Here is a 53520-nt window from a genome sequence, read left to right as displayed (position 1 = left end):
TCCTGGAAACTGGATCTTTTTTGGAACACCATTCTTTTTGTCTTACTGAGATTTACTGTCAAGGCCCAGGTCTGACAGAATCTGTGCAGAGGATCTAGGTGCTGTTGTCGACCCTTCTTGGTTGGGGACAGAAGCACCAGATAATCAGCAAAAAGTAGACATTTGACTTCAGATTCTAGTAGGTGAGGCCGTGTGCTGCAGACTTCTAGTGCCCTCACCATTTCATTGATGTACAGTGGGGCAAAAAAGTATTTAGTCAGCCACCAATTGTGCAAGTTCTCCCACTTAAAAAGATGAGAGAGGCCTGTAATTTTCATCATTTTCATCACTTCAACTATGACAGACAAAATGAGGGGGAAAAATCCAGAAAATCACATTGTAGGATTTTTAATGAATTTATTTGCAAATTATGGTGGAAAATAAGTATTTGGTCACCTACAAACAAGCAAGATTTCTGGCTCTCACAGACCTCTTTAAGAGGCTCCTCTCCTCCACTCGTTACCTGTATTATTGGCACCTGTTTGAACTTGTTATCAGTATGAAAGACACCTGTCCACAACCTCAAAGTCACACTCCAAACTCCACTATGGCCAAGACCAAAGAGCTGTCAAAGGACACCAGAAACAAAATTGTAGACCTGTACCAGTCTGGGAAGACTGAATCTGCAATAGGTAAGCAGCTTGGTTTGAAGAAATCAACTGGGAGCAATTGCTAGGAAATGGAAGACATACAAGACCACTGATAATCTCCCTCGATCTGGGGCTCCACGCAAGATCTCGCCCCGTGGGGTCAAAATGATCACAAGAACAGTGGGCAAAAATCCCAGAACCACACGGGGGTCGTAGTGAATGACCTGCAGACAGCTGGGACGAAAGTAACAAAGCCTACCATCAGTAACACACTACGCCGCCAGGGACCCAAATTCTGCAGTGCCAGACGTGTCCCCCTGCTTAAGCCAGCACATGTCCAGGCCCGTCTGAAGTTTGCTAGAGAGCATTTGGATGATCCAGAAGAAGATTGGGAGAATATCATATGGTCAGATGAAACGAAAATATACCTTTTTGGTAAAAACTCAACTCGTCGTGTTTGGAGGACAAAGAATGCTGAGTTGCATCCAAAGAACACCATACCTATTGTGAAGCATGGGGGTGGAAACATCATGCTTTGGGGCTGTTTTTCTGCAACGAGACCAGGACGACTGATCCGTGTAAAGGAAAGAATAAATGGGGCCATGTATCGTGAGATTTTGAGTGAAAACCTCCATCCATCAGCAAGGACATTGAAGGTGAAACGTGGCTGGGTCTTTCAGCATGACAATGATCCCAAACACACCGCCCGGGCAACGAAGAGTGGCTTCGTAAGAAACATTTCAAGGTCATGGAGTGGCGTAGCCAGTCTTCAGATCTCAACCCCATAGAAAATCTTTTGAGGGAGTTGAAAGTCCGTGTTGCCCAGCAACAGCCCAAAAACATCACTGCTCTAGAGGAGATCTGCATGGAGGAATGGGCCAAAATACCAGCAACAGTGTGTGAAAACCTTGTGAAGACTTACAGAAAACATTTGACCTCTGTCATTGCCAACAAAGGGTATATAACAAAGTATTGAGATAAACTTTTGTTATTGACCAAATACTTATTTTCCTCCATAATTTGCAAATAAATTCAATAAAAATCCTACAATGTTATTATCTGGAATTGTTTTTCTCATTTTGTCTGTCATAGTTGAAGTGTACCTATGATGAAAATTACAGGCCTCTCTCATATTTTTAAGTGGGAGAACTTGCACAATTGGTGGCTGACTAAATACTTTTTTGCCCTACAGTATATATGTTGAAGAGGGTGGGACTTAAGCTGCATCCCTGTCTCACCCCATGGCCCTGTGGAAAGAAATGAGTTTTTTTCCAATTTTAACCACACACTTGTTGTTGTGTGCATGGATTTTGTAATGTCGTATGTTTTTCCACCAACACCACCTTCCACCAATGTGTATAGCAAACCCTCATGCCAAATTCAGTCAAAAGCTTTTTTGAAATCAACAAAGCATAAGAATATTTTGCCTTTGTTTTGGTCTGTTTGTCAATTAAAGTGTGGAGGGTGAACATATGGTCTGTCGTATGGTAATTTGGTAAAAAGTTGCAAGTACATTGTTTTCACTGTGGAAATGTACGATAATGCAGAGGATTTTCCCAAGGTTGCTGTTGACACATATCCCACGGTAGTTATTGGGGTCAAATTTGTCTCCACTTTTGTGGATTGGGGTGATCAGTCCTTGTTTCCAAATATTGGGGAAGATGCCAGAGCTAAGGAAGATGTTAAAGAGTTTAAGTATAGCCAATTGGAATTTGTGGTCTGTATATTTTATCATTTCATTGAGGGTACCATCAACACCACAGGCCTTTTTGGGTTTTTGGATTTGTAGTTTGTCCTGTAGTTCATTCAATGTAATTGGAGAATCCAGTGGGTTCTGGTAGTCTTTAATTGTTGATTATAAGATTTGTATTTGATCATGTAAACTCAGAAAAAATAGAAATGTCCTCTCACTGTCAACTGTGTTTATTTTCAGCAAACTTAACATGTGTAAACATAATAACTGAGACATAAACTGAACAAGTTCCACAGACATGTGACTAACAGAAATGGAATAATGTGTCCCTGAACAAAGGGTTTGTCAAAATCCAAAATAACAGTCAGAATCTGGTGTGGCCACCAGCTGCATTAAGTACTGCAGTGCATCTCCTCCTCATGGACTGCACCAGATTTGCCAGTTCTTGTTGTGAGATGTTACCTCACTCTTCCACCAAGGCACCTGCAAGTTCCCGGACATTTCTGGGGGAATGGCCCGAGCTCTCACCCTCCGATCCAACAGGTCCCAGATGTGCTCAATGGGATTGCGATCTGGACTCTTCGCTGGCCATGGCAGAACACTGACATTCCTATCTTACAGGAAATCATGCACAGAACGAGCAGTATGGCTGGTGTCATTGTCATGCTGGAGGGTCATGTCAGGATGAGCCTGCAGGAAGGGTACCACAGGAGGAAGGAGGATGTCTTCCCTGTAACGCACAGCTTTGAGATTGCCTGCAATGACAACAAGCTCAGTCCTATGTTGCTGTGACACACCACCCCAGCCCATGACGGACCTTTCACCTCCAAATCGATCCCGCTCCAAAGTACAGACCTCGGTATAACGCTCATTCCTTTGATGATAAATGTGAATTCGACCATCACCCCTGGTGAGACAAAACCGCAACTCGTTAGTGAAGAGCACCTTTTGCCAGTCCTGTCTGGTCCAGCGATGGGAGGTTTGTGCCCATAGGCGACTTTGTTGCCGGTGATGTCTGGTGAGGTCCTGCCTTACAACACGCTTACAAGCCCTCCGTCCAGCCTCTCTCAGCCTATTGCGGACAGTCTGAGCAATGATGGAGGAATTGTGCATTCCTGGTGTAACTCTGGCAGTTGTTGTTGCAGTTGTTGTTGCCATCCTGTACCTGTCCTGCAGGTGTGATGTTCGGATGTTCCGATCTTGTGCAGGTGTTGTTACACGTTGTTACACGTGGTCTGCCACTGCGAGGATGATCAGCTGTCTGTCCTGTCTCCCTGTAGCGCTGTCTTGGCCACATCTGCAGTCCTCATGCCTCCTTGCAGCATGCCTAAGGCACGTTCACGCAGATGAGCAGACACCCTGGGCATCTTTCATTTGTTGTTTTTCAGAGTCAGTAGAAAGGCCTCTTTAGTGTCCTAAGTTTTCATAACTGTGACCTTAATTGCCTACCATCTGTAAGCTGGTAGTGTCTTAATGACCGTCCCACAGGTGCATGTTCATTCATTGTTCATGGTTCATTGAACAAGCATGAGAAACAGTGTTTAAACCATTTACAATGAAGATCTGTGAAGTTATTTGGATTTTTAGGAATTATCTTTGAAAGACAGGGTCCTGAAAAAGGGACGTTTCTTTTTTTGCTGAGTTTATATGTTTTTGTTCTTTGTTCTTTGTTATAGAGCCAAAATGATTGGAGAAGTGGTTTACATAGAAATATCAATTTTGGATAATAACTATTCATGTTGTTTGTTTAGTGTTTTCCAATTTTCCCAGAAGTGGTTAGAGTCTATGGGTTTACATTGAGCTGATTTCTGAAGTTCTGCTCCTTTTTCCGTAGTGTATTTCTGTATTGTTTTAGTGATTTACCATTGTGAAGGCGTAGGCTCAGGTTTTCTGGGTCTCTGTTTTTGGTTGGATAGGTTTCTCAATTTCTTTCTTAGGATTTTGCATTCTTCATCAAACCATTTGTCATTGTTATTATTGTTCTTTGGTTTTCTGTTTGAGGTTTTTTTATTTGATAGGGAAGCTGGGAAGTCAAATATACTGTTTAGTAGGTTTCCACAGTACTTTTCTTCCATCTATAGCATTTCTTAATATTAATCAGTTCCTTATTGAGTAGAATTTTTGACTATTGCTCTGTTCAAAATCAACTGTGATTTTGCTGTGGGCTGACTGTGAATGCTCTAAGAGACTCTGAGTTGAGGTCAATGATAGAGTATTCTACAGTACTACTGCCAAGAGATGAGCTGTAGGTAGGAGTCCCCTCGACGCCTACCATTTGACTATGTACACACTCAGCATGCCGCAAAGCGTGTCTATTGATCTGTTGCTCCTGTGAGGTGTTGGGGCTGCGTTTGAGGGCGATGTCCTTTAGGGTCCGGGCAAAAGGGGGCACTGCTGCCTTATATAGGTGGACCTGGTCGTAAAGGCTGTTCAAGTCCAGGGTGGAGTGGTGGGCCAGGTAAACATTTGGTTTTGAGTCACAGTCATGGGAAATACTTGTGTTTACCTGCTGTATGGTAGCAAGGTGGAAGTCTTTTCATGGAAGCAGGGTGGAGATAACCACTTGTGCGTTGGGAAAAGTAGAATCATCTTTTTCAATTACTCCCTTGAGTGCTGTGGCCACCCTTTCCTGCTGTGCTCTCAGGTCATTTGTGCCTGTGTGTATTATTATATGGCTGGGTGACCCTAGTTTGTCCTCAGACAGAAGGTCTAGGGCGCGCTGGGTGTTTGGACACCAGAGTTTAGACATTGTGTGTTTGGGAAAACGTTTATTTCTTGTATATATTTCCCACTTGAGTCCATAAGGAGTACAATCTGTGCCTTGTGTATGTCCTCAGTGGGTGTGTGTGTGTGTGTGGGGGTGGGGGGACTATCAGGGTAGCTGACATGGGGGGTGCTCAGAGGGGGTGGGATCCCCAGGGCTTGAGGTTCTTTATTGGTCTGTCCTGCTGTGATGTCGAGGCTATGGTCAGGGTCTAGGGTGGACTGTTCTGCTGTGGTGTCAAGACTTTGGTCAGGGGCTGAGGTGGGCTGTTCTACTTTCTTCTCTGTGGGGGTAGCCAGCTCTAATGGGTTGTTCTCTGTCACAAGCCATCCCCCTCACCCTTTCATCCAGCACTCTGATAGTGCTCTGTTCTTCTCCTGCTCCTGCTCTTTCTTCTGTTGGTGTTGTCTCACCACAGTCCAGAGTGCAGACACAGTGCCTTGCGAAAGTATTTGGCCCCCTTGAACTTTGCGACATTTCAGGCTTCAAACATAAAGATATAAAACTATTTTTTGTGAAGAATCAACAACAAGTGGGACACAATCATGAAGTGGAACGACATTTATTGGATATTTCAAACCTTTTTAACAAATCAAAAAATTGGGCGTGCAAAATTATTCAGCCCCTTTACTTTCAGTGCAGCAAACTCTCTCCAGAAGTTCAGTGAGGATCTCTGAATGATCCAATGTTGACCTAAATGACTAATGATGATAAATACAATCCACCTGTGTGTAATCAAGTCTCCGTATAAATGCACCTGCACTGTGATAGTCTCAGAGGTCCGTTAAAAGCGCAGAGAGCATCATGAAGAACAAGGAACACACCAGGCAGGTCCGAGATACTGTTGTGAAGAAGTTTAAAGCCGGATTTGGATACAAAAAGATTTCCCAAGCTTTAAACATCCCAAGGAGCACTGTGCAGGCGATAATATTGAAATGGAAGGAGTATCAGACCACTGCAAATCTACCAAGACCTGGCCGTCCCTCTAAACTTTCAGCTCATACAAGGAGAAGACTGATCAGAGATGCAGCCAAGAGGCCCATGATCACTCTGGATGAACTGCAGAGATCTACAGCTGAGGTGGGAGACTCTGTCCATAGGACAACAATCAGTCGTATATTGCACAAATCTGGCCTTTATGGAAGAGTGGCAAGAAGAAAGCCATTTCTTAAAGATTTCCATAAAAAGTGTTGTTTAAAGTTTGCCACAAGCCACCTGGGAGACACACCAAACATGTGGAAGAAGGTGCTCTGGTCAGATGAAACCAAAATTGAACTTTTTGGCAACAATGCAAAACGTTATGTTTGGCGTAAAAGCAACACAGCTCATCACCCTGAACACACCATCCCCAGTGTCAAACATGGTGGTGGCAGCATCATGGTTTGGGCCTGCTTTTCTTCAGCAGGGACAGGGAAGATGGTTAAAATTGATGGGAAGATTGGTGGAGCCAAATACAGGACCATTCTGGAAGAAAACCTGATGGAGTCTGCAAAAGACCTGAGACTGGGACGGAGATTTGTCTTCCAACAAGACAATGATCCAAAACATAAAGCAAAATCTACAATGGAATGGTTCAAAAATAAACATATCCAGGTGTTAGAATGGCCAAGTCAAAGTCCAGACCTGAATCCAATCGAGAATCTGTGGAAAGAACTGAAAACTGCTGTTCACAAATGCTCTCCATCCAACCTCACTGAGCTCGAGCTGTTTTGCAAGGAGGAATGGGAAAAAATTTCAGTCTCTCGATGTGCAAAACTGATAGAGACATACCCCAAGCGACTTACAGCTGTAATCGCAGCAAAATGTGGCGCTACAAAGTATTAACTTAAGGGGGCTGAACAATTTTGCACGCCCAATTTTTCAGTTTTTGATTTGTTAAAAAAGATTGAAATATCCAATAAATGTCGTTCCACTTCATGATTGTGTCCCACTTGTTGTTGATTCTTCACAAAAAAATACAGTTTTATATCTTTATGTTTGAAGCCTGAAATGTGGCAAAAGGTCGCAAAGTTCAAGGGGGCCGAATACTTTCGCAAGGCACTGTATGTCTCTATCCAACTACATCTCTCAGGGTCTAGTTGAGGGGGTGTTGTTGAGCTGGACATTTTTTTGTGCTGACTGGAGTAGTGTTAACCTGCTGTTACAGCTCAACCTGTCTTCCCTCCAGCTGGGTGAATTTATTCGTAATTTCAATGAGGGTAGTGCTGGGAGGTTGACTTTCTGCTTGGGGTTGCTCGTCTGTGGGGTTGTATAATTAAGAGGTCTGGTCTGACACGCTCGGGGTGGGGTGGTGGTATCTTTCTCAAGAGAGAGCTCAGCAGGATAAGCGATCTCTTTGATTATGTGGAAGTCCAGCTGAAACTGTTTGGGGTTGCCCCCTACCATTACTGTTCCAGACTTGTACAGGTTAACGTTGGCTGACTCGGAGTCCTCATTGTCTAATATCCTGAGTTTCCACCCATTGCTAACACCCCCCTTAACAGAGGGGTAGTGTGTTAATATAGCACTGTGCCATGCCAGGTGATGGTCTGTGTGGAAGATTCATTTGCTTATGTTCCCATCTTTATAATGGTCAGCAAAAAGTGTATCTTGATTTTCCATAAGGGCCTTCTTTTTGTGCCATATCATTTTTTACATCCAGAGTTTACTGTGTTGTTATGACCTCTGAATAGTGGGAGGGGGCTTCAAAGGCCTCTTCATTTTGGTGGGGTAGGCTGTGAAACTCTCATGCCATTGTTGGGCTCAAGGGCTTTGACACCTCTCACTTCACACCCCAGTGCTAATTGAAGTTGAAGTCAGATATGTTCTGTCCTAGCAAGCTTGGTTGCCTTAACTTAGGATTCAGTCCTGATAAAGTAAAATATATCATTGTAATGTATTTTTCTTCTTGACTTTAAAAGTAGCTTCAGACTAAACATGAATCACTCCGTTCCAGGTTGGATGGTGTTTTCAGGTTTCTGTTGTTTGCCAGAGCATTTGCTATGTAGCTTGGAAATAAGAATCTTTGGTAGTAGGACTCCTTCCAGGTAATTTCATCCAAAATCAGGTTGTAGGTTGGGAGATTTGATTTGGAGTTTAGGTTATGTTTTGGAGGCTAGTATCCTATATATCTCCTTGCCGATAACATTCAAACGTTTTGTCACATGCGCCGAATACAACAGGTGTACCTTACATTGAAATGCTTATTTACATGCCCTTAATGCCCTTAACCAACAATTCAGTTTTGTGTTGGGACACCAGTTAGTCGAGGTAATTGAGGCAATATGTACACTACCGTTCAAAAGTTTTGGGTCACCTAGAAATGGCCTTGTTTTTGAAAGAATCCAAAAAATGTGTCCATTAAAATAACATAAAATTGGTCAGAAAGACATTCTTAATGTTGTAAATAACTATTGTAGCTGGAAACGGCTGATTTTTAGTGTAATATCTACACTAGGCTAATTGATCATTAGAAAACCCTTATGAAATCCCGGAGTCGCCTCTTCACTGTTGATGTTGAGACTGGTGTTTTGCGGGTACTTTTTAATGAAGCTGCCAGTAGAGGACTTGTGAGCCATCTGTTTCTCAAACTAGACACTCTAATATAATTGTCCTCTTGTTCAGTTGTTCAGTCCTCTTGTTCAGTCTTCCACTCCTCTTTCTATTCTGGTTAGAGACAGCTTGCACTGTTCTGTGAAGGGAGTAGTACACAGCGCTGTACGAGATCTTCAGTTTCTTGGCATTTTCTCACATGGAATAGCCTTCATTTCTCAGAACAAGAACAAACGGACGAGTTTCAGAATAAAGCTCTTTGTTTCTTGCCATTTTTAGCCTGTAATTGAACCCAACAAATGCTGACGCTCCAGATACTCAACTAGTCTAAAGAAGGCCAGTTTTATTGCTTCTTTAATCAAGACAACAGTTTTCAGCTGTGCTAACATAATTGCAAACGGGTTTTCTAATGATCAATTAGCCTTTTAAAATTATAAACTTGGATTAGCTAACACAACGTGCCTTTGGATCCCAGGAGTGATGGTTGCTGATAATGGGCCTCGGTACACCTATGTAGATATTCTATTAAAAATCTGCCGTTTCCAGCTACAATAGTAATTTACAACATTAACAATGTCTACACTGTATTTCTGATCAATGTGATGTTATTTTAATAGACATTTCAAAAACAAGGAAATGTCTAAGTGACCCCAAACTTTTGAATGGTAGTGTACATGTAGGTAGAGGTAAAGTGACTATGCATGGATAATAAACAGAGAGTAGCAGCAGCGTAAAAATGGGGTGGGGACAATGCAAATAGTCCGGGTAGCCATTTGATTAGCTGTTCAGAAGTCTTAAGGCTCGGGGTAGAAGCTGTTAAGAAGCCTTTTGGACTTAGACTTGGCGCTCTGGTACCACTTGCCATGCAGTAGCAAAGAGAACAGTCTATGACTACGGTGGCTGGAGTCTTCTGCATTTTTTGGGGCCTTCTTCTGACACTGCCTGGTATAGAGGTCCTGCATGACAGGAGGCTTGGCCCCAGTGATGTGCTGGGCTGTACGCAGTTGCCATACCAGGCAGTGATGCAACCAGTCAGGATGATCTCGATGGTGCAGCTGTAGAACTTTTTGAGGATCTGAAGACCCATGACAAATCTTTTCAGTCTCCTGTGAGTGAATAGGTTTTGTCGTGCCCTCTTCACGACTGTCTTGGTGTGTTTGGACCATGTGGATACCAAGGAACTTGAAGCTCTCAACCTGTTCCTCTACAGCCCTGTCAATGAGAATGGGGACGTGCTCGGTCCTCCTTTTCCTGTAGTCTACAATCTTCTCCTTGGTCTTGATCACGTTGAGGGTTAGGTTGTTATCCTGGCACCACAATGCCAGGTCTCTGACCTCCTCCCTATAGGCTGTCTCATTGTTGTTGGTGATCAGGCCACTACCACTGTTGTCGGTAAACTTAATGATGCTGTTGGAGTTGTGCTTGGCAATGCAGTCGTGGGTGAACAGGGAGTATAAGAGGGGACTGAGCACGTACCCCTGAGGGGCCTCCCTGTACTGAGGATCAGCGTGACAGATGTTGTTACCTACCCTTACCACCTGGGGGTGGCCCTTCCGCAAGTCCAGGATCCAGTTGCAGAGGGAGATGTTTAGTCCCAGGATCCTTAGCTTAGTGATGAGCTTTGAGGGCACAATGGTGTTGAACGCTGAGCTGTAGTCAATGAATAGCATTCTCACATACAGTGGGGCAAAAAAGGATTTAGTCAGCCACTAATTGTGCAAGTTCTCCCACTTAAAAAGATGAGAGAGGCCTGTAATTTTCATCATAGGTACACTTCAACTATGACAGACAAAATGAGAAAAAAAATCCAGAAAATCACATTGTAGGATTTTTTATGAATTTATTTGCAAATTATGGTGGAAAATAAGTATTTGGTCACCTACAAACAAGCAAGATTTCTGGCTCTCACAGACCTGTAACTTCTTCTTTAAGAGGCTCCTCTGTCCTCCACTCGTTACCTGTATTAATGGCACCTGTTTGAACTTGTTATCAGTATAAAAGACACCTGTCCACAACCTCAAACAGTCACACTCCAATCTCCACTATGGCCAAGACCAAAGAGCTGTCAAAGGACACCGGACACCAAAGGAAACCAGACACCGGGCACTGGTGATATCTTTATTTTTGGGAATAATGACTTTTAATAATGACATGTATGTCAAAATATATCAGATCAGATGAAACTGTTGATTGACTTGTCACAGTATGCCGCTACTGCCTTAATGTTTTCTATCTTGGTTCAAAGTTTCCCTCTGGGTTTGACAGCTTAATTGCCCATCAAAACTTAGAGAGATGGCTGGCTGTGGGGACAGTTTTCCCATCATCTCTCGCTGCTGCTTACGTCACCTGTCAGGGGGCGGTGGTGTAATCCGGTCAAATACATCTTTCAGTCAGAACTGAAACCCTCTGAAGACCTCGCCAGATGACACCAGCAGCAGCATCATGTTATGGTTCTCTGTGGAGCAACATATTATTTCCTTGTCCTGTTCTAAGATGCTGCTTTTCATCGCCGACCCTCAACTCCTATAGTAAAAACAGTACAGAGCTGGGAGAGGAGTACGTAATGCTGGGAGCTCCAGGATGCTCACTATATGCAGATATGTGTTGTTGTGAAGATAAAGGTGGGGGCCTTGTAGTCTGTCTGGTGTGGGGGTGGATGGTTGGAGGTGGGGGCCTTGAGGACTGTATAGCAGCAGGCAGAGTTGTGGGTGTAAGGGGCTACGATTGGGCAGGCCTCTTTCTTGCCCAGAGAACAGACCATGGTTTCCTGGAACAATGCAGCTGATGAGAGGCTCTCCAAGGAAAATATGGGTCTGACATCATGGGTTCTTAAAGCACACAGCTGAGCCAACACTCTCCTGCCATAATCAGTACTCAGTGAATTTCCACTGCTGAGGGAAATGGAGGAAAAATAAGACGGAGAAGCCCCTATGGGCATGGGTCCCTTCCCCTTCTACACCCAGGTATGGCTAGAATTTCAAACTGAGAGTTTCAGTTTGAAATGGAAATGCATAATCCAGTGATATACAAAGTTAATGTCACATTGGCTGGTGTCCTAAGGAGAGAAGAAATCCAGGAAACCGTAGTGATGGGGAAAGATGCTGAGTTGAAGGACTAATATACAGTGAGAACAATAAATGCAATTGCCAGTCCTTCATACTACTGTAAAAGTAATTGATATCCAGTATTTATTATTAAAAGAGAACTACATTTTGCCAGACTAACACAAATCATCCCTCCCCCTAAAACAACCAAGAGGAAAAATAGTGAAATTGGAGTGTATTAAAATAAACCACAAGGTCATTTAAAAGACAATAGCGTACGTAGTTGTAGTAGGGTTTTGGAGCTTCCACTTCAGGGTTGGTCCAAAATCGGTGTCCTTAGGTGCACTCAATCCAGAGCGCATAGAGTCCATCTGATAAATTTGGGAAATAGATACTTGAGACTGCTCCTTCCAGAATCTTTCTGATGGTGTAGCAGAGGTGCAATGGAGAAATTCACAATTAGTTATGATATTACAGAATTACAAATCAGAAATTAGACCGCAGATGTTAAATAGATTCTACTTTTCTTTTTTTTCTTCTTTTTTTACAGAATACAGCATTGAGGTTTCTTGGAGATTTATTTGAACTCTAAATCCTGCAAGCTTGCAAACTGCAATGTGTCTATTCGGGCCTAATAATTGATCTTGTATTAGTCATTGAGAGGCTTGGATGAAATACCGTCCAGGATTGCCGGGCCAGACGCTTGCCAACTCCCTGCTCCACACTTGAAACGGTTATGTCTGCTGAATGGAAGCCAGAAGGCTAATTTTTCTGTGAAAATTACTTAAATGTTTGGTTATATATTCATACAAAAGGGCTGACAGTGAATGAAAGCTTTGTCCTGTCACTGCAGAGCCGTCCGACCCCTAAAAAGCTGAACACGCAGGCGCAGCTCTCCCCTCAGTGAACCCACACCGACTCTGTTTGCCTTGGCGGAACATGCCATCTTTTAGGAAGTATCACTTTGTCATCCAGAGTGTATTCAGTTTCAGACTGATGGTGAAATGATCTCCAATCTGAATCATGTGTTGATATACAGCCGAAGGACATAATTGATTTTTATAGTTTTTGCATATGCTCAGAGAGACAAAAGTGAGCTTTGTTAGAATGCAACACTAATGTCTATGTCAGTGACACCAAGGTTTATTTTGCAGGTCTGACCTTGCTGTGGATAGCTTACTGTGCTATAATTACAAAGTAGGGAGAATAGTGTGTTAATAAGATGCATTGCTGTAGAAAGTCTCCTGGACCTCTCTGTTTCATTACATCCGTTGGATATTCATACTTGACGTTCATTGGTTGGTTTTCCCTTCCATCAAGCGAGAGGGACATGGTGATCAATTACACACCAAATACTGATACAAGAAAGAAAAACTGTTCACCTGGCTGTTTGTTTTTCTTCTTATGTTTGGTTGCCAAGCAAAAGTGGGAAAAACATCTTTGTTATTTTATTCATGGATGATATTCAAAGGTTTCTCAAAAGTGCCTGCAGAACATTCTGACATGAGCATGACAAATGGTATGAAATAAGTGCCCAGACGTTGTCATAATGTTGACAAGTGGTTTATTCAGCAGGAATGGTGAACAATCTGTCAGTATTTAAACATTTTCTACAGAAGGCAATCGAGCACCAGAAATAACAGCACTGTAATTAAACAGTTTCTTAGATGATGGTGAGCTTTGGAATCCCATGGCAATCAATTCAAATGTTTTCCTATTCCAGAGCGCTTGATAGAGTTTTCCTATATGTAATTCAAAATACAGTTTTCATTCATGTTTGTGACATTGTAACTGCTAATTGTGAGATAAATGGTGACAGAGAATCAGTCAAAATAGTGTTTTGGGAGTCAGATAACTGGATTAAATATCTAGATTCTATCATGCTCATAGCTTTACTCTGTTGCTGCCCCTCAAGAGGCCACCATTATTATCCTTTATGCCTGCATATTGACAGTCCCACAAAGTCCCACATGGTAAACTTCCATCTTCAGGTTTGTTTCAGGGAGAACTACACTCTTAGAAAAAAAGGTGCTATCTAGAACCTAAAAGAGTTCTTCGGCTGTCTCCATAGGAGAACCCGATGAAGAACCCTTTTTGGTTCCAGGTAGAACCCTTTTGGTTCTACGAAAAACCCTTTCCACTGAGGGTTCTACCTGGAACCCAAAAGGGTTCAACCTGGAACCCAAAAGGGTTCTCCTATGGACAGCCTAAGAGTGTAGAACTGAACTGGGGTCAGTCTGACCAGCGTATGCCTCAGGGGATGAATGAAACCTACACTTGTATTACTCAAGCGGCATTAGCGTAGCTGAACACCTGATCAGATGGATGGAGACATCGATCAAATGTGATAGCTTATGATTGACAGTTGTCAGTTTACCTATACTGTCTTTCATTAAATAAACATCTGACAATGCAAGTTGAATTAGATTGTGTCTTAATTTAGCTGAGATCTTTGGTATCAGTCTGGTGATATGGTACTGAAGGACAATCGTGCTGATAATAGGAACTCAACAAGCTTGTTTTAAAACCACATACATGCATCTCACGGAGGGTCAAATGGTATGCAGCCATAGAGGTCAACCTGGCTTTCAATTCACCTGACAATATCGTCCGTAGCCATATGTGAACGGACAAGATGGAGTCCTAAACTTAACCACTTCATTGCATTGTATGTGTTGATGATTACAGCTGTGGGTTGCTGATAGATGTAAGGATATAAGTACCACATTAATACTTTAGGTCAGACCGTCATTTTAATACTTCTTTTGATCATTTCTATCCCATTTTTATTGATGTCCGAATGCATCAACAGCCCAAAATTGTAAAAGGTTGTAATAAATAAAACATGTCTTATTTTGTGGGGAGCTGAGAACCAGATCTGATTCGCTGTGTCACTTAAGCTCTTTAACACATGGGCACATGGTTTTACAAAACAAATCGTTCAACCTTAATCATACATATTCGTAAGCATCAATGCCTTGGCTTTCTGATCATGGTGCGTTCACATAACATTTCGTTCAGGACAAACAAAAGTACACTATGACTTTTAACACCTTAATATTATTGAAGGATCACAGTTCACAGTGCTTTTTGTCAAGTTATTTGGCATAGGGATCTATATTGAGTAACAATAATTTAAAAACAGTAGAAAAAATAGCGTTTTGCCTTCTTGGGATCCACAACATGATACTTTTTTCCCATGCATTCACAGATCTCACACAAAGACATTTGCTCGCTTATACTACTACCTTATTGAAATTGCTTACAAATAAAAACACTATTAATAAAATGGTGGCCACAAGGCTGTGCAAAAGGGACGACCTCCAACGATAAGCTTTGCCATCTCTCTTTATCTTCCTGTTTTAGCCCACCGTTGCAAGTAACAAACTACAAAATAGCACCATTATACAGTGGATAGGATTTTCTTAATACGGTTTTGCTATATGATACCATCATGTACAATGATAGTAGAAGAATGCATAGGATAACATAAATGGGAGTATTGGTTGATTATACACTGACAGAGGAGGAAAAGATGTGATGGGTTGTCAGGTTGTTGAAATGGTATATTGACTGTCAGGCATCCAGATTGTGCAAACAGCCATTACTCTCTGTAATCCTGACGCAAACACAGGAATTCTCAGAACATGGTCTGATGGAACCAGTGTGTGAACCTTGCTCACAGTAGCAGAGCTCTGAGTGGCTGAGCTACAAAACGGACTGTGTGTGTGTGTGCACAGCATTTTTAAACTGCAGCCCTGTTTGTAGGTGTGTGTTTCTGTGTTTCTAACAGTTGCATATCATTCACTTGAGTGAACTATATGTGTTGCAGTTCATTTTATAGCCTTTTGCAATGACAAATCCATGCAGTCCATGTTCATACAGAAGAAGCAAAGGTCCCTCCCTAAGCTAACAAAATAAAAGAATGCAGGCCAAGTGAAATCAATCATTAATCGTCTTCCTGTAGCTGGCTATTTTTAGCGCCCCTCTGTCCTGTCCTCTGCATTAGAATCCATTTTTAATCAGACCAGATATTAGACCCAGAGAATCTACTGTGAGTCTTTACAAATTAAATATAAATGGAATCTCCTCAGTACTTTCTGTTTACAGTACAGGATATAATAGTTACTGTCAGTTTCACTAGAATGGCTTAGCAGTACAAGAAGATTGTATCATCAGAATAGGTCAAAGGTCATAGGCCTCAAAGCCTGGTTCTTATGTTATGGTTGCATGTAATACGCTTATTGTCTGTTGAAGCAGTCAATAGTAAATAAATAGCCTTAATGAAACACGTGACAACTGTGAAATTATCTTTTGGCCAGAACTGACTGAAGCTGAAATAACATTTCTCTTGTGGTTCTAATATATTATCAAAGCAGTGGTTGTTAGATGAGAATGGGGAGATTACTTATCCAATAGCCCGACTGCTTTGCATGGCCCAACCTCTCAGTGTAAAGCTTAAACTCTTTCAGAGTTCAGGTAAAGAGGATGAACCATTGGCTCCCATAGACAGACAGGTAAAACGTGTCTGCTGGCTGCCCTCCTATTGGCTGTATGTAGCACAGAGCCTATCAGAGGCCACCAGGGACACTATAGCTCAGCTCACACATGGAGGTATAAGAAGAAGAAGCTCTTTGATGTGTAAGCAGCTAAACTAGTCTGTTACATTGGTTTGACATGGAATATAATTCCTTCCAATATGAAATGGTGCAGTGTATAAAATAATAAAAATACCTCTCATATAACCCCAGCACTTCAACTCTCAGCTAGAGACATTACACACAAAGCTTATTACCATTATCTTAGTACCATAATCCACCTTTTGTTGTTTTACAGTGAACCATTCCACAGAGGCACCAGGTATGGGCCCACCTTTCTCTCATCCCTGTCCGCCTGTCCGTTAGCTTCTGTCTTCTTCTACATTCGGTAGTTCCTTCCCCCCGTGTTTCCTCGACTTGAGTTCTTCTGATGTACCTCCTGAAAAGGGTGGAGGGGGAACAGATTTTTAGCAGGAGAAACATTAGATAAGTGGATTAGGAGAGGGGGAAAAAACAGCTTTGGGTCAAAACCCAGTGCCTGTGTCTAGAACAACACAGCTGTACAATTAATGGATGATGATTTCATAACCTTTTGCTATAGTGAAAGAGCCACAAACAGTACAGTATCGAGTATCCTCCCTACCAGAGCTGATAGGTCATATTCAAACCACAAGCCACCAGAGCGGCACTGACATTCAACACACTGTCCCTCTGCACATGAATAAATCAATGTGATTACATGCATGCTGTTACCCTCTGTAACTAGCATGCCACAAATCTGTTGCAATCTGAGGACCAGGGTTTCAGCACAAAATGTACAGTATGAAAGTAGAATCTGTCTGGGAGAGAGAGTGCCCATGGGTCTACCACAAAAACCACTTAGTCCTCCGCCCCTTCGCTAATGGCTTTCTTTTTTAAGAGAAGAGTTGTAAAATGCACCAAGTCCAAGCTTAAAAGGACGACATGGACACACAGGTGGAATTGGGAAACTAAGGGAGACGAAAGAAACATTTCTTCTGGTTGGGTTGACTACTTTGGTTGGACTGGGCTTGACTACTAATTCAATTCTGTGCTTGTATTTCCTTCCTTCCCTCTCACTGACTGACTGTATTCTGCTGTAACCTGTCCAAGGAGTCATTGATTTTGTATCTACTAAACGAAGGTATGAACAGCTACGTATAACAATGACAAGTATGCATCACATATGATGGTAGTCATGGCACCAATCATGGCATGCTATATTCTACACTGAACAAAAATATAAACGCAACATGTAAAGTGTTGGTCATGAGCTGAAATAAAAGATCCCAGACATTTTCCATATGCACAAAAAGCTTATTTCTCTCACATTTGGTCCACAAATGTGTTTACTTCCCTGTCAGTGATCATTTCTCCTTTGCCAAGATAATCCATCCACCTGACAGGTGTAGCATATCAAGACGCTGATTAAACAGCATGATCATTACACAGGTACACCTTGTGCTGGGGACAATAAAAGGCAACTCTAAAATGTGCAGTTTTGTCACACAACCCAATGCTACAGATGTCTCAAGTTTTGAGGCAGCATGCAATTGGCATGCTGACTGCAGGAATGTTCACCAGAGCTGTTGCCAGAGAATTGAATGTTAATTTCTCAAATTCTTTCGCTTTAGAGAACTTGGCATTATGTCCAACCTGCCTCACAACCACAGACCACGTATAACCACGCCAGCCCAGGACATCCATATCTGGCCTCTTCACCTGTGGCCACCCGGTCAGCTGATGAAACTGTGGGTTTGCACAACCAAATAATTTCTGCACAACTGTCAGAAATCATCTCAGGGAAGCTCATCTGCATGCTCTTCATCCTCACCAGGGTCTTGACCTGGATGCAGTTTGGCATCGTAACCGACCTCGATGGCCATTGGCTGGAGAAGTGCGCTCTTCACAGATGAATCCCGGTTTCAACTGTACTGGGCAGATGGCAGACAGTGTGTATGGCGATGTGTGGGTGGGCGGTTTGCGCTGATGTCAAAGTTGTGAACAGAGTGCCCCATGGTGGCGGTGGAGTTATGGTATGGGCAGGCATAAGCTACGGACACAATTCCCTTTTATTGATGGCAATTTGCATAGAGATACCATGACAAGATCCTGAGGCCCATTGTTGTGCCATTCATCTGCCGCCAGGACCTCATGTTTCAGCATGAAAATCTATGGCCCCATGACACAAGGATCTACACAATTCCTGGAAGCTGAAAATGTCCCAGTTCTTCCATGGCCTGCATACTCACAAGACATGTCACTCATTGAGCATGTTTGGTATGCTTTGGATTGATGTGTACCACAGCATGTTCCAGTTCACGCCAATATCCAGCAACATCGCACAGCCATTGAAGAGGAGTGGGACAACATTCCACAGGCCACTGTGCACAGCTTGAACAACTCTATGAGAAGGAGATGTGTCGCACTGTGTGAGGCAAATGTCAGTCACATCAGATACTGACTGGCTTTCTGATCCACACCCCTACCTTTTCTTTAGGATATCTATATTCCCAGTCATATGATATCCATAGATTAGGGCCTAATTCATTTATTTAAATGGACTTATTTCCTTATATGAATTTTAACTCTTGAGTAAAGTCTTAGAAATTGTTGCATGTTGCGTTTATATTTTTGTTCTGTGTAGTTATAGTAGGAAAGTACCACTGCAGTAGTGAAGGACAAACAGCCTACCTTGCAAGATGTGTGACTATTCCCAGATAAAGGTTTCTGTCAGGAAAAATAATAAAACCGTTCAGATATGACACATTTGCTTTCCACTGTGGTAGTTTATTGTCCACAATGGAACAGTTAGCCACTCTCTAAGGGGTAAAAGTGAGTTATTGGTGTTTTCTGTCCTCATCATCAAGCCTTAGCCTTAACGTCTTAATTTGGAGTGCATTCTCTGGAAAAAGCCTGACACACAGTGTCTTCGGAAATCATTCAGACACCTTGACTTTTACCAAATTTTGTTACGTTATAATCTTATTTTAAAATGTATTAAATAAATAAAAATCCTCAGCAATCTACACACAATACCCCTTAATGACGAAGCAAAGACAGCCTTTTAGAAATGTTTGCAAATTTATCCAAAATTAAAAACAGAAATACCTATTCAGACCCTTTGCTATGAGACTCGAAATTGAGCTCAGGTGCATCCTGTTTCCATTGATCATCCTTGAGATGTTTCTACAACTTGATTGGAGTCCACCTGTGGTAAATTCAATTGATTTGGACATGATTTCGAAAGGCACACACCTGCCTATATAAGGTCCCACAGTTGACACTGCATGTCAGAGCAAAAACCAAGCCATGAGGTCAAAGGAATTGTCCGATGAGCTCCGAGACAGGGTTGTGTTGAGGCACAGATCTGGGGAAGGGTACCAAAAAATGTCTGCAGCATTGAAGGTCCCCAAGAACCTTCAAGGCTCCCGAGTGGCACAGCGGTCTAAGGCACTGCATCTCAGTGCTAGAGGTGTCACTACAGACCCTGGTTCGGTCCCAGGCTGTTTCACAATTGTCCGTGATCGAGAGTCCCATAGGGCGGCGCACAATTGACCCAGCGTCATCTGGGTTAGGGGAGGGTTTGGCCAGGGTAGGCCGTCAGTGTAAAATAAGTATTTGTTCTGACCTGCCTAGTTAAATAAAATAATTTAAATAAGAACACAGTGGCCTCCATCATCCTTAAATGGAAGAAGTTTGGAACCAGCAAGACTCTTGTTAGAGCTGGCCGCCAGGCCAAACTAAGCAATAGGGGGAGAAGGGCCTTGGTCAGGGAGGTGATCAAGAACATGATGGTCACTCTGACAGAGCTCTAGAGTTCCTCTGTGGAGATGGGAGAACCTTCCAGAAGGACAACTATTTATGCAGCACTCCAACAATCTGGCCTTTATGGTATAGTGGCCAGATGGAGGCCACTCCTCAGTAAAAGGCACATTACAGCCATCTTGGAGTTTGCCAAAAGGTACCTAAAGACTCAGATCATGAGATAAATGATTGGTCTGATGAAACTAAGATGTTTCATACTCTTTGGCCTGAATGCCAAGCGTCACACCTGGAGGAAATCTGGCACCAACCCTATGGTGAAGCATGGTGGTGGCAGCATCATGCTGTGGGGATTTTTTTCAGCAGCATGGACTGGGAGACTAGACAGGATCGAGGCAAAGATGAACGGAACAATGTACAGAGAGATCCTTGATGAAAACCTGCTACAGAGCGCTCAGGACTTCAGACTGGGGTGAAGGTTCATCTTCCAACAGGACAACGACCCTAAGCACACAGCCAATACAACACAGGAGTGGCTTCGGGACAAGTCTCTGAATGTCCTTGAGTGGCCCAGCCAGAGACCAGACTTGAACCCAATTGAACATTTCTGAAGAGACCTGAAAATAACTGTGCAGCAACGCTCCCCATCCAACCTGACAGAGCTTGAGAGGATCTGCAGAGAAGAATGGGAGAAACTCCCCAAATACAGGTGTGCCAACCTTGTAGCGTCATACTCAAGAAGACTCGTGGCTGTAATCGCCGCCAAAGGTGCTTCGACAAAGTACTGAGTAAAGGGTCTGAATACTTATGTAAATGTGATATTCTTCGTTTCATATTTAATTTTGGGGTATTGTGTGTAGATTAATGAGGGGAAAAAACAATTTCATGAATTTTATAATAAGGCTGTAACATAACAAAATGTGGAAAAAGTAAAGTTGTCTGAATACTTTCTGAATGCACCGTATGATCTAACAATCAAATATACTGAAAGACCCACTACAATGTTCCATATCTATGTCCATTCTGTTTCACTGATGTCAACTGTGTATGCTCTTATAATGTATATCTGTTTGGTGCTGTGCTCACCTTCTTGGGTTTTGTCTTCTCTGGGTGCTGTGCTGTCCTACGCTCTGTGCCTCGGTCCACGTTTTGCACTGCAGTACTAACCTTGGGTGTTCTTGGCATGTCTGTGTGGCGCTGTGCGCGCACAGAGCGAGCTGCCTTGCCAGACTTGACAGGGGCACAGTACATTTCGAGCCGCCGCAGCTCGCAACTCTGGAAGCAGCACTCGTCCACAATACCACGGTTATGTGACCGCCGTGAACTGGGGCCATACCCCGTTGGTTTACCTGGAGAGACAGAAAGAAGAATTTGTGTTACTACATGTGAAGACATAAAGAGCATGTAAAGAGCATGCAGAGAGCATGTAGAGAGCATGCAAAAATCATGCAAAGAGCATGCAGAGAGCATGTAAAGAGCAAGGATAGCTGTCATTCCAGTTTGTTCTGTAAGTAAATAAAAAAGATAACTGAAGACAGCTTGTTGTTTATGATTATACATGTTGGACTTCCATGTATGTTTGTCTTCATGTTATAGGTCAAAGTTAAACGTTGAGGTAAAAGTAGAGGTCATAGGCATGTTAAGTGTTGTGTCACGGGTATGTTAAGTCAACCACAGGTGCTTTAAAAGAGCCAATGGAATCATATACAACATAACCCATTACAGTCTTGGATATGGACCAACTTCTTTAGTGCAGATGTCCTGGAAGGTCTTATATCTGTGAGCTGAATGAATCCAAAAAGCTGTAATCATTTGTGGCTGTGTGCCAGGACCTGGGCCCTGTAATAGCTGAGTGCTAACGGCCAGGTTGTGGGCTTGATTGTTCTGATATATGGACAGCGTTAATGACATTGATTCCTTCACTGCAAAATGTACAGGGTATCGCATTGCACTGTGCGGACTCTTTTTGGCAGCCGTGCGGCAGTAAAAAAGGTCACGGTCACCGTAACATTGAGAATATCACGTTCTGACGTTTTAGACCCATTAGGCCAAACCTCAACCCCTCGGGGCCCATCAGCCTGCTGAGAAAGCAGGCCCAGGCCTAAGTCACACCCTCTGGCAGCCTGGTTGGTCGTTTCATTCACATTTTCACCTGGCAACCCAGCAGCCCTTTATTGCTGACAATATCAGAGCCAGTTGAACTCTGGATACTGTGGATGCTGGTACAATGCAGCCATGCTGTTGTTCCCTATCAACTATATGGCTTTCCTGAGACACGACTAGACTCATAGTTCCCATACGTGCAAAAGATAGGCAGTTGGTGGCACCTAAATTGTGTGTGTGTGTGGGGGGGGGGTCATAGTAATGGCAGGAAGAGAATAAATGAAATGGTTTCAAACACATCACACACATGGTTTCCATGTGTTCGATATCACTCCATTCACTCCATTCCAGCCATTATTATTAGTCGTTCAACCTTCACCAGCCTCCTGTGGTGCAAAGCCAGAGAGGCTCACTTGGAGGTCTGGTGCTCTTCAGTATGAATCGGAATCTGAGCACTTCTCTGAGAACCCAAGTCACCTTCTACAGTGATGCGAGTGGAAGGGAGGAGGAAGTTAGGAGTTGCTTTGACACCTGAATGCCAACAGCTTTTGACTCCCTCTCTCCAAACCCACTTTCTTTCAGTGGCCGTTAAAAAAATATCCCACTCTCCATTTACAATTCCCCGCTCACCTCAGGCAATATAGCCTTGATAGGCTTTTCCCTGTTACCAAATGAAATAATAATAATGTAATATGGCATTTACAAGGAGGAAATGCCTTTCCCTTTCAGAGTTAATAGCTCTTGGCCTGGGAGCCTGCCAGTGCTGACAAAGTGCATTAACTTCTGCTCTATGCCTTCCTTATCTTGACAATGTTGTTTTGGACAGAGAGGAGCTCCAATTCAGAAACAGATGCATCTCTCCACAGTTCTCAGTCAGGACCCTGGGTACAGTGTGAAGAAAGATTATGGAAGTAGTTGTATTGTGTGTGAGAGAACACTGATCTCAAGTCAGATGATGAAATACAGTGTGTGTTCATGGATAGTTGAAGGTGAGAGGGTTCTATACTGGCTTAAAAGGTTGAAGGTGGGAGGGTTCTATACTGGCTAAAAGGTTGAAGGTGAGTGGGTTCTATACTGGCTAAAATATTGAAGGTGAGAGGATTCTATACCGGCTAAAAGGTTGAAGGTGAGAGGGTTCTATACTGGCTAAAAGGTTGAAGGTGAGAGGGTTCTATACTGGCTTAAAGGTTGAAGATGAGAGGGTTCTATACTGGCTAAAATATTGAAGGTGAGAGGGTTCTATACTGGCTTAAAGGTTGAAGTTGAGAGGGTTCTATACTGGCTTAAAGGTAGAAGGTGAGAGGGTTCTATACTGGCTAAAAAGTTGAATGTGAGAGGGTTCTATACTGGTTTAAAGGTTGAAGTTGAGAGGGTTCTATACTGGCTTAAAGGTAGAAGGTGAGAGGGTTCTATACTGGCTAAAAAGTTGAATGTGAGAGGGTTCTATACTGGTTTAAAGGTTGAAGTTGAGAGGGTTCTATACTGGCTTAAAGGTTGAAGGTGAGAGGGTTCTATACTGGCTAAAATATTGAAGGTGAGAGGATTCTATACCGGCTAAAAGGTTGAAGGTGAGAGGGTTCTATACTGGCTTAAAGGTTGAAGGTGAGAGGGTTCTATACTGGTTTAAAGGTTGAAGTTGAGAGGGTTCTATACTGGCTTAAAGGTTGAAGGTGAGAGGGTTCTATACTGGCTAAAAAGTTGAATGTGAGAGGGTTCTATACTGGCTAAAAGGTTGAAGGTGCTGCAGTGGACAGCAAGAATAGTTGATTCCGCAGGCAAGGAGAAAGAGAGCTCTCACCCAAGGTCTATGTCCAGGTCAACAAGGTCAATCATTGCTTTTAGGATTTGACCACCACAATGTAGGCTAAAGGTAATCAGGCCATGTTATAGCCTCCTTACAATGAGAACTGCACGTGCAATACACCAGTTTTCACCTTGAGAATGAAAGGTAGCAGGTCTCATTGTTTGAAGACTATTTGGGGATTTTCATAACTTCATCCCTCTTTGTGTCCGTAGCTGGGCCCACTTAAAGATGCACTCTCTGACTTTTGTATAATTTCAGCCAGTAGTTTTGAAAGTGGCGCTCACGAGCCAAAACGGGTCCCTGTTTTTTGTGCACTACGTCATTCAATTGTGTAGGGCGGCAGGTAGCCTATCGGCTAGAGTATTTTGACCAGTAACCGAAAGGTCGCTTGTTTGAATACCTGAGTCGACAAGGCAGGGTAGCTTAGTGGTTAGAGCATTGGACTAGTAACCGGAAGGATGCAAGTTCAAATCCCCGACCTGACAAGGTACAAATCTGTCGTTCTGCCCCTGAACAGGCAGTTAACCCACTGTTCCTAGGCCATCATTGAAAATAAGAATTTGTTCTTAACTGACTTGCCTGGTTAAATAAAGGTAAAATACATTTAAAAAAATAAAAAATCTATCTGTGCCCTTGAGCAAGGCACTTAAACCTAATTTGCTCCAGGTGTGCCATGCTACTATGGCTGACCCTGTAAAACAACACTGAACCTATCCAGTGTATGTGACAATACATTTAAAAAAATGTTTTACTATGTCATCCATTTGGTTTGATATGTTACGAATTTTGCAATTCATATGATATCATCCGAATTTCTCAATTTGTTTGATATGTTACAAATCCAATTCATGCAATTTGTTGTGCTTAAGATCGCGGAGTGCATCTTTAATGTAATGTTTACTGAATGGCATGTTGTTATTAAGCCAGAATAAACCATGTTAAATTGTCACTTAACCATTGTTGCTGACGTGTAACAAGGAATTTTCATGACGAGGGAAACCTTCTTGCGAGGCCGAGTTTGTGATTATTCAATCAGACAGGTTGTATTGTGAGCCAGGAGTTGATTGTGCTGGTCCTGTTTTCCAATCCCTCCCAATAAAGGCCTCCAAATGAACATCCGCTATTATTCTCAAAATAACCTGTAACCTTCTGAACAAACAGCTGGAGAGGAGAAAAATCATCCGGATGCAGATTTTAACATGAAGAAGAATCAGCTGTAGCTGGTTTTAAAAAGCAGAAAGCAGCAGTAAACTGGTGGAATAGGTTTTGGAAGGTTTTAAGTGCCACGTTTCAAGGGATCACTGACTGTAATCCGCCGTTAACAAAGAGTTGGCGTCCTGTGTGCTGTTGTTGTAAACAAACTCAGACAAACCACCTTCTCCTGCCTGCCGTATGGTGTGGACATCCAGCCTGGTGGATGGTGTGAGAAACAGGCTGTTTGAGAAGGGGATCCGTGGTGATTGGTAAAGGCTATTGTTTTGGAGTTTGGTTGCAGCCATTCAAGGCATGGCAGATTAGTGGTAGGCTACACATCTTCTGTTTGTGTCACTGTCGTAGACAGACACCCACTACAGATTAGGGTGAAGTTTTGTTTTGGTGTTGTGTGTTGTTGCACACATCTATTGGATGGAATTGGGGCCCATTTCCCCCCTTTTTGTAGGGTGAATGAGGGTGAATAGATTCAACTGAGATCTAAGTGCTGCATAACAATTGTTTGGCTGTGTAGAGAGAGGCTCCATCATGACTTGAAAGAAGGAATGTCTACAACTCTGTAATGCTCCCCAGTGGTTTATTAAGATGCACACAAGACAATGTTTTGATCCCACTGCGATCTTTGTCAGATCAGTCGACAATGTCTTGGCTGAAGAGCAAGGCAGCCTGTTTAGGTCAACCTGACACAAGCTAGAGGGACCTTTTGGTCAAGCAGCATTGACATTTTGGCAGTAGTGCCATAACAGCAGAGAAGCATGGGTACAAATATAAGCCATACTTTTAACTACCACTATTGTGCTCATGATCATGCTCAAGTTACTATTATATTTTATTTGTCATGTGCAGTGCATTCATGAAGTATTCAGACCCCTTCCCCTTATCCACATTTTGTTACGTTACAGCCTTATTCTAAAATGGATTAAATTTATAAAAATCCTCAGAAATTTACACACAATACCCCATAATGACAAAGCAACCTTAATTATATCCTCCTGATTCCTGCTTACAAGCTAAAATTAAAGCAGGAAGCAACAATGGCTCGGCCTATAAAAAAAGTGGTCAGATGAAGCAGATGCTAAACTACAGGACCGACATGAGTAAGACCTTTAAACAGGTCAACATTCACATGGCCGCTGGGCCTTACGGATTAACAGGACGTGTCCTGTACTCCCTGTTCACCCATGACTGCATGGCCAGCCATGACTCCAACACCATCATTAAGTTTGTGGACGACACAACAGTGGTAGGCCTGATCACCGACAACGACAAGACAGCCAATAGGGTAGAGGTCAGAGCCCTGGCCAGTTGGTGCCAGAATAACAACCTATCCCTCAACGTAATCAAGACCAAGGAGATGATTGTGGACTACAGGAAAAGGAGGACCGAGCACGTCCCCACTCTCATCGACAAGGCTGTAGTGGAGCAGGTTGAGATCTTCAAGTTCCTTGGTATCCACATCACCAACAAACTAGATTGGTCCAAACACACCAAGACAGTTGTGAAGAGGGCACGACAAAACCTATTCCCCCTCAGGAGACTGAAAAGATTTGTCATGGGTCCTCAGATCCTCAAAAGTTTCTACAGCTGCAACATCGAGAGCATCCTGCCTGACTGGTTGCATCACTGCCTGGTATGGCATCTGCTCGGCCTCCGACCGCAAGGCACTACAGCGGGTAGTGCGTACGGCCCAATACATCACTGAGGCTAAGCTGCCTGCCATCCAGGATCTTTACACCAGACGGTGTCAGAGGAAGGCCCTAAAAATTGTCAAAGACCCAGCCACCCTAGTCATAGTCTGTTCTCTCTGCTACCGCATGGCAAGCGGTACCGGACTGCCAAGTCTAGGACCAAAAGGCTTCTCAACAGCTTCTACGCCCAAGCCATAAGACTCCTGAACAGGTAACGAAATGGACTATTTGCATTGTGTGTGTGTGTCCCCCACACACACCTTTTTATGCTGCTGCTACTCTCTGTTTATCATCTATGCATAGTCCCTTTAACTATACATTCATGTACATATTACCTCAATTAGACCGACTAACCTGTGCCCCCCACACATTGGCTAACCGGATTATTTGCAGTGTGTCTCGCCACTCCCCACCCACCAACAGCCCAGGTACATCCTGTTTCCATTTATCATCCTTGAGATGTTTCTACAACTTGATTGGAGTATATCTGTGGTAAATTCAATTGATTGGACATGATTTGGAAAGGCACACACCTGTCTATATAAGGTCTCACAGTTGACAGTGCATATCAGAGCAAAAACCAAGTCATGGGGTCGAAAGTATTGTTCGTAGAGCTCTGAGACAGGATTGTGTTGAGGCACAGATTTAGGGAATGGTACCAAAACATTTCTGCAGCATTGAAGGTCCCCAAGAACACATTGACCACCATCATTCTTAAATGGAAGAAGTTTGTAACCACCTCAAGAGTTCCGCTGAGAGATGGGGAGAACCTTCCAGAAGGACAACGATCTCTGCAGCACTCCACCAATCAGGCCTTCATGGTTGAGTGGCCAGATGCAAGCAACTCCTCAGTAAAAGGCACATAACAAACAGCCCGCTTGGAGTTTGCCAAAAGACACCTAAAGGACTCTCAGACGATGAGAAATAAGATTCTCTGGTCTGATAAAACCAAGATTGAACTCTTTGGCCTGAATGCCAAGAGTCACATCTGGAGGAAACCTGGCTCCATGCCTAAGGTGAAGCATGGTGGTGGCAGCATCATGCTGTGGGGATATTTTTCAGCAGCAGGGACTGGGAGACTAATCAGGATCGAGGGAAAGATAAACAGAGATCCTTGATTAAAACCTGCTCCAGAGCGCTCAGGACCTCAGACTGGGTTGAAGGTTCACCTTCCTACAGGACAACGACCATAAGCACACAGCCAAGACAACGCAGGAGTGGCTTCAGGACAAGTCTCTGAATGTCCTTGAGTGGCCCAGCCAGAGCCTGATTGAGCCCGATCAAACATTTCTGGAAACCTGAAAATAGCTGTGCAGCAACGCTCCCCATCCAACCTGACAGAGCTTGAGAGGATCTGCAGAGAAGAATGGGAGAAACTCCCCAAATACAGGTGTGCCAACCTTGTAGCGTCATACCCAAGAAGACTCAAGGCTGTAATCGCTGCCAAAGGTGCTTCGCCAAAGCACCGAGTAAAGGGTCTGAATACTTATGTAAATAGGATATTTCAGTTTTTTATTTGTAATAAATTTGCAAACATTTCTAAAAAACAGTTTTTGCTTTGTCATTATGGGATATTGTGTGTAGATTGATGTTGATTTTTTTTTTAATAAGTAGAACAAGTCAAGAGGTCTTAACACTTTCTGAAGTAAAAATATAAACGCAACATGCAACAATTTCAACGATTTTACTGAATTACAGTTTATATAAGGAAATCAGTCAATTGAAATAAATTCATTAGGATCTAATCTAAGGATTTCATGACTGGGCAGGGTCTCAGCCATGGGTGGGCCTGGGAGGGCATAGGCCACCCACTCTGGAGCCAGGCCCAGCCAATAAGAATGAGTTTTTCCCCCAAAAAAGGATATATTAGACAGAAATACTCCTCAGTTTCATCAGCTGTCCGGGTGGCTGGTCTCAGACAATCCCACAGGGGAAGAAGGTCCTGGGCTGGCATGGTTAGGCGTCTTATGGTAGAAATATTAACATTCAATTATCTGGCAACAGCTCTGATGGACATTCCGGCATGCCAATTGCATGCTTCCTCAAAACTTGAGACATCTCTGGCATTGTCTTGTGTGACAAAACTGCAAATTTCAGAGTGGCCTTTTATTGTCCCCAGCACAAGGTGCACCTTTGTAATGATCATGCTGTTTAATCAGCTTCTTGATATGCCACACCTGTCATATTTTTGTGCTTATGGAAATTTTCTGTGATCTTTTAATACAGTTCATGAAACCTTCAGACCAACACTTTAGACGATTATTTTTGGTCAGTATATTTGAACGACTTCTAAGACAAAAGTCAAAGAGGCAGGCCACTCACTGCTCCATCCTGCTGCTTGGATAGAGCTATGCTGGAGACACTGCAGCACATAGCTCACATTCCTCAAACGAGTAAGGCTGTAAAGACAGGGCTCTCCTCCAGAGTGGGCACAGAAAGGATCTGAGTTTTACAGCCTCTCCGTGGTTAATAAAAAACAGTGAATTCTTGGAACCGGTGCAGCGCACTGCCTGTGGAGTGTCAGGGAGTTTATGGTTTGTCGGGGTCTACGAAAGCTGCTATAGACCTGGAAACTACCTCTTTATCACTGGTACCACAAAGAGTTTATAGCCTAGCTAAATTTCCCTCACATTTTCAACTGAGGTTATGTCTGCTTTTAGGCAATTAAAAGCCAGTTTGTAAGAGCATTTAGGATCCTAACTCAGTGAGTTAGGGTCTCGTGGGATGGGATAGAGTGGATGGGTCAGTCAGTTCAAAATTATGTGACATAGCAAGCTTGGCTAGCTCTGGCTAGTTACAGTCTAGGAACCATTTACCAGGGTTTAAGTTTCGGTTTTAGCCCTAAGTAGAGGCCTCAGATGAAACTGTAGGCTATAATAATGTGGGCACAATGTGTGCAATATCTGTACGAGTTCTTAATGGTCAAGCCTGGCCAACATCACCAGTAGAACAGGTTTATTTCAACTCAAGCCTTTGTGTCTTGACTCCAAACTGACAGAACTCAAATCTAACATCCCCATCCTGTCGCTTTCATGATAAGTATTTTTGTTATGCAGAGTAGTTATTCAGTGAGGAGGGTCAACATTCTCATTTCAGCACTCCATGGAAAAACAACACCTTCTCACAGTGACAAAGTGCACACAAAGTGCAAACAGGAGACCTTTCTTTCTTTAGTGCTGAGTACCTTCTGCTGAGTGTGTGTGTGTGTTCAGGTCCAGTGTATAAAACTAGAGAGGTGGGGAGGTGGAGGGGAGGGGTGCATCCTGATCATCCTGTAATCCCCCATAATCCCCTGCTGCTCCGGGACAAGGCCTAGCTGTGTGGGTAGTGAGGCTGATGTGCTGTTTACACGTTCTCCACTCTCCTACTCCAGCTGCTTCAAATAGAATAGACACAGAGAGACAAACAAGGCTGAAAAAGGATAGGATGGCTCATCAATGGCTGCTTAAAAGCAATTTACTCCCCTCCTCTGTTCCTCGTTCTGTTTAAACTACATGCTGTTGGGAGGGCGATGTCACAGTGCCAATCTGAATTTGTTTTCATCCCGACTATAAATGTATCTCATGTACAACTCTCTCTGAGCTAGTAGCTTATGACATGGCATTATGAGACAAAAAGGACAAGACTGGTTTGTCTATTGCCCTGTGTGGCTGAATCTCTGTGCCTTTTGCTGAATAGGTTTATCTCTGACCTTGACATGGTTCCTTCTGATTAAAATGTATATCACTAATACATTTATGAATACTCCCAGCATCATCCACATTAGAGACTTGGTATATGCCATGACATTGTATTTATGGAGTTACTAAGAGAAAGGTGGTGTGCCATAGAAGTCCTTTTTCATTTTTAGTCAGTTGTATTTTTTCCACATCCTAGAGCACTGGAGTGTAGGTGCATCGTAGGGGTTCACTTTTAGACTGTGAGAGGAAATTATTCAGAATAGAATAACCAGCTCCATCCAGAGTACATTACAGGAAGTGGGTGTTATCTACAATAAAAGCTCAGGAAGAGTTGATTCATGTCTTTCAGAGAATCTACAGTACCCCACTGATCAGAGAATGTTCCTACCGATTTTCCTCACAATTTTCCTGTCGTCCAGTGTTCCTATTTGCAAACTGGGGTTACCCAGATTCTGTTCAAAAGGCCCCCACGAAGACCAGATTCACAGTATGTCTGTATATCCACTCTACTCCACTCAACCCGGGGGGAGTTTGCCTGCTAAAGCATTACTAAGACAACTGAGGATTTCTAGGTCAGGCTAATAATTGGAAAAACTGACTACGGTTGTGGATTTAGTTTTTATTCTTTTGACCACATTTTGTTTCAATAAAATATTTTTCCACCGAGTAGTATTTCACATTTCTGTCAAGGTAATGAAATATGAAGTCTTGAAATGCAAGTGCAGCTACTTTAGCAGTGACATGGTGGGTAAGGTGGATTGGCCCAGCGTCTCAGCCCGCAGAAAGCCCAGTGTCACTGCAACACGTTGGGGACACATCATTACTACGGTGGCTGCCAAGTTCAATATGGTGCAGCAGACTGGAGGGGAGGAGTTCAGCTCAGGAGCAGACCAGACCTGACAACCGCAAGGAGCTGTCACTCTTCCCAGTGCAAAAGACGACAGAGCCGAAAATGGATTACCCAGATATCTCACCTAAAGACTCATTGTTATACATGTGGTTCCATCTGACAGCAGGAGAGAGAGACATACTGTCCACACAGTGACCCACCTGCTGTACATACCCCACCGTTCCTTTCCAGAAAGGATGGAGTGTGCCTGAAATGTCCTCAACCCAATTAACATTTTTTAACACGAGAACAAGGCATTGATGGATGGGCACTTTGCAGCTCAATGATCGCACAGTACAGTCTATAGTCACATCGATGCAGTTTAGTTCCAAACCCAGACTGATTGAATTCCCAGAGCCAGATAAGCTCTATCTGAGGTCTGTGAGTTCATGATTGGAATGATTTGCTGTTTATGTCCATTGTTTGGTTCATCAATGAATTATCATAGAATAATCTTGTTGAAGATACAGTTATATTCCAAATACAAGATATGGCAGTGTGGCAAGTTCTGGCAACTCAAGATTATATTCCATAGGCCATGTGAAATCCATTAAACACTCAGAGAATACATAAACCCCTTTCACAGTCTCACATCATCAAATCTCCCAGACAGTCTCACACCTCATCAAAAGTCTTTACACATATGAAATATTTCATCAAGTTCACAGAAGAATTGTTATCACGCAATCAAACATTCTCAACTCTGTCACAACTAGTCAACAACAACAAAAAACACCACCTCAAGAGAACTTTCAAAGTGGCATTCCACAGTACATGGTTGTGAGTTAACTGAGAAACTACCGTGATGTAATACAAGTCTGAATTAAGTTGGAGCATAGAGCCTCTTTCAAGATGATTGACATCTCTGAGCTGTATTGATATGTCAGTGATACAAAAGGATGGTGCACAATACTGGTTTAGCCTTGGAGAGGTGGTAAAGAGAGACTTGACACTTGTGTGTGCAGTGATTTCACTCAATGCCAGCTAGGGACCCTCAAGGCACCACATTCAGTGTATGGCACTAATGAGCCAAACCACAACCTTTCTGAGTCCATGGTTATAATGGGAAGAAGTAGTCCCCTGAGGGAAGGATCAGGGTCCATGTCATAGGAACACTGGCTACTGCTGAGAGGGAGAACGCAACACCTTGACACAGCTCAGCACTGCCATATATTGCATCTTGTTCTGGCCTTTGTGCCTCCAATGGAAAATAGGAGATTTAAGTCCTGGATTCTTAGCGGATGGTTTTCTTTGGGTAGCTTTCCCCATTTCTGGTGGAAAAAGAGTTCACTGCAACATTTATGTCTCTCCCTCCTCCTTCTTACAGATAGTCAGCCTCAATTCCACTTAAAACCCCATCCCCATAGACCCAGCAGCCATCTGAATGAGCATAATATACATATAGCTGTTTAACATCATTCTACACTTCATTTACCTCTCAGCAACCCCCAGAACCTCACTCCTGCTTCAAGGGCATTGCATCATGTGATTCTGTATATTCCATTAGTCTAAGTCAGGAGTCCATCACAATCATGGACAGAGACAAAATATACATATAAGCATCAACTATTTCAAATGTGATAAGTCTACAGCTGAAATGTTTAATAGGAGTGAGGAAAAGGACAGCAGGAATGGTTATTAGAAAGGGAAGGCCAGATGAGAGAGATCTGATACTGTTTCATTTATGAGGTTGCGCATTAGCGCTTTGGGAGAATGGAGCAGCAGCAATCCTTTATAAATAAATAAAAGGTGCACTTACTGAAATAAAAGCCTCTCTCTCCACACACAAACTGCAGCGTGTCCACCAGCTCCGCCCCACACAGGGTCTCGGGCCCCGCCCCTGTTGCCGCCGAAGTCAGGGTTAGGACGCACAGCAGCAGTGAGAGGGTGTGGGTACAGGAGATACAGCACATCGCACTCTGCGTTCAATGGGGAGAAGGGCACAGTTAGTAGGGCATGGCAGGCAGAGAATATCGTCATTCTCACCGCCCATATCGTATTTCACCAGTGTCAGTATGACTTGGTGGCAGTGATTTCAACATCTTCGTCATTATCAGTTTTTACTATAGATTTGCGAATATATATAACTAGGTTTTCGAATAGGTTCACAATAAGTGAAGGAACAGGTGTCTATGGAACCGTGACGTCCAACACAATCACACCATTATAATAAAAGAGCCTACAATAATATCAGTCTATGAGTTTTGGTCACGATTTACGCACGTATGGTCCTTGACGTTTATCAATTCTTACAAGCATATTAGGATGTATGGAGTGGTGACTGCCCGAGCCGCTTCCTGAGGAGAGGGTGCTTTCCCGGTTCGAAGCTCATACACATCATTGTCTTGTCTGTAGGTTATTTCACTGATAATATTCCTGCAGCCATCAGACAGTTACGTTTCACAACCCGATAATCAAACTTTTGGGGTGTTATAATAAAGAACAATTGCATAGGAATTAGTCACAGAGAGGGAGAGGTATGCATAAAACGAATGCATAAATCAATCAATGCGATAAGATATCTTTAAAATCGCTTGTTTCCAAACAGTCTTCTTTAAGTAGGCTTAGTTTTAAGATAATGTAATGATGCCCTTGCTTTCTCTCATCCTCAGCTCCAAAAACGATCGTTCAGGACAAGAGCCACAGAGCCAAGGATCTTGCCTATCCAAACATGAGATGGAAAACGGTTCACGCGCCAAACCCAGCAGATGAAGCATACCGGGACAAATTTACATAATAAAGAGAATATATACAGGATTCATATACATCACAAACCCTACCACATAGTTATCTTGCCCAAAGGGCGCCTTCTTAGACGCCTTAAACCCTTCCTTATTGTTTGTTTTCCTACAACCCAATGTGGTACCCAAATGCGGAGTCAGCAGAAATTACTTTGAAAGTTCAGTAACTAATGCAGTAGCATTAGTGGTTTATATTCATGGAAACGGAATCAGTCGGCGCGCAATGCGCAAACGTGTCGAAACTCATGCTGGAAACGCATTGAAACATCCACGCGAGTGTGTTAACTCATGCACGCAGACATGCCTAATAACCTTATTTGCGTAAAGTCAATGAAAGTAAATGTTATAGCTAGGCTACATATAATGTCTATGTGGGAACAGTCAAACGTGCTTTTACAGAAAATGCACGCAAATCTACCTGCTGACATGTTCTGATAGACATTTTGAAATAGTCTATAATAAAACCGATGTGTACATTAAATCCCTGAACTAAAATAATCTGCTATAATCAAACATGGGTCTTTATTCATTTTTGCTTTGATACTGCAAATAAATCAGGTTGGTTCTTGCAACAACAACAACAACACAAATTGTAAGTAAGGTAACAATCTGGTGTCAAAGGAAATTATTTAAAGTTACCTTGAAGACATCACATAAATGCCACTGGAAGAAATGACCGCTAGACATCCCCACGGGTCTCCGCACGACAAAGCCCAGCAAAAATGAACTTGTTTGAAGTCATTAAAAACAGTGAGAAAGTGGATAAGATGCAGGCAATGTCACATCTCAATATTCCGACTTTGTTCCATTGCGCAGGCTCGTTTTGGAGAAGTGAGATTTAGCGAACTGGAGACGGATTTAGAGAGAAAATCCCTCACATGTATCTACATTACACAGACATTTTCAACAGGAAACAGCTGGGGCAGCATTTGCCTTCTCCTCATCCTAAATTATTCATTAAGGATTTTGGGCACATATTCAAATAACGTCATCATTTATACTTTTCTTAGAATGGGATTGAATTTTGATCTCTTTAAGGCTTGGACCCATACCACCCGCTCTTCTCAAAGCTTGTTACGTGTAGAAATCTAAATGATGAGTTGTTATAGGCATTGGAAAATATAATTATTGTCCACGAAGCTCGTGCGTAATTTATGTGCCACATGTAGGCTATGTGTCTTCATATTCATCATCTATTGCATACATATCTATCTCCAACGTTTGATTTAGTGGGCTTATTCATCATCATGATTGAAATATTTTCATAAACTAGAATATTTGAGTGTTTATGTACAGTGCACACACAGTCAGCAGGATAGCCTGCACATTGGTCTCTTTTTTCATACAATTCATATATGTTTATATTCATATATGTGAATATCACCCCTTACCTCAAGTCATCAGAATTAAAACCCCACATCTAACCACCTGATTATTCATGTAGTTTTATACACGTAGTTTTAAATATCCTCTTGTTAGGTCTATCTGCGAACACCATGGCAATACATCTAATTTTACAATGCAAATGTTATGACCACTCAGTGTTTGTCACTGAACACTGCATTGCCACTTGACAGCCCAAATGTGGGCCTTTTCCCAATCTGTGAATCTGCACCTTGCTCTCCCCTTGAGTTGACATGTGTCTCAGTATCTGTTGACAACAGCACTCTTTCCATGGCAAATATGTATGACCTTGAATAGGACAATCCTATTTTTTCCAATAAAGGGCAAAGTTTTAAAAGACCACTGCCTAATTGTCCCGGGGCTTAAAGAGGGTTGATTTCACCAGCAGAGATAAGAGATCAGCACTGATCCAATCACTAAACAGGAGATCAGTGCTGACCCAATCATAAAGCAGGAGATCAGCAGCACAGCTCCAGTTAGCTCAGACAGTGTCAGCGCAACACATAAACAAGAACGTATCCAGAGAGGGCAGTGCGTGGACACAAACAGGCAAAGGTGACACCTTATAATGCCACCAAAGTGGGTCATAACATGCAAACACATTCAAAGATGTCACAGGGTGTATGAGGACATTCAATTTACCTATTTAAACCTAACATGAGCAGATAGTGACTACATTCATATAGAGTTTTCACCCAATGCAATATGTTATGCATAACAATATTACCCGTGTTAAGTGGATGAGCCCAGCAGGGAATATAAAAGGTTTCAAGATGCCTCGATTACGTTGATCAAGACCAACATCCTATCCACCCCAAAGCCTACTGCCTCCAAATGTCCTCCCTGCCCCTGGCTTAGCTACAGCTCCAGCAGATTGGGTGCATTGTCATAACCTTTAATTCAGTGTCTCTCTCTTCAGTTCAGAACATTGGGGCATTATCATCCAACATGCTGGATGGCACAAAACAGAAGCACAATGTACCATACACATTTTCACTCCCTGCTGTGTATTGCATCATGGTAACGAGTAACCATATAATAGTAAACAATGATGCACTCCTGATTAAAGACAAAGCTGCTTGAGCAGACCTTGTCAAATCAGGGCATGCAAAATAAAACTCCTCTGGTTCCAAGAAACTTACACAAACCTCGCTATTAATCAGTGTTTTCTGATGAAAAACTCATCTAATTTGGCAACCATCTTCTCAGGTGATTATAAGTCCCACTGCCATGAAGAGTGACAAATATGACTATTATCATTACTGCTGGGGTATGGCTATGATGATGGCCTGTTCTTGTCTGATTATCCCCCAATGCAGTAGTAGACTGCCCTTTATTTCCTTCTCCTGCCCACTCCAATATGCAGCACTCAGGGTTGTACTTCTGCCAGCTCTCTTATTCTCCCTTTCTTTCTTTCTGTCTGTCTGCCCTTCTCTCTCGCTCTCGCTCTCCCTCTGTCTCTCTCTCTCTGTCTCTCTCTCTCTTTATCTTTCTCTCTCTTTCTCTCTCTCTTTATCTTTCTCTCTCTTTCTCTCTCTCTTCCGCCCCCTGAACTCATTGACCAGGAAAAGGCTTGTTTTCACTCACAGGGATTCTGGACAGGGAAGAGGTGTTGACAGCATCCTCTGTCTGGACTGACCTGCCAAACAACCAGGCTAGAGGTAAAGACAATGGTCCAGCATACAGATGAGTATATGAGAAAGATAAGCATTTCAAGTTCACACGAGGACACACAGGGGGCGGAGAGAGCAGTTAGAATCTGTGCTCTCAACCCTGTTTCATTCTTCTCCTTCATAGCATTGATCTTAATTGGGGTGAACCATTCCCTCTTGATTAGTTTGAGATGGCTCTTGTGAGTTACGCTGTACTTTTCTGATCAGTGATTTAAACCCAAACATCTTCATATGAACTAAGCAAACTAAGCTATTCATTGTGTGAGAGAGGGGGTAATTATGTTTTTTTTAAACTCAGTATTTAATCTACTCAGTGATATGAAGTGGGTTTAAATGAAAAAGAGGGGTGTGGTGCTGATGCTTGTGCATGGGGTATCAAAATCATATTTCGGTGCCATACCATGTCTGTTCATATGGAAGAAATGAAGGTGCGTCATGGAGCAGCAGAGCGAGAGGGGTGCTTGTTTTGATACTTGCCGTTGCCGCAGCAACATGTAGGGGTCACAAATGTTTCGGTGAAGTGGGCAGGAAATTCCATGGTGCCTGTTGATGATCAAATCCCAATTTAAATACTGTTCTATGATAGTTTAACTATCCATGTCAGATTGATGAACATGCTGGATTCTACTAAGAGAATGTTTTCAGAAATAGCCTCGTGTTCTCAGAAGGAGGGTTGCAAAATTCCATGAACTTTCAATAAATTCCCTGGTTTTCTGAAAATTTTGGTTGGAGGATTCATGGAGTCAGGAGGGAATAAGCAGGAAGTCCGCAATCCTACAACCAGGATTTCTGGAAACACCAAGGAATTTATTGAAAGTTCCTGGAATTATGAAACCCTACTCAGAAACATTCAGAAATCATGTTAACAAAGCAAATAATAATAATTAGTTCAACGAGTGCACTTGATGTAGGAAAAAGCCTGAGAAACATAGCTTTTTAATTACTGTAAGCTCTCTATGCCCCACCACACTACACCCTCAGAGGACCCCCTTTAAGTAAGAAACCTGTTCATTCTGTAAGTATCCCTATAGAGAAGTATTCCCTCCTGCAGAAAGCCCTGTCAGCAGAGTTAACGTGTTTGTGTATTTCCAACGCCCTTTTTACATCAGCCGATGTCACAAAGTGCTATACAGAAACCCAGCCTAAAACCCCAAACAGCAAGCAATGCAGATGTAGAAGCACGGTGGCTAGGAAAAACTCCCTAGAAAGGCAGGAACCTAGGAAGAAACCTAGAGAGGAACCAGGCTCTGAGGGGTGGCCAGTCCTCTTCTGGCTGTGCTGGGTTGAGAATATAACAGTACATGGCCAATATGTTCAAACGTTCATAGATGACCAGCAGGGTCAAATAACAATAACAATCACAGTGGTTGTAGAGGATGCAACAGGTCAGCACCTCAGGAGTAAATGTCAGTTGGCTTTTCATAGCCGAGCATTCAGAGTTATAGACAGCAGGTGCGGTAGAGAGAGAGAGTCGAAAACAGCAGGTCCGGGACAAGGTAGCACGTCCGGTGAACAGTTCAGGGTTCCATAGCCGCAGGCAGAACAGTTGAAGCTGGAGCAGCAGCACAATCAGGTGGACTGGGGAAAGCCAGGAGTCATCAGGCCAGGTAGTCCTGAGGCATGGTCCCATGGCTCAGGTCCTCCGGGAGGGGAGGGAGAGGGAGAGAGAATTAGAGGAAGCACACTTAAATTCCCACAGGACACCGGATAAGACAGGAGAAATACTCCAGAAATAACAGACTGACCCTAGCCTCAATCCCACAGGACACCGGATAGCATAAATACTGGAGGCTGAGACAGGAGGGGTCGGGAGACACTGTGGCCTCGTCCGACAATACCCCCGGACAGGGCCAACCAGGCATGATATAACCCCACCCACTTTGCCAAAGCACAGCCCCCACACCACAAGAGGGGTATCTTCAAACCACCAACTTACTACCCTGAGACAAGGCTGAGTATAGCCCACGAAGATCTCCCCCATGGCACGAACCCGAGGGGGGCGCCAAACCCAGACAGGAAGATCACGTCAGTGACTCAACCCACTTAAGTGATGCACCCCTCCTAGGGAAGGGATGGAACAGTACCGGTAAGCCAGTGACTCAGTCCCCATAATAGGGTTAGAGGCAGAGAATCCTGGTGGAGAGAGGGGAACCAGCTAGGCAGTGACAGCAAGGGCGGTTCGTTGCTCCAATGCTTTTCCGTTCACCTTCACACCCCTGGTCCGGACTACACTCAATCATAGGACCTACTGAAGAGATGAGTCTTCAATAAAGACTTAAAGGTTGAGACCGAGTCTGCGTCGCTCACATGGATAGGCAGACCATTCCATAAAAATGGAGCTCTATAGGAGAAAGCCCTGCCTCCAGCTGTTTGCTTAGAAATTCTAGGGACAATAAGGGGGCCTGTGTCTTGTGACCGTAGCGTACGTCTGAGAGATAGGTAGGAGCAAGCCCGTGTAAGGCTTTGTAGGTTAGTAGTTAAACCTAGAAATCAGCCTTAGCCTATACAGAAAGCCAGTGTAGAGAGGCTAGCACTGGAATAATATGATCACATTTTTGGGTTCTAGTCAAGATTCTAGCAGTCGTGTTTAGCACTAACTGAAGTTTATTTAGTGCTTTATCCGGGTAGCCGGAAAGTAGAGCATTGCAGTAGTCTAATCTAGAAGTGACAAAAGCATGGATTAACTTTTCTGCATCATTTTTGGACAGAACTTTTTCTGATTTTTGCAACGTTACGAAGATGGAAAAAAGCTGTCCTTGAAATTGCCTCGATATGTTCATCAAAAGAGAGATCAGGGTCCAGAGTAACGCCGAGGTCCTTCACAGTTTTATTTGAGACGACTGTACAACCATCAAAATAAATTGTCAGATCCAACAGAAGACCTCTTTGTTTCTTGGGACCTAGAACTAGCATCTCTGTTTTGTCTGAGTTTAAAAGTAAAACATTTGCCTCCATCCACTTCCTTATGTCTGAAACACAGGCTTCCAGAGATGGCAATTTTGGAGCTTCACCATGTTTCATCAAAATGTACAGCTGTGTATCGACCGCATAGCAGTGAAAGTTAACATTATGTTTGCGAATAACATCACCAAGAGGTAAAATATATAGTGTAAACTATAGTGGTCCTAAAACAGAACCTTTAGGAACACTGAAACTTACAGTTACTTTGTCAGAGGACAAGCCATCCACAGAGACAAACTGATATCTTTCCGACAGATAAGATCTAAACCAGGCCAGAACTTGTCTGTGTAGACCAATTTGTGTTTCCAATCTCTACAAAAGAATGTCATGATCGATGGTGTCAAAAGCAGCACTAAGGTCTAGGAGCACAAGGACAGATGCAGAGCCTTGGTCTGACACCATTAAAAGGTTATTTACCACCTTCACGAGTGCAGTCTCAGTGCTATGATGAGGTCTAAAACCAGACTGAAGCGTTTTATACATTGTCTTCAGGAAGGCAGTGAGTTGCTGCGCTACAGATTTTTCTACCATTTTTGAGTGGAATAGGAGATCCAATATAGGCCGAGAGTTTTTTATATTTTCTCGTTTGTCTTTTTCACCAGAGGCTTTATTACTGCCACTTTTCGTGAGTTTGGTACACATCTGGTGGATAGGGAGCTGTTTATTATGTTCAACATAGGAGGGCCAAGCACAGGAAGCTCTAACAGAGCAGTTCACTCCTCACGGTATGATAGAGTGGCTTGGGGGTAAGGGGGTAACCATCCACTGCTCACTGCTTGGCGGAGGGTGTGTGTGTGTGGGGGGGGGGTTGCGGTACTCCTCTGCCCGCTGCCTGGCTCAGAGTATGTCCAGGGAAGAGGCTCTGCCAGGCCTCAATTATGGGGGAGTCATCCAGGGCACACTGAAGCAATTACAGTCCCGTATAAATCAATATGCTGCTGGTTTAAAAAGTGATCTGCTCCCAACACTCTCTGGATAGGTTCTGACTCAGGAGGTCAGTTTAGATTTTTTTGTTGAGTTCTTCATAACAATTTTTTTTGAAACTGGGCAGAGACTGTTCCTGCCTGTTGAACTAGGTTGAATTGGCATGGACTGGGCTTTCAGATTTGTTTTATGATCAGGTGGGCAATGCTGGGCATGGACTATGGCTTCAGTTTGCTCTTGGGTCAGGTTAGAGGGATCCATTTCAAATCAAATGGTTGGAATCGTTGTAGAGTTCAGATTGAGGTCAAGTTGGACAGCATTTTTGGTTTCCTGTGTCCTGTAATCAGGCATGATCCAATGCACGTGCACTCACATTGTGGGTTGTCTCCAAAAGACGACAGCATCTGAGGCATCATCAAAATGAAGTTGTCAAATAATTTGTGTTGATGGCTTTATCCATTAACTCATCATCTCTGCAAACCATATTACACAGTAACTAAGTCCTCCTTGCCTGGATCAACAGAATTGTGGCTTGTTTTGAGACACTGCACATGTATTAACCATTATACTGTACTCCCTCCTTGTGGTGCATTGAACACACTACATTTGTGGCAATGAACTGTTAACCCTCCAGTTCAGGAGATGGAGGTATGCACCTTCAGACTTGGGTTCATTTTGATTTCTAATAAAGAAGTAGAAAACTAAGTACCTCATTGGCTGATATACCCGGAAGAGCAGAAGAATAGTGACGTCAGACTTGGGTCATAGTGAAGTCACATGAGGTGTAATAAAATGTCGATCTCGCTTTTGCAGATTTTCAGTAAGATATTACTATTAAACAAAGTAATAGCGAGTTAATCTATAGTTTGCCAAAACGATAAAAACATGGACGAGGACGGTTTACCGATTGTGGGATCAGGAATAGATCTGACCAAGGTGAGTGGTTTCCGTAGCCGAAGTTATCTTGGTGGCTACTGTAGCTAAATTAGCCATGATAGCGTCAGCGTTTTTTGTAAACAAGCCAAATAATGTAATCAAGTAAATGTATCTAACGAGTATGTGTAGTAAATGTTTTTGAACTCCCCAACTCTGTAAGTAAATAAACATTGTATTTTTCCCATGATACTGAATGATAATGGTCACAGGTCCCAGCCATACAACAGAGGAGAGTCGTTGCCTATCTCAACCAGTTCATAGTGCACACTGTCCGCTTTCTCAATCGTTTTTCGACAGTTTGCGAAGAGAAACTTGCATGCATATCTCTTCGGATACAGCAGATTGAAACTACCCTCAGCATTTTGGAAGCAAAGGTAGGTAACCCAGCTTCTGTATGTGTTTTGTATACAATAATATGACTTTACTCTTGTCTTTGATGTTGTTCTACTGTTATGTGCTTTGCTGCTCTGGGCATACCAATATGATAATGTCAGTGCGTCCTGATTTTGTTCTATGTAGCTCTCCTCTATTCCTGGTTTGGAGGATGTCAGGGTGGAGGGTGTTGGTCAGCGGCCAGCTACAGAGGTTAATGGTCCAGTCGCAGTTGTGGTCCCAAGTCAACCAGAGACCCCTATAGCTGTGGCTGTGCCATTGCCACCTCCTGAGGTAACGCGCCCTATTCCCCCCACACACACACACACACATGGTGCCTTCAGAAAGTACTCATACCCTTGATTTTAATTATATATTTTATCCTGCATCTATACACAATACCCCATAATGACAAAGTGAAAACATGTTTTTAGAAATGTTTGCTAATTTATTGGAAATTAAATATAGAAATGTCTCATTTACATGAGTATTCTCACCCTTTTGCTATGACACTCCAAATTGAGCTCAGGTGCATCCAATCCTTGAGATGTCACTACAACTGTGGCCAATTCAATTGTTTGGGCATGATTTATAAAGAAACACCTGTCTATATAAGGTCCAACATTTGACAGTGCATGTCAGAGCAGGAACTATACCATGAAGTCCATATATCTCCAAGATATAATTGTGATGAGGCATATATCTGGGGAAGGGTATAAACTAGTGTTGAAAGTTTTCAAGAGTACAGTGGTCTCCAAAATTGGGAAATTGAAAAAATATGGAACTACCCAGACTCTGCCAGGGATGTCACAAGACCCAAATGACCACTCTGACAGAACTACATAGTTCCTTGGCTGAGATGGGAGAACTTGTCAGAAGGACAACAGTCTCTAAAGCACTTTACCAATCTGGGCTTTATGGGAGAGGGACCAGACGGAAGCCACTCCTGAGAAAAAGGCACATGACTGCACGCCTGGTGTTTGCAAAAAGGCACATGAAAGACTGAGCTCATAAGACAAAAGATTATGTGATCTGAGACAAAAATATAACTCTTTTGGCCTGAATGCAAAGCGCTATGCCGGGAGAGAACCTGGCACAGCTCATCACCCGTCTAACACCATCCCTACTGTGAAGCATGGTGGTGGCAGCATCATGCTATGGGGATGCTTTTCAGTGGCAGGGAGACTGGTTAGGATAGAGGGAACAATGAATGGAGCCAAATATAGGCAAATCCTTGATGAGAACCTGCAAACTACCTTAGACTGGGGCAATGATTTATGTTCCAATAGGGCAATGACCCAAGGCATACAGTCAAAGTGCTTGAGTGGCCCAGCCATAGACCAGACTTGGATACCATTAAATCTGTGGAAAGACTTGAAGATTGCTGTTCCCTATCTAACTTAACAGAGCTTGAGAAAATCTGCAAGAGAGAAAATCCTAAAATCCAGAAGTGCAAAGCTGACAGACATTGAAGACGACTCACAGCTGTAATTGCTGCCAAAGGTGCTTTCACAAAGTATTAAGCCTGTCCTCCCCAATTAAGGTGCCATCAACCTCCTGGGATTTCAACATATCCATTTTGATGGAACAATAACTTAAAGACTTGGTGTATTTGTGCACGATGGAAATACTGAATTGCAGTATTGACTCTATTGTAGGCTTCTCCAAACATAACAGAACCAAGAGCAGCAGGAGACAGTTGGATGACTGTGGCCAAGGATCCACGCTATGCCAGATATCTCAAGATGGTGCAAGTGGTAGGTCTCTCTCTATACATTGTCATATTCTGTAGAAATGTGAAATCTGTTCAATGAAATCTGTAATTTAGAAAACTATTCAAAAACAGGGTGTTCCGGTTATGGCAATAAAGAATAAAATGGTCCAGGAAGGTTTGGATCCCAACCTGCTTGAGTGAGTGTGCTTACATTACGTCTTAGTAATATCTGTATTCTCATACCTCGTAATCCAATACGTTTTGTTTCATACCCACATCTGAATGTCATAAAATGGTGGTTCTACATTTATTTTAAGTAACAATGGTGATTCCTACATGTTTCTGTATGCAGCACACCAGATGCACCTGTGCCTGATGCCGTCAAAAAGAAAACACTGGATCACGATGATGACAGCGACGATGGCAGTGAGTCATCTTTCAGCGATTGATCTGCTGTCTTAGCCATGAAGCTGCCTATAGGGAACTTCCTTCCCTGTCACCTGTGCTCCGGGCCTTTTCCACTGTGCTGCTGCAGGGGCACAGAAGGACTAGATGCCAGTGTGTGCTTGACAGGCAGAACTACAGTGCTACCAGACAGAAAGTCCCACTTCTGTGGAAGGGATCTGCAGGGATGCATGGGACTTACAAAAACAGGCAGATTGTTAAGTAGCTGAAATCGCATTGTAGATTGAGTGAATGTCAACGAGAAAGAGCTGATAATGTCTATGTCCAGGTCAGCCACTGATCTTGTGAATGTTGTATTTTTGTTTCCATTTCTTCTCCTGAAACATTTGATTGGTCATGGACATGGTGTGTCTTTATTTACATAGTTTAGCAGTAAAACCGATGGAATGACAACCATGGAAAGTACTAACCAGATAATCGATTAGTAATTGACCATTATTTTCTTAAGATTGCACTGGGCAAACATGCCTCTGCCCCATGTCAGTATCATGTGAACATTCCAATGCCTTTGAAAGAGATTGTGGGGCGGCAGGTAGTCCGGCGGTAAAGGGCGTTGGGCCAGTAACCGGAATGTTGCTGGTTGGAATCCCAGAGCCAACTAGGTGAAACATCTGTCTGTGCCCTTGAGCAAAGCACTTATTGCTCCTGTAAGTCGCTCTGGATAAGAGTGTCTGCTAAAAGACAAAAATGTAATTGTGCTTTAGTGACATTTGTTATATTATTTTGACAGTGATGTCTGCATGTTACACTTGTGAGAGGGTGATAAGTTGTATCTCATGTCCATAATAATGTTTGTGATAACATTTGATGGGTACTATTTTATACTACAACTGCTGTATGAAGGATGTCAAGCAGAAATGTTGAGGACTGTTCTCTGGCCGATTATTAGTTTTTAATTGAGACATTACGCTGTTGAAATGTAAATGTTCCTGGAGTGAACAATGTGAAGGATAAATTAAGAAAATTGCACTTTTGGGTAAATATATAATGGAAAGAACACCACTACTTGTGAGCAATGGTACTGTGTAAGGCCAAATTAACAGTAGTACCTAGTGTGAATTCACCTCAATCTTTTAAAATGGTGCATCTTAATCCCAGATTTAACTGTGTGACTAACCATGTTAGCAAGGCTTTCAGGCCCTTGATTCCCTCTGCATTATGCCGTTAAGTCAAGAGTTTTATACAACATCTCTCATCCAAACAAATGCTCAGAGATCCAATTCATCTTCACATTGTTTGTAGTTGTCTCTGGGTAGAACACTGCAATGATGGATTTTTTTTAATTGATTAAGAAAGTGGGTAGATGGAGAGGTGTTAGAAGATTGGAAAGCACGTTGTTCACAAGCGCAAGGCAAGCAGCATTGAGATCTGAGTGTTTATGCAGTTTAGCCGTAAAAATAAAGACCACATTTTACCTAAAGATATGTGGGCATAATTTTATTCAAACAGTTTTTTTTGTTGTTGTTGGGAACATAGAAATACTTCACACATACAGTAGCCCTGTATGTATTCTGAGTTACTTTATTAAAATGGTATACCATAGATATGCCTCAATACCCTGAGAAACAATAGTTTTTCTTAAGCAAAATACCTAACTAGAAAAATATTTACATTCTAATCTAAAACAATTAACCTTGGAGTAGGTAAATGTACACACAGCCTCTATCCATAAACTAGTGATGCGTGAAATTCATTTTCTTAACTTGATCTTGTGATTTTCTTGTTCAATACTGACCTTTACCACCTGGATGAGTCTTTCATTAACCCAACAAATTCTAGAATTGCTGTTCACAGGATGTGTTTTGTTTTGTGGTTAACCGTTAAGACTTAGGTTATGTTGCAATGGATACAGTATTAATCAAGTCTCATACAGTTCATTTGGAAAGTATTCCCAACTTCCCTTTTTTCAACATTTTGTTACGTTACAGCCTTATTCTAAAATTGATATTTTCCTCATCAATCTACACATAATACCCCATAATGACAAAGCAAAAACACTTTAAAAAAAATAAAAATACCTTACTTAAATAAGTATTCAGATCCTTTGTTATGAGACTTGAAGTTGAGCTCTGGTGGATCCTGTTTCCATTGATCGTCTTTGAGATGGTTTTAGAACTGATCGGAGTCCACCTGTGGTAAATTCAATTGATTGGATATGATTTGGAAAGGCACACACCTGTCTATATAGTTGACAGTGAATGTCAGAGCAAAAACCAAGTCATGAGATCAAAGCAATTGTCTGTAGGGCTCTGAGACAGGTTTGTGTTGAAGCACAGACCTGGGGAAGGGTACCAAAACATTTCTGCAGCATTGAAGGTCCCCAAGAACACATTGACCACCATCATTCTTAAATGGAAGAAGTTTGGAACCACCAAGACTCTTCCTAGAGCTGGCCACCCGGCCAAACTGAGCAATCGGGGGAGAAGGGCCTTGGTCAGGAAGGTAACCAAAAACTTGATGGTTACTCTGTCAGAGCTCCAGAGTTCCTCTTTGGAGATGGGAGAACCTTCCAGAATGACAACCATTTCTGCAGCACTCCACAAATCAGGCCTTTATGGTAGAGTGGCCAGATAGAAGCCACTCCTCAGAAAAAGGCAGCCTGCTTGGAGTTTGCCCAAAGGCAGCTAAAGGACTCTCAGATAATAAGAAACAAGATTCTCTGGTCAGAAGTAACAAACATTGAACTATTTGGGCTGAATGCCAAGAATCTCGTTTGGAGGAATACAATGAAGCATGGTGGTAGCAGCATCATGCTGTGGGGATGTTTTTCAGTGGCAGGGACTGGGAGACTAGTCAGGATCTAGGGAAAGATGCATAGAAATCCTTGATGAAAACCTGCTCCAGAGCACTCAGAATCGCAGACTGGGGTGAAGGTTCACCTTCGAACAGGACAACGACCCTAAGCACACAGACAAGACAACGCAGGAGTGGCTTCGGGACAAGCCTCTGAATGTCCTTGAGTGGCCCAGCCAGAGCCCGGACTTACACCCGATGGAACATCTCTGCTTTGTCAGGAAACAAACTCTGTTCTCAGCTTCAGAGTAAACTTCTGTAAAAAAAACCAAGACAAAGAGGAATAACTCATAAAGGAGAAGAAAAGGACAATCATTCGCACCACAATGACAGAAAACTCACTTTAAAGTCATGGATGTAGGTGAAGAAGAAGAAGATGAAGCTGAAGACCATGATCCACTCACTCACAGCACTCACCAGATGGAACACATTGTCCTGTAATAACAGGAAGGGTCGGATAGAGACTGATATTGTCACGTATAGCTTCTCTGGCCTATGAAGCCTACAGTTGAAGTCGGAAGTTTTACATACACCTTAGCCAAATACATTTAAACTCAGTTTTTCACAATTCCTGACATTTAATCCTAGTAAAAAAGTCCCTGTCTAAGGTCAGTTAGGATCACCACATTATTTTAAGAATGTGAAATGTCAGAATAATAGTAGAGAGAATTATTTATTTCAGCTTTTATTTCTTTCAGCACATTCCCAGTGGGTCAGACGTTTACATACGCTCAATTAGTATTTGGTAGCATTTCCTTTTAAATTGTTTAACTTGGGTCAACGTTTCAGGTAGCCTTCCACAAGCTTCCCACAATAAGTTGGGTGAATTTTGTCCCATTCCTCCTGACAGAGCTGGTGTAACTTGAGTCAGGTTTGTAGGCCTCCTTGCTCGCACACGCTTTTTCAGTTCTGCCCACAAATTTTCTATGGGATTGAGGTCAGGGCTTTGTGATGGCCACTCCAATACCTTGACTTTGTTGTCCTTAAGCCATTTTGCCACAACTTTGGAAGTATGCTTGGGGCCATTGTCCATTTGGAAGACCCATCTGCGACCAAGCTTTAACTTCCTGACTGATGTCTTGAGATGTTGCTTCAATATATCCACATAATTTTCCTCCTCATGATGCCATCTCTTTTGTGAAGTGCACCAGTCCCTCCTGCAGCAAAGTACCCCCACAACATGATGCTGCCACCCCCGTGCTTCTCCCCCTTTTTCCTCCAAACATAATGATGGTCAATATGGCCAAACAGTTCTATTTTTGTTTCATCAGACCAGAGGATATTTCTCCAAAAAGTACAATCTTTGTCCTCAAAAAGTATGATCTTTGTCCCCATGTGCAGTTGCAAACCGTAGTCTGGCTATTTATGGCGGTTTTGGAGCAGTGCCTTCTTCCTTGCCGACCGGCCTTTCAGGTTATGTCGTATAGGACTCGTTTTACTGTGGATATAGATACTTTTGTACCCAATTCCTCCAGCATCTTCACAAGGTAATTTGCTGTTGTTCTGGGATTGATTTGCAGTTTTCGCACCAAAGCACGTTCATCTCTAGGAGATAGAACGCATCTCCTTCCTGAGCGGTATGACGGCTGCGTGGTCCCATGGTGTTTATACTTGCATACTATTGTTTGTACAGATGAACGTGGTACCTTCAGGCATTTGGAAATTGCTCCCAAGGATGAACCAGACTTGTGGAGGTCTACAATTTTTCTTCTGAGGTCTTTTGATCTTCCCATCAAGGAAAGAGGCACTGAGTTTGAAGGTCGGCCTTGAAATAAATCCACAGGTACACCTCCAATTGACTCAAATGATATCAATTGGCCTATCAGAAGCTTCTAAAGCCATGACATAATTTTCTGGAATTTTCCAAGCTGTTTAAATGCAGTCTACTTAGTCTATGTAAACGTCTGACAAACTGGAATTGTGATACAGTGAATTTTAAGTGAAATAATCTGTCTGGAAACAATTGTTGGACAAATTACTTGTGTGGTTGGAGTGGTTGAAAAACTAGTTTAAATGACTCCAACCTAATTGTATGCAAACTTCCAAATTCAACTGTATATGGATCCAGAATGTTGTCCATCTTTGTTGTTTGTGTGAGTTGTGTTCTTGGTAAAGATGTGCTCATACTGTACCTTGTCTTCAGTTCTATGCAGTAAGGCACAGATAATAGCTGGTTGAAAAATGAAGGAGACCTTTTATTTGATAAAACAATGATCATTCATGATTAAAATAATTTAAACACAATGGATTACTATTGTTTTCAAGGATACTGGGGGGGACTGCCAGGAAGGCCATGGTTGCCATTCCTGTGCGCACACGACACAAGGCCAAGGAACATCCATAGGGGAAGGCCTTATAGGATATAATGGACTGGAGGATGGTGTACAACACACCAGAAACGAAGAAGAGTATTGCACCTGCATCATGAACTTGAATAATTGTTGTTTCCTGGGGTAAAAGAACACACCAGAGAGATCATGTATTGAATATGACACTCCATCTTCTCACTTAAGAGGTGGCAACCTACCTGGAAAGTAGCGACAAAACACATCCCCAAACAAGAAAGCATTCCAATCCAGAAAGCACCCTGGTTCAGTGCTGGGGGTACACCACCTGCTGTCTCATTGAGCTTCTCCAGAAACTTGTATCTGGTATACATGGTGGCCATACCTGTAGAGGATTTGGTATGACACATGGAGTGAATGTTTTTATTTTATAATGTCACATTTAGACAGTATTTGCTCACAGGTTACTGTAGGGCCATGTAAAACATGCAATATTTATGTATTTATTTAATTTGCACTTTAAAACATAGGGAACTTATATGTAATACTCAGTAAAATGATATTATACCATTGATCCCAACCTTTTGTTACCATGCATTTCTACTTTCATTTTCAAAAAAATGTGAAGTGTTACTAAAGCCTTTGGCATAGTTGCTGAACTGGAAAAACCCATGAGGTTGCTTAAGCTCAGACAAAAACAAAAGGCCTTTCATGGGTTTAGTGTCTTTCTGTGCTCACCTGCAAATGCAGTGATGACCGTCATCAAGCCAAAGATACAACTCTCTGGGGGTTCAGCCCCAATTTCACTAAAGAAAAGAAGAGTTCAGGTTTAATGGGTGTAATTCTGCAGTGTCTAGAGGGCATTTTAAAACTGTTGATATGTTTAAGGCCCAGTGCAGTCCAAAACTTGTTTTTTTTCTGTGCTTTATATTTCCACACTATGAGGTTGGAATAATACTGTGAAATTGTGAACATGTTGACAATGACCTTTTAGTGTAAGAGCTTGTCCCCTTTAAAAGTCAAGTAAGGAAACACACTGGCTAGTAAGTAGTTCACAGGCCTCTGACGCAGTTGGCTACACAGCTGGGACCTGGGTAGCCCAACAGGCACAAGATTGTGTTATTATTCATTTGAAGTTGTTTGTTATACGACATCAGGAAGAACTACGCCCTCTAGGGTTCTAGGCGCTAGGACCTGGGTAGCAGCCAATGACTGTGGGTGGCAGCCAAGTAGTGGTCTGAACTGGGGAAAACCAAACTGATTTATTTTTGTCGCTACAGTCGGTGGTGTAGTGGAGGCTATACACCGTATACCCATTTCTCTAGGCATCACTACATCACTGGCTACAATGTGATACATGTTTCACTTATACAGTTCATCTACATCTGTTGTTTACGAAGCATGTGACAAATAACATTTGATTTGACTTCTTTATTATTTAAATCAGTGTGTGTAATGGAAATATGTTTTTATTAGCACTCAACAAAAAGCTGTAATTATTAAGGGAAATTGTATCACATTGTATGTAACCGGTGGTGTTATGGTGCCTGGAAAAGTGGGTATACTGTAATGTTGCCCCAAATTTCCCAAACGGCCCTCCCAGCGAAGGAAAGGAACAATTCTGTTTTCTATATATTTTCCTACAGATTTTCAGGTTTTCACTCTCAAAAGCACACCATTTAACAGAAAAACAGAACAAATGGGATGTTCTAAGTCCACAACAATGTTAATCCACATCAGGAGACTTTTTGAGGTCTGAGTTCCCCCAATTCATTGCGCACCTAGCAAGAAACTTTATAAACTAGCAGTAGGCTACTGTACAATGACCGATATGTGACGGCAGAGTTTGCTTAACAAATGTCCAGCCGATTGAGACAAATCATTGTGATGCAATCCTTGCGGTCAATGTTTAACTGGGAAGCCTTTAGACATGTTTATTCAAACAAAGCATGATGATTGAATTGCGCATCGTCAATATTCAACCAAGACATCGAAGTCGACCAGCCTACTTGGGTTGCATACCCATTGTTGCATTGATTAGCATGTACTGGTACCCAGTTGAGAGCTGAGCGCTCTTGATGCCTGACAAATGAGATTCTGTTGAAACTAGGCTGTGAATACATTTCACTTGCTTTGCGTTTGTATAGGCTACTTTGTACACGATTTGTATATTGTACTACGTAATTGATAAGGCGCAGGCCTATCCCTCCACTACATGTGTAATCTTATTAACGGTTTGATAAAGAAAGGCAGTTCGTGGAAAATAAAAACTATTAGGCAACTGATAAATAATAGCCTATAATCTTCTTGTTCTAAATTCTTACTTACCTTATATAGGGTAAGATGAAACCCAAATCATGCTCGAACAATGCAATTATGTAGGAGACAATAAACGTGCTGGATGACCAGATGACCAAGAAAACTGGTAAAAAGCACATTCCCTTCATGTCCATGAACCAAAACATATTGTCAACAATAAGGAAAAGTTACAACACAGACAGACCGACCTTGAGTGCAATTTATAAAGACATAGAAACTCTTCCGATCATTTCCGCATGTGACAGAAAACAACACTGCATACCAGAGTGGGTATCATAAATATTCACCCGCTTGTATTTTTTCCGCATTTTGTTGCGTTACACAGTGGGATTGAAATTCATTGAATTGTTAGTTTTTTCTCTCTCTCAATGATCTACACAAAATACTCTAATGTTAAATTGGAAGACATTTTTCAAAAAATAAACGTAATTAATGAAAATTAAAACACTCATATTATATTTCTATTACATCTATTATATTATATATATTCGATAACTATTCACCCCCTGAGTCAATACATGTTAGAAATACATTTGGCAGCGATTACAGCTGTGTCTTATTGAGTAAGTCTCTAAAGAGCTTTGCAAACCTGCATTGTGACATTTTTGCCCCTTGTTTTCAAAATTCTTCAAGCTCTGTCAAGGTGTTGGGAATCATGACTAAACAGCAGTTTAAATCTTGCCATAGATTTTCAAGCAGATTAATGTCAAAACTGTCATTTGGCCACTCGGGAACATTCACTGTCTTCCTGGTAAAGCAACTCCAGTATAGATTTGTCCTGCTGAAAGGTGAATTCCTTGACAGTGTAAAGCAGACTGAAGCAGTTTTTTTTTGTTGTCTAGGATTTCTGCCTGTGTTTATGCCATGTTCACCTCCTAGTCGGAACTAGCAACTGTGCAATTTCGACGTGTGTAATTACAACCAGTTAGCATGTTGGACATTTCTGATAAGGCTTTGCATTAACTTCTTATGGCTGGGGGCAGTATTGAGTAGCTTGGATGAATAAGGTGCCCAGAGGAGCCCAGAGTAAACTGCCTGCTACTCAGTCCCAGTTGCTAATATATGCATATTATTAGTATATTTGGATAGAACACTCTGCAGTTTCTAAAACTGTTTGAATGATGTCTGTGAGTATAACAGAACTCATATGGCAGGCAAAAACCTGAGAAAAAAATCCAACCAAGAAGTGGGAAATCTGAGGTTGGTCGTTTTTCAACTCCTTCCCTATTGAAGATACAGTGGGATATTGGTCATGTTGCACTTCCTAAGACTTCCACTAGATGTCAACAGTCTTTAGAACCTTGTTTGATGCTTCTACTGTGAAGGTTGGCTGAATGAGTCAGAGGTCTGCCAGAATGCCATGAGCTCGTGACGCTCGTTCACGTTAGAGCGAGCTCTGTTTCATTGAAATTCTACAGACAAAGGAATTCTCTGGTTGGAACATTATTGAAGATTTATGTTAAAAACATCCTAAAGATTGATTCTATACATCGTTTGGCATGTTTCTACGGACTGTAACGGAACTTCTTGACTTTTCGTCTGCTCCTAGTGAATGCGCGTCATGAATTTTGATTT

At 42.5% G+C, this 53520-nt stretch overlaps 3 protein-coding genes across 6 annotated transcripts; 1 reads left to right on the top strand and 2 right to left on the bottom strand.

The window, feature by feature from the left end:
* Nucleotides 1-13208: 13208 nt before the first annotated feature.
* Nucleotides 13209-35024, bottom strand: LOC112217005 (insulin-like growth factor I). Of its 2 annotated transcripts, XM_024377215.2 has the most exons (5): nt 34739-35024; nt 33118-33277; nt 21069-21331; nt 18912-18947; nt 13209-16638 (listed from the first exon to the last, which is right to left on the bottom strand). In XM_024377215.2, exons 1-5 carry the CDS (start codon nt 34784-34786, stop codon nt 16579-16581), a joined length of 567 nt encoding a protein of 188 aa, XP_024232983.1. In that variant the 5' UTR covers nt 34787-35024; the 3' UTR covers nt 13209-16578. The 2 variants fall into 2 exon arrangements, with proteins under 2 accessions (XP_024232983.1, XP_024232984.1); XM_024377216.2 differs by lacking the exon at nt 18912-18947.
* Nucleotides 35025-41804: 6780 nt separating this feature from the next.
* washc3 (WASH complex subunit 3) lies at nt 41805-45826 on the top strand. The gene is made up of 6 exons (XM_024377214.2): nt 41805-41997; nt 42207-42371; nt 42517-42663; nt 44028-44126; nt 44216-44280; nt 44436-45826. Exons 1-6 carry the CDS (start codon nt 41947-41949, stop codon nt 44530-44532), a joined length of 624 nt encoding a protein of 207 aa, XP_024232982.2. The 5' UTR covers nt 41805-41946; the 3' UTR covers nt 44533-45826.
* A 1580-nt stretch (nt 45827-47406) lies between these two features.
* LOC112217003 (DNA damage-regulated autophagy modulator protein 1) lies at nt 47407-52754 on the bottom strand. Of its 3 annotated transcripts, none has more exons than XM_024377212.2 (7): nt 52535-52754; nt 50365-50432; nt 49869-50011; nt 49612-49789; nt 49474-49511; nt 47684-47776; nt 47407-47597 (listed from the first exon to the last, which is right to left on the bottom strand). In XM_024377212.2, the coding sequence occupies exons 1-7, from the start codon at nt 52546-52548 to the stop codon at nt 47559-47561; spliced, it is 573 nt and encodes a 190-aa protein (XP_024232980.1). In that variant the 5' UTR covers nt 52549-52754; the 3' UTR covers nt 47407-47558. The 3 variants fall into 3 exon arrangements, with proteins under 3 accessions (XP_024232980.1, XP_024232978.1, XP_024232979.1); XM_024377210.2 differs by lacking the exon at nt 52535-52754 and adding an exon at nt 51955-52238; XM_024377211.2 differs by lacking the exons at nt 47684-47776; nt 52535-52754 and adding an exon at nt 51955-52239.
* Between the last annotated feature and the right edge of the window lie 766 nt (nt 52755-53520).

This window comes from Oncorhynchus tshawytscha, linkage group LG17, assembly GCF_018296145.1.
Source record: "Oncorhynchus tshawytscha isolate Ot180627B linkage group LG17, Otsh_v2.0, whole genome shotgun sequence".
In the NCBI taxonomy this organism is placed as follows: Eukaryota; Metazoa; Chordata; class Actinopteri; order Salmoniformes; family Salmonidae; genus Oncorhynchus; species Oncorhynchus tshawytscha.
This window is presented reverse-complemented; position numbering and strand designations above follow the sequence as displayed.

Excerpts from the sequence above, each read along its gene's own strand:
- LOC112217005 (XM_024377215.2), bottom strand. The coding sequence starts at position 34,786 with ATGTCTAGCGGTCATTTCTTCCAGTGGCATTTATGTGATGTCTTCAAG. Across the intron at positions 33,278-34,738 it reads ATTTATGTGATGTCTTCAAG|AGTGCGATGTGCTGTATCTC; the intron begins GTAACTTTAAAT and ends CATTGAACGCAG. Across the intron at positions 21,332-33,117 it reads AGAGAGAGGCTTTTATTTCA|GTAAACCAACGGGGTATGGC; the intron begins GTAAGTGCACCT and ends CTGTCTCTCCAG.
- washc3 (XM_024377214.2), top strand. The coding sequence starts at position 41,947 with ATGGACGAGGACGGTTTACCGATTGTGGGATCAGGAATAGATCTGACC. Across the intron at positions 44,127-44,215 it reads ATCTCAAGATGGTGCAAGTG|GGTGTTCCGGTTATGGCAAT; the intron begins GTAGGTCTCTCT and ends ATTCAAAAACAG. Across the intron at positions 44,281-44,435 it reads TTGGATCCCAACCTGCTTGA|CACACCAGATGCACCTGTGC; the intron begins GTGAGTGTGCTT and ends TTCTGTATGCAG.
- LOC112217003 (XM_024377210.2), bottom strand. The coding sequence starts at position 52,091 with ATGTTTTGGTTCATGGACATGAAGGGAATGTGCTTTTTACCAGTTTTC. Across the intron at positions 50,012-50,364 it reads GGTCATCACTGCATTTGCAG|GTATGGCCACCATGTATACC; the intron begins GTGAGCACAGAA and ends AATCCTCTACAG. Across the intron at positions 49,790-49,868 it reads GTTTTGTCGCTACTTTCCAG|GAAACAACAATTATTCAAGT; the intron begins GTAGGTTGCCAC and ends CTTTTACCCCAG.